This window comes from Hibiscus syriacus, unplaced genomic scaffold (genome assembly GCF_006381635.1).
Source record: "Hibiscus syriacus cultivar Baekdansim isolate YM2019G1 unplaced genomic scaffold, ASM638163v2 tig00117005_pilon, whole genome shotgun sequence".
NCBI classification, from domain to species: Eukaryota; Viridiplantae; Streptophyta; class Magnoliopsida; order Malvales; family Malvaceae; genus Hibiscus; species Hibiscus syriacus.
The window spans coordinates 2,403,828-2,472,368 of NW_024063519.1; the positions used below are offsets into that span (position 1 = coordinate 2,403,828).

A 68,541-nucleotide genomic window follows, 5' to 3' on the forward strand; every position below is an offset into this window, starting at 1 on the left:
GGTTGTCTATATCTTAAAATATAATTGTTCCCCTGTTCTAGAGTGATTCGGGTGTATGTATTTTTCTTGAACATCACACAAGGCAAGTATTATGATTCCCTAAGTTATACGATTTCTAAGTGAAATTTAAAATTATTAATATCATTCTCATTTGATGTCTTATTGAAGGATTAAAGAATGGTTTGGGTCCCTCAAGATGTTTCTAAAATTTCTATTTAATTATTATTTAGAAAACTGAAATAGTATCGATACTGACTCATCAGTATCGATATTAACTCATCAGTATCAATATTGGCTTAGCAGTATCGATATATTTCCCCGAGTTTCGATATCGACGAAGTAAGATTGACCTTGAAACTAGAGATAATATCGATGCCCCTATGGAGAGTATTGATACTCAGTCCTTGGTATCGATACCAAAATTTTATTATGGAAAATGGGTATCAAAACCCGTCCTTTAGGTATCGAGACTGAGATCATGGTATCAATACTCAATGCATGAGCATCGACACTCCAACTCTAAAACCTAATTGAATAAGCCTTGTAACATCACTGATACTGACTCAACCAGTATCGATATTGGTCCAAAAATCCCCTGTTTCAGCATCTTCAACCTTTCTAAACTATCCTAAAGGCCCTAAGGAGGTACCCAAACGTTATTATTGTCTTATTTGAACTAATTAAGGTCATAAAGAGTCATCATATAACATAAAAACACATAAATCTGAGATTTACCATGAACATGCTCTTAATCCTTCATAAGCAAATGCAAGTTACATAAATGCATGGTAAGGCTTATAAATGGTGTAGGAAGGTTAGAAGGGTGTTACCTTAGGGTCTTGGTAACTGGAAATCATCCCAAATTACCCAAGAGTTAATTTTTCCTTTCCCATTGATTTGGACATTTCTCTAACTTCTTTCACTAATGTATAAGGAAAATATGTTACTAACTTATTTTTTAGACAATTGAAAATCCTTAATTTCAAAAACCTCCACTAAAACCCATTTTTAGTTCAAAGCTTAAAACTTGACATATGGAGCTTGCAATGAAGATCATAGAAATGAGAATAACTTTCTTACCTTAGATAAACTCAATTAAGAGTTAAAACACTTAAAGCTTCAATCCTTGCTCCTCTTAGAAGAGAGGAAAATGAAGAGAATATAGGAAGAGTTTTAGGTGAGGAAATGGGGGAGTGATTTACGTTGATAACATAAAAAATAAGGGGGTTTTAGCTCTTGATTTGAAAAATGGAAAAAATCCCACTTTAGGTCATCCTCCTTACAATTTTTATTAAACTCATCCCAAAACCTAACACTTGGACCAAAAAAACCCATTTCTAACTTAATTACATCCACATTATTCCTCTATTTGGTTTTATTTATAGGTTTCAGGCTAACCTGAACTATTAACATGAGATTAGGGGTATTACACCATGATGCATACTAGATCACTATTTTTATGTCTTTATACCTATGTCACTTGTATTCTCATCTAGTGAATTCATGTAGTACATTACAATTATTAGTGTGTCACTGAGCTCAGCGTATGGAATGTGTTTTCGTGCACAGGTTCTTAGGTGACCAGTTCGGGAGCGTAATTGTAAAGCCCTAAATTATGGGTTAAGAGTTTCAGGTTTGTTCATATGGGCTTTAGAATAAATGGTTATATGAGTTTCCTTGAATAGTCATACATTACTGGGCTCGAGTACCTCATACCTTAGTTGTTTACCATTTTTTAGTATCCTGATAGTTGATAGTAGATCCAGATAGCACCGTCGCTAAGGAATTCTAGCATATTGACTACCGGACTATAATTCTGAATTCTATTAGGAGGCATGTGCATACCATGTGCACTTGAGATTGTATATATGTATTCAGTTTGATGTCTAGTTATATATTTTATGGATCATGAAGAGTCAGATCTCTGCATTTTGTATACAAACTATCTCAGCTATTAAATGTTTTGTATTTTATATGAAATATGTTTTTTTAAAGAAGTTTTAAGTTAAAAAAATTTATTTTTATAGATTTTGGGTCATTTTTGGATCGAATGTGACATTTTAAGCCTAGTGTTGACACATTAGGTTTAGGTTGTTACATGGAAATTAATAAATTTGGTATAATTATATATTTGATCCTTAATATTTATACATTTAATCAATTTGGTCTCAAATTTAATTTAATTTAATAAACTAATCTTTCAATCAGGAAGTGACACATGTTAACATATGATCGAGACACATGTCATAATTGACAGGTGTTAGTACCTGATTGTGTCATCTCCTGATTGAATAGAAAACAAATTAGAAATTATAAGTGTTTGTGAAGGTTTAAACTCAAGACTTTTGGATGGAGGAGGACATCCAAACCACTAAGTCAAATGCTTCATTTGGCTAAGCATTGCATCAAACTCTATTTATCTTATATAATTGTTAATGATAGAAAAACAAAGAAATAAAATAATTTAAATGAGGATTCAAACCTAGGCCAATTATAAAATATAAGAGTGCCTAAACTAATTAAACAAATATGATATTTTTATAATTAAATAGGGTTTATATTATTATAAACCATATTTAATATAAGATTTAATCTTGAAAATAAATTTATTATTTTTATTTGTAAACTAAATTCAATATTTTTCATACTTATTTTATAGTTTATATTTATTTTAGAAATATAAATATGAAAAATATTGAATTTAATTTAGAATCATAAAAATAAATTTAATATAAAAATATTGAATTTAATTAAAATATAAAAATAATATTTTTTTTAATTTTGAATCTTGTTAAATACGATTTATATATAAACTTTGTTTAATTATAATAAATATCATTTTTTTAATTAGTTTAAGGGCTCTTAAATTTTTGGTTTAGTGGTTTGGTTGTCCTATTTTTTTTATCTAGGAGTCTTAGGCTCATCATATACAAATGCATATTATCTCTAATTTATTTCTATTCAATCGGAGGTAGCATATGTCCTGTTTGATTGGATAAAAAATAAATTTAATTAAATAAATTAAAATTTATAAAGAAAACTCTAATCAAGTGCTAACAAGTGTCACGATCATTTATTGACACATGTCACATCCTAATCGAATGGTTAATTTTTTAAATTAAATTACAAGTAGGACCAAATTGATTGAATATACAATATCAAATATGTAATTATACCAATTTTGTTAACTGTAATGTAAACACTTTTGTTAATTGTTAACGCCAGATAGCTATATCAAAACCAAATTAAATAGTTAAGTGGTCATATTGACAAAAAAATTGAAAATGGTGGTGTAACATCCTGAAACCCGGGTCAGTGACTAAAATGAGAATTTTTGAAATTTGGTGATAAAAGTAGAATAGTTAAATAGTTCAATGACTTATTGGAAATATAGTTGAAGGTTGTTTGTAATTATTGAATGAATTAAAGGGTAAATGGTCAATTGACAAGTAAGATTTTTATTTTCCTTTATAAGATAAAGGAACCACGTGGAAAGAGAGAGATTTCTCCAGAGTTATCTTCTTCTTCTTTTTTCTTCTCCACGTGGAAGCCAAGAGCAAAGGTGAGTTTATGGTTAATTGATTTCTTGTTGAATTTTAAGTTTGGTTTTGATTATCAAGTGACTCTTAAGCTTAAGGGAAGTTTAATTTGTCATAAAACAATAAGAGGAAAGGTATAGAAAGGATTAAAGGAAGGAAGTGAATAAATGAAATCTTGGTAGAAAGACATTTATGGGATTTCCAGACCAAATTTGACTTGTCAAGTGTCTAATTAAGAAGTTAGAAATAATAGAATTGAATTTGGAACATGTTGGAAATTTAGTGTAATTCTTGAATTACATATGGAGAATAGGATTTTGATGTTAAAGAGGTGATGAATGAATAAATGAGTTTGAATATGAGTATGTGAGTTAAGAATATAAAAGGGGATGAAATATGAAGAGTTGATCTAAAAAGAAAGTGAATTTCGTGCTCTAACTGGAATTTCTGGGTTGTGTGCATCGATGCACATTCATTGTGTACTGATGCACTCTCAAATAAAGAACATCGAATGCAATTAGTGCATCGATGCATCCCCTTAAGAATAAAACATCGAAGGTGATTTGTGTACCGATGCACACGTTAAGGAATGCATCGATACACTGTAGAGTACATCGATGCATACCTTTATTAAAAGATGAAAATAACTTTCTTTTAGCTTAAGAATCGATAGTTTAGAATATATTAATTAGTATAATGATATGTATCAATATATTACTAAGTAGATTCAGAGCTTAAACAAGTTCCAGAATAATTACTGGTAAGATCGATTCAGAGGAAAGATAAGAGATTGGTATTGACTAGTGAGGCTAGGTGAGTGCATGCTAGTGACATGTAGTGTTTAATGGAAATAAGACTTGTGATGAGTCTATTTCCTAGAGTAATATGCATGAAGTCATGAACACGATTATATGTTTGTTATAATTATATGTGCTATATGTGATTATATGTATTACTTTAATTGTATGTATGCATGCTAAAATTATTGATATGCTTTGTATATGCTATATGATTTGTGTAAAACATTATTATGTAATAATTGAAGAACATGAAATAAGTTATATGATAAAGACATAAAGAATGAAATGACATGTGACATAAGCTATATGTTAATGAATCATTGATATTATATATATATATGTGTGTGTGTGTGTGTGTGTGTTTGTGTGCGTTTGTGTGCGTGTGTGTGTGTGAACATAAGATAACCAAGTATAAGTCATATTATATAGTATAAGTGATTACACGAGAAAGGTTAAGAGACTCTATGAGGATAGTATAAATTTGAGGGCATAAACATAAGTAATGATACATAAGTTATATAGGGGAGATTTATATACTTAAAGGAAACTACGGGTTATGAGTTATAAAGTGAAGAATTACAACACTTTATGAAAGAGTATTATAGAAGTCATGGAAATTGAACTAAATAAATAGATAAAACTAGTATATAGATGATTTATGTGAGTGAAAGGGGAAGTGAGATAAGATAAGTAGAAACTATGTATATGATAGAATGAGACTATTTAAACTTGTAGTATAAACTTTATAAAGGATACTTAGGTAAACTCAGTATATGATACAATTATAGAGCATTACTATACAAATTATATTAAAGAATATATATGAGTATATGAGTAAGTTTATAGGTTAATGATAGGACATATAAGATTATATAAATGTATGATAACATGGAAAGAGAACTAAGTTTAACGATGTTGAACTCTATGAGTAGAATTTATGTGATTATAAGTAACATGATTACATGATCACAAGATATGATACATGATATGAGATATATGAAAGAGAAAAATATATGTCATATGAAAATGTTCTACGCGTAAGTGAACCATATGTTTATATGTATATGTGATTTATATGACAATGAGCTATATGAAGGAACTATGTGACTATGTGTATATGTGAATGTATGTTAACATAAATATTAATTCCCATGCCATGTTATGTAACATGAGAGCTAGAGGTATAGTTGGCATGCCAAGAGTCGAGGGTCTACTCGGTCTTTCGGGACATATATGTATTCTTTGGAACATGTGTGAGGTCTTTTGAGACACGTAGTTGATCCTTGGCACATGTATATGATTCTTAAGGAATTTTCTACGTGGTCCTTAGGGACAACTTTATATGGCACTTCGGTGCATTTCTACGCGGCACTACGGTGCAATTCTACGTGGCACTTCGATGCATTTATACGAGCTGTGGTGACAGCATTAGTGCACAACCTCTATAGACTCACATATTTATAGTTCTCACATGTGTACATGGACTAATAAAGAGATAATTGTGAAAACAATGTATGTAATATATGTATATGATGTAGGATATGAATTATATGACATGATATATGGGTGATTGCTTCTGTTACATGATATACATGAATATATGTTGATGTATATGTGAATGAGTATAAATGACTTAGATGATGATATAAGATTTGTTATAAGAAATAGAATATGAACGTAAGAGATTATATGAAAAAGGAAATAAGAGATATGAAGTATAATAGTATAAGAGTATGATAAAAATATAAATGATGACATGTATGTGCACAAGTATGTAATTGTTATATGGAAAAAGTATATGAGTTGTATGATTTGATATCATAAAACAGTCATGCATAATTAGTGGATATGAATTGTATTAGATGTGTTTTTTTATGCCTCACTAAGTCATCGACTTAGCGTGTGGGTGTTTCACACGCAGGTTACAGAAAGTGAATATAGAAGTTGAGAGGAGCAAGACAAGTCATCATCTTTCTTACAAAGTTCATATCAGAAAACAAATGTTTGATATGTATTTTATTATTTTAGATGTAGTTGGCATGTCATATAAACGATTTGAATTGTATATGCTCTGATAAGTGTGAAAACTTTTATTTTGAAATAATAGGAAGTTTTATTTGACAGGGATTCGTCATTATTTTGAACAAGTAAATGTTTAAAAGTTGATGTGACACCTCGGACCCGGATCCAGGTTGGGGGTGTTACAGGTGGTCATATTGACAATAAGCCCATAGTTAGGTGGTCATTCAAGTAGTTTACCCTAATTTTTTTGTCAATCACAATTCAAAGAATCGCATATTTATAATAGGGAAATGCATCAAATGCCTTTTTATAGTAAGATATGAAGTTACCTTGCCTTTCAATTATTTTTTAGGCATTCTTTTATTTAATTTCTTTTATAGTTAGATAAGAAGTTATCTTGCCTTTTCAATTATTTTTGTAGGCATTCTTTTATTTCATTGAAATGAAATACAGTAAAAATTGAGAATTAATATATTTATAAATAAATATATTATTAAAAATACTTTTAAAGAAAATAGAAAGTAAATATGCAAAACTTGGATCAAAATATCTAACATGATGTGTTTTTTACATTTTCCATCCTCATTTAAATTTAATAAAAGAGCAATGACATTCACCTCAGTATTATCTACCAAACTACTCGCATAAATTAGTACCTAATGAAATCATAAATAAGATCAGTTATATTTCAACTCTTGAATGAATTTAATCAAAGGAAAATGAACTAATACATAGAAATCCATAAAATAATTTATCAAGAATAATTAAACAATATGTAGTTTTTTTTTTTTTGAAACATCTTTAATTCCAACAACCTAACTTTTTATTGTGAATATAAAATATTAATAAATATACTCTACGAATAGACTTTGCCCTGTTCGTTTATTGTTATTTAAAAATTAAGAAATGGTTGGTGACAATTTAATTTTGATTTCAAGAAAGCTCAACAAGTATATTGAAAAATCTGGCAATTCTAAGCATTGACATGAACACAAGGGTAAAATAGTCATTGAAGTTGATATCAATTGCTAGTCATATTTTTTGCAAGTCATTGCTGATGATGATTCATGACCATTCGTTTTCTCTCTCATATTTTTATATTGTTTTGGGTTTTGAAAGCATCACGATAAGGCACAGTTAAAAAGATAAAAAGTTTTTTTATTGTTGTTGTTGATCAAGTAAATAGTTAATAAAAAAGGGGGAAATTAGAGCATATGAATTACTCTTCCTCTAATTGTGCAAAAAGTTTCAGTTCCCTCACGCTCCTATCCATCACGTACATCCACGATCGGACCAATAGTGGTAGTTTCGTAAATAACGGATGCCATTGGCCTCAAGCGACACGAGGGAAAACCGGAAGAACACCTCGCTGTCATATGAGATGAATTGATAGGAAGGTGACACCCATCCATATTGGAACGCACGTGGGAGTGCAATTTGGCTTCCTTAGTTCCCCTCTAGATTGACGAAACTAGCCCTCAAAAGCACCGAAAATGGCAGCTTCTCCTCACCATAATAAGTGTGCAACTTTTTTTTTTTGTAAAAAAATTAAAATTATCGAACGATGATCATGTGGGATACCCGTGGACCCAAGCAAAAATCAGCGAACATTAAGTCTCTAGATACGGGAATCTTCCAGGCGAGTGAAATACACGCATAGATCAAACCAATACATCCTCTCTTCTCGCTAATTCCCATAAATACCCCTAGTGTTTATGCCAGATCTCCCAGTCGGTCGGTAGTATACGAGGTGGTTTCCGTAAATTCAGTTTCATCGGTAGGATAAACAAAATAAAGGAAAAAGGCGTGGGATTTATTATTATTTTAATTGACGGGGAAATAATTAAATTTGGAACGGAGAAAAAACCGGCCAGTTAGACGGGCTCGTTATTCCCCATATAAACCCCTTTTCTCCCTTCACAAAATGCATTCTAGTTTTGCATAGAGAAAAAGAACCTCTTACTTGTATTCTCTCTCTATTCCCCTCTCTCTCTTTGGCTCGCTACTTTCTCTTCAGCTCTCAAGAGGTAAAACAATAATAAATTTAAAATTAAAAAATTATAAGAAAAAAGGAGAAATTTCTCTCTCTCAAGTCAAGTCTCAACTTGTTTTATTTATTTGATTTTTCTTTTCGGGATTTATATTTCGAATATAGGAAAAATGTTGGATGAATGAAATTACACAAATTAGACGTTATTTAATCGGAGAACAGAGACTTTGACCTTTGGATTATTGCATTGTTTGGATTATGCATCTTTGACGCGTTTTGAGAGGTTATTAGATTTTCTTACTTCGATCTGCGAAAGGTTTTAGATAATAGATTTATTCAATTTGCGGATTTGAAATAAATGAAAACAGAGCTCGAGTATTTAGATTTTATGCTCGTTTAAAACCCTAGTTTCTTTTTATTGGTTTAGGGAGTTTTGATTTGGGGATGATTTCAGGGTTAATTAGGTAAAAGTATTGTGTTTATCGAGATTATGCTTAGGTCTAATTTAGGGATCTTATGATTCTAATATAGTTCAGATTTTATTTTTAAGCTACCTAAATTGGGTTAGGGTGAAGTTCTTTAGGTTTTTCTAGTAGTATTCACATTGCATATAATTAAGTCAAATTACTTGCTTACTTTGGGTGCTGTATGCTGTTGATTGGTTTTGCCCGAGTTTAAATGCTCCTCTGCACGCAATCTTGTTGCTTTATTGTTTTGAATGATTCCTATGCTTGGACTTGTAGGTTTGAGAGGATTGCTTTTGAAACTGTTTATTTATTTATAAAAGTTATGTGTTTGTATGGGTATGGGTTGATTTGGTGATCAAGCTGGTTGTCATTTCTTTTTTATTTCATGGTAGATGATTTGCTTAATCTTTGGTTGAAACCTTAGCAAATACATTGCTTTGCGTCTTGCTTCTATTTTGTTGTTTCTTATCGGATGTGTGAATTTGTGTTTCCTAACCGGACTTTGTTTGTTTAAGCTTACGTGATTTATGAGTTATCTTTATCGATTACACTGATGACTTTTTACTCTATGTATGTACAGCTTGGTATGTCATGTGCATTTTTTGCTGAAACAAAAATCAAGTAGATCCAATTAGATTTTGTCAGAGTAGTCATATAGCTTGTTTGCTTTTATATATGAAATGGGCTCGCGAGGGAGATTATTATTTGATCTTAATGAACCCCCGGCTGAAGATGATGAGGAGAGTGATCATGCTACCTGCGTCCAGCCACAAAAGGCACTTCCATCTGCAAATCCCCATGCTTCTGATTTGTTTGTTACATCATCAGGTTCTCAACGAATATTAAATAACCACGCATTCTCACATGCATCAACTGGTTCAGGTTTTCAGCCTTTTATTCGGTCTAGAGGTTCTCCTTCCCCTTCCCCTGAAGTAGGCATTGAACCCAAAAGGACAGGTGATCAGAATTCCAGTTTGGCATTGTCCTCTTCAAAGTCAAATATCAGTGGGAGATAAAGGCACATGTAGCAGCTTCATCTATATCAGGTTCTGCAAATGCTCAAACTGTTGAAAGAGAAGAAGGTGAATGGTCTGATGCTGAGGGTTCAGCTGATGTATGTGGAAATTATAATATGCATGATGAAGTTAAAGCTTCACAAGAGCAAGGTATACAGGAAGCGATGGAGTCTGATGCTTCAGGTGCGTCTGTTGAAAGGGTTCGTGCTGCTGAAAACAGCCATTCTCCATTAAAATTAGACCAAAATTTGAACGAGGAAAAGGAAAACAGTGTCCAAGTTTCAGAAGGCAATGTTAAAGGTGATATATCCATTGATGGTCAGGAAGAACCTGGATTGGTGCCCAAACAAAGAGAAGTTAAGGGAATTGAAGCAAGTTATGCTCTAAAGTGTGCAAATAATCCTGTAAAGAGGAAGATAGACCAACAGAAAGAAGCAATGCTGGGAAAGAAACGGAATAGGAAGACCATGTTTCTTAATTTGGAAGATGTCAAACAGGCTGGTCCTATTAAAACTTCTACTCCAAGAAGGCAGAAATTTCCGACACCAATTATTACACGTACTGTGAAAGAGGTTCGTACCAATGCTCAATCTGGTGAACGTGCTGGGGAAAATCAAGGTCAACCAATAAATGAGGATCAGAAGCAAATTGATTTACCAAGTAATGATGCACGCAATCCTGCAGTGGAGTTATGTGATCCTAAATCTGAATTTAATGGTGATAGGAGTTCTGGACTACTTGCCAAGCCTAGGAGGTTAAATAGTGACGCTGAACTTTCAGAGGCTCATCTACAACCCATTCCAAGACACAGTTCATGGAAGCAACCTATAGATTCTAGGCAGGTTAAAAATTTACAGTTTTCTAATAGAAAGCCTGCTCCAATCAACCAAAGCTCTGTGGAGACAAAAATTGTAAACAAGAAACATCTTTCTAAAAAGACAATTGCTACTAGTACCTCCTATCAAGATACATCTGTGGAACGCCTTATACGAGAGGTGACCAGTGAAAAGTTTTGGCATCACCCAGGTATGTGCTTGACAGATTTTCAGATAGTTGTTGACTACTTCTAAACTTCGTCGTTCAAGATATTTGTATTCTTTTTCCCTCCTGCTTTGTTTTGCTATAATTATTTTTCTCATGGCAGTTATCCATGTCCCTTCAATTATCACTCAATGAGAATGGTAATGCTCAGAGGACATGGAAGGTGATGAGATGTATTAGCACTAGTTCTCATGATTTGTATTTTTTTCCTGAGAGAATTGTAATTGCAGAGACCAATCATGCCTACTTTCTGTGTAGTTTTCTACTTTACTCATTTTCTCAATTATTGCTCCTTGAGTTGAAATTGCGTGTTTACTGAATTCTATTTGTTATTGAATAAACTGCCACTATTCTTTTTATTGCTAATACTTGCATGTTGTAGGAGATTCCTATTTGTACACATTCTTGATTTTTTAATATTTGTTAAGCCTTAGAATACTAAATTGGGCCCTTACTATTCACATGACTTTGAGGTCACTGATTTACAACATGTGATAAAAAATGTTTCTTTCTTTGTTGTGGGACCTTTGGAAGATTCATTCATGGATTGCTTTAGCATGTCTGCATGTGACTGATTTTTTTGAAGCAGTAGGATAACTTTCCTACTTTTTTGGTTTCTTTTGGTGTTCACAATGTTATGACAGTTCTGCTATTTTCGTGAGCCAGATTGAATTTGCATCCATTTCTATCTTTGTATGTTTTTATCTTTTCCTTATGTTGATTTATTGAAATTTCATGGACTTTTGAGCTCTTACAATTAATTTTATCACTTCCTGCACCAGAGGATACTGAGCTGCAGTGTGTTCCTGGACGGTTTGAATCTGTGGAAGACTATGTCAGAGTATTTGAACCTTTGCTCTTTGAGGAATGCCGTGCACAACTGTACAGCACATGGGAAGAGTTAACTGAATCACCTTCAAGAGACACACATATAATGGTTCGCATAAAAAGCATTGAAAAGCGAGAAAGAGGTAAAAGTCCATAAACTCTAGGTTATGGATTTAGTAAGTTCGACAATTCTCACTTTCGATTCTGTATAACAAGTTTGATTCCAAAGTAGAATTGAGGTCAATTTGTTTTCAGATCAAGAGTAAATGGCTATGCCAAATTTATTAATTGGCAGAAAATTTGTTTTTGTTGGTTTAGGATGGTATGATGTGATAGTTCTTCCTGGTAATGAATGCAAGTGGGTATTTAAGGAAGGTGACGTTGCTGTTTTATCAACTCCAAGGCCTGGATCAGGTATGACAGTGGAAAAAATTTCCTTTCAGATCTATTTAGGAATAATTACAAATTGTTGTGTATATCTTAGGAATGTTTACTTGTGTCAAGCAGTTAGAACCAAGCGGAACAATACCGCTTCTGTTGAAGAAGATGAAGATGCTGAGATTAATGGACGTGTGATTGGAACTGTTAGGCGACACATACCCCTTGATACTCGTGATCCCCTTGGTGCAATCGTTCACTTTTATGTTGGTGATTCCTATGATTCAAACGGGTACATAAAGAAATATTAATTCCTTAATGACATTTTGTAGTTTTGAATGCACTTGTATACTAATGGTTTGTGCTTTAGCCAAATTTTCCTATGCATTATCTCCTTTTTTTTGTTTTAAGTCAAATAACTTATTAAATTTTACAGCAAGGTCGATGATGATCACATTCTCTGGAAACTTCAGCCCAGGGCTGTATGGTATCTAACTGTTCTTGGATCTCTTGCGACTACACAGCGTGAGTATGTGGCATTGCATGCTTTTTGTCGTCTTACTTCTCAGGTATCTATTTATCATGATTATGATTGTAAATATTTCTGTGGCCAGATGTAGTTCTTGTTGCTTGTATGTATAAACCAGGGCTAACAAAGTTTTTCTTTTGCACAGATGCAAACTGCAATCCTTAAACCTAGCCCAGATCACTTTCCAAAATATGAGCAGCAATCTCCGGCTATGCCTGAATGCTTCACATCAAGTTTTGTTGATCATTGCATAGGACCTTTAATTGCCCTCAGCTTGCAGCAATCCAGTGGGCTGCTACTCACACAGCTGCTGGAACAAGTAGTGGGCTGACAAAGAGGCAAGAGCCTTGGCCTTTTACTCTTGTTCAAGGGCCTCCAGGAACAGGTAAGACACACACAGTATGGGGGATGCTAAATGTCATCCATTTGGTTCAATACCAACACTATTATACCTCTTTGCTCAAGAAATTAGCACCTGAGAGCTATAACAAGCTAATGAGAGCAATCCCGACAATGTCGCAATGGGATCAATTGATGAAGTCCTCCAGAACATGGACCAGAATCTTTTTCGTACCCTTCCAAAACTCTGCCAAAAGCCTAGAATGTTAGTTTGTGCTCCTTCTAATGCTGCAACCGATGAGCTTCTTGCACGTGTTCTTGATCGGGGATTTATTGACGGTGAGATGAAAATTTACCGTCCTGATGTGGCCCGAGTTGGGGTAGACTCTCAGACACGGGCTGCCCAGGCAGTTTCCGTTGAGCGGAGAACTGAGCAACTTCTACAGAAGAACCGTGATGAAATTTTTGGACATATTCAGACTTTAAAGGCTCGTGAAGCTATGTTATCTCAGCAGATAGCTACTCTTCAAAGGGAAATTACTGCTGCAGCTGTTAATGTTCGGTCCCAAGGTTCTGTTAGTGTTGACCCTGATATTCTCGTTGCACGGGATCAGAACAGAGATGCACTGTTGCAGAACCTTGCTGCAGTTGTTGAAAACAGAGATAAGTTCTGGTTGAGATGTCTCGCCTTCTTATTTTAGAACCCAAGTTCCGTGTCGGTAGTAACTTCAATTTGGAAGAAGCCCGTGCTAATCTTGAGGCAAGTTTTGCCAACGAGGCTGAGATTGTTTTCACCACTGTCTCAAGTAGTGGCCGTAAGTTGTTCTCTCGCCTTACCCATGGTTTTGATATGGTTGTAATTGATGAGGCTGCTCAAGCCAGTGAAGTTGCAGTACTTCCTCCCCTTTCTCTTGGTGCAGCAAGATGTGTACTTGTTGGCGATCCTCAACAGCTTCCTGCAACAGTTATCAGCAAGGCTGCTGGGACTCTCTTATACAGTAGAAGCCTTTTTGAAAGGTTCCAGCAAGCAGGATGCCCTACTATGTTGTTATCTGTTCAATATAGGATGCATCCCCAAATTAGGGATTTCCCATCTCGTTACTTCTATCAAGGACGTCTCATTGATAGTGAAAGTGTTGCCAACTTACCGGACGAGGTTTACTACAAGGACCCTTTACTTAAACCTTATTTATTTTATGATATTACCCATGGTCGGGAATCCCATAGAGGTGGATCTGTTTCATATCAGAATGTGCATGAAGCAGTGTTCTGTTTGCGCTTGTATGAGTACCTACAGAAAACTTCAAAATCAATGGGTGTGCCAAAAATCACGGTGGGTATAATAACACCATACAAGTTGCAATTGAAATGCATACAACGTGAGTTTGAGTGTGTTCTAAGAACTGAGGAAGGGAAGAGGGATTTATATATTAATACTGTAGATGCTTTCCAGGGTCAGGAACGCGATGTTATTATTATGTCTTGTGTCCGTGCCTCAAATCATGGGGTGGGCTTTGTTTCAGATATCCGTCGAATGAATGTTGCTCTTACTCGTGCCAGAAGGGCTTTGTGGGTATGAAATTCTTTCTTAAAACCTTTATTTGCTATTACGTCCTAGCTCAGTTTTTAATCCTATTTACTTTTTGTTTATTTTCTGGAATTGACATTAAGGTTTGAACAGGTTATGGGAAACGCCAGTGCTCTGGTGCAATCTGATGACTGGGCAGCCTTAATTGCTGATGCCAAAGCTAGGAATTGTTATATGGATATGGATTCTCTCCCCAAGGACTTCACAAAAGACTTGCTCCCCAAAGACTTTTCTGGACCAAGGGGACTTGGATATTCCCCATCACAGGGTAAGGCTTCTAATATGAGGGGTTTAAGGTCTGCTGGACCAAGACATAGGTCAATCGACATGCACATGGACTCCAGGTCAGGAACACCATCAGAAGATGAAGAGAAGTCGGGTACAACATTATTTTCTAGGAATGGGAATTATCGTCCATTTAAGTCTCCAATGGAAACGTCTTTGGATGATGTTCATCAGTCAGGCGAGAAATCTAGAGATGCTTGGCAATATGGTATACAGAAGCTGCCAAATTCTGCTGGTACAATGGGGAAAAGAGATTCCTAGCAACTTGTTTTGTCAATGAACTGTTTCCCACATGGAGATCCTGGGAGCATAACTTCATTTATAATCCTTGAATTGAAATTTATGAAGAGCTATTGGCTCCAGAAGGATCAAAACAGTTTGTGGGAATTTGGCGCCAGGCTTATGTCTGACAATTGCACCTAGATGAACAAGGTGAGAGGGATATGCATGGGTCACTGATGAACTTGGCCAGTCCTTGAAATTGATTCCTGGTAGGAAGTGGATGATTCCTGGGGTAGGACGCATGAAATCATACCCTAGATTCACCCACCAGCTTACAGGCTTCAAAGGTAAAAAATATATAATGATGACCATATTAATTAGGTAAAATTTCATGTGATCAGTATGACTAATACTTTGTCTGATCCAGAAATTGAATTCTGGCATCTAGGATTGTGTCGCCCAACCAACGTCTCTCTGCTTGATAACTAAGAGCAAATCGTCCCAATCTGGTCGAATTGCTGGAATGAAGTGTTCAATCGAATCAATTGGTCAGTCATCTCAACTTTTTTGGTGCCCTTTGCCACCATAATTTTCCACAATACGTGGAATGCATGGATGGCTCCTGTTCTGGAATGTGAATTCATTTAATCAGTCGCATTGGAACACAGTGTTGTACAATTTATTTTACAAATGCTTACAAAATCTCGAGGATTAGTAGTGATTTGTGAAGGGGCATGCACTACAGACACTTACGTAGAATCAAACAACGTTGGAAGCTGCCGTAAATATTCCTTGAACGTGCAGATGCTCCAAGGTGATGATGGTTTTTAGTTCTGCAGGCTTCGATTTGGTCAACTCCAAGGATATGTTGTTTAAAAAGGCAAGAAAGAGCAATAGAACATTTCTCTAAAATTCTGTAGAGTAGTAGAGACGTCTATGAAGGGTACAAATTTTGTGCAAGGAAATCTCATGTAGCTGACCTTGGGTATACAGCTTCAGGTTCATCAGTTGTGGAACCAAACGATTCTTTCTCACCTGCTCGGAAAAGTTGAATTGTACTGTCTTTTCAACTTGAAAACCATTGAATAATGGCCTAAAGTTTTAAGTGATATCATCTACTTATCTTCTAGGATGATGTAAAATCTTTAAATTACCACGTCTGGTTAGGTAATGCGGGAGAAAAAATATTTGTAGTGAAGAATAGTGTTCGAAGTAAGATTTTATGAATTTAATTTTTTTTAAAAATAAAGAATATAAAATTTTAAAAGTAAAAAATTATTTTTTGAGAGGTTGAAAGTATAAAACTAAAACATTAGAAAAAGTTCATAGAAATTTTCAAAAAATTTACGAGTATGCTCTTGGATCCTCTGTTTGGACGTAGTAGTGTGTTATTTTGCTATGACATGTGGCGTTTTAACAAAAAAAAATCATCCAAACAGTCAATAATTATTTGTTAAACATCTTTTCTTCAAATGTTAATGATCTAATGTACGGTCAGACACATATATGGTCATTCTCCTAATTAAATAAATAATATATAAATTAATACTAAAAGGTAAATAAAATATTCATAATAATTAAAATAATACAATTTAAAATTGTTACCGTATCGATAAAATGATTCGAAATATAATTCTCATCTAAAAACAACAATCCACCTTCAATTTTTATAATTGTAAAAAGTAATAAAAAAATTAGTAAATTAAATAATAATTAAATAACAAACTATTAAATGATTATAATATAATAAAAATTATAGCTTCTAAAAACGATAGTAAAACTTACTTAAAGCTCACTACAAGAATTGATAAGGAAGAGATTAAATTTTTTTTGTGTGGTTTGAGTGTTGTATGGGAGGGTATTTATAGGGGAGGGGGAAGGGGGACGGGCTATTGGGTGGTATTAAAAGGGGTAGGTGATAATTTAATGGAAGGTGCAGATCATGATCTACGTCTTTCGTCATGTGTCAAATTTCCCGCTAAGGCGCGAATTACAATCCACGCTTTTCTACCTTGACGCGAATAGAACCCCAAGAAAGTGCGCTTCATAATCTGCGCCTTTCGTCCACATCTGCAAGACGCGTATCCTGAAACACGCTTCATTATCACTATGTCAGAAAGGGTGCTAGATTGATAATTAGGAATGGCAACGGGGCGAGTTCGGGGCAGGTTTTGCTCCCCCGTCCCCGAAATGAATCCCCGTCCCCACCCCGTTCCCCGTCGGGTTTTTTATCAGGACGCCTCGTTGGAGATTTTTTTTGTCCCGTCCCCGAACCCAACCCGAAATGTTGTACCCGAACCCGACCCGATCCCGAGAAAAACCGAGCAACCGTAGTTTTCATAAAAAATAGAAAAAATGATCACAAAAAACTGAAAAATTAGTCTACATGATTTACAATTCAAACTACAGTCACAAATTCAAACTCAATTCTAAATAATTGTCTAAACTCAAAAATAAAACACATATATAATTAAATACAAACTTGTTCCAATATTCAAATCATACAACGAAGATGTATACGTAATATTAAGTCAAATAAAGTCATCCAAAATCGTAGTGTCACTTTTAACACTTTCTTTGGTAGCTCACTATATTGAGAAATTTATCAATAAATCAACTAAATTTACCAAAATAATTATATATAATTAATATAAAAAAATATAAAATGTTATATATATATATAATCGGGGCGGGGTGGGGCGGGGAGAGGATACCTTACCTCGATACCAAACCCGTACCCAAAAAAATCATCGAATTTTACATCGATACCCGATCCGACCCAATATTATTCAAACCCGACCCGACCCGAACTTAACCGGGTTTCGGGTTTTTCGTCGGGTTCGGATCGTTCTGTCATTCCTATCGATAATATTTGAAGAAAATGTGTCTTTCAGATAATTATTGATTGATTAGGTAATTTTTGGGTAAAAACCCCTGTAAAAGTTGGCGGGCTGTAAAAAACTCAAAAAACAATATATTTGGAACTTTAATAAATTTGCGAGACAGGAGAGAGGGAGACTATATCTGTCAAAAAAAAGGGGTAAATGACACTTGAGAGGGTAGCCATCCTAACCTGTTGTTCTCTTGCGTTGTCTGGCTTCGCAAACATTTTTCTACTTTAAAAGTTCTATTTTATCGTTGTTTAATACTAGAACGTGAAGGTTAGTTGTATTATTTTTTTCCTTAGTTCACCAAAATTTAAACACGACCCAGTTTGTAGTATTTTTTTTTTTTTGTGTTTTGGGGGTTTAATCCTCAAAATTTCGGGTTTCCTGAATTGAGGAACGACAGGTCCAGCACATAACCAACGAAAGGTAGGAGGAACATCACCTCTCTTATTATCATTAAAGAGGGCTGACCTTTCTTTCTATGACTTTTACCATCTGAGTTGGCACCTACCCACGCAATGAAGTTGAAGATCCTATTCCTTTGTTAGATTTTCCCATTTTGTTTACTTTGAACTGCATCATCTTTTTCTTTAGTTTATTTTTAAAGATGATTGGACTGTTTTATGTCTGAATAATGGATCAAAGTTGTCGTCAGGTGAAAGTAATGTGATCTATATCGTATGCTGTCTGAAATTTTTTGGTTGAATTTATCCATGTTACATTAAAACTAAGCTACTCTAGTTTTTTTTAACGTTGATAAAATACTCTACAGTAATATCTTGCTATAGAAGATGACCAGCTTTTACAAGGGCTGAAGCCTGAACCATTTTGGGCTATCCGGTCCTCTGTAATTGCAGTCTGGTTCGAAGTGATATAAACATAAAGTTGCTCAGTTTATCGTACAGATAGATCATTCCATAATTTCAGGAATCTTTTTCCTTCATTGATAATTGGTCGCATCCCAATTCCCAAGGGGAACTTCCAGACCAATTCCTGGGTTCGGTTAAATTGGGAAAGAAAGGAAGAGAGTTACTATAAGATTGGTTCCACTTGTCTATCTTTGGAAAGAGAACTCCACTCTGCTCAGGCTCAGCTATTTCAACACTGACACAGAATGTTTTCTTTAAACGATGTCTAGGCTAAAAAAGACAAAGAAAAGCTGTACCAAAGACTAGTCTGATGGTAGCTATTGTTCTGAATGGATAGTTAAGGCAGGATAATATATATATTTGAAATTGCATTTCATTTACAGAGAAGGTGAAATGTGAGAAGTTTTATTCAGCTTTAGTGGATCTTCCTCCCTCATTATCCTATGCGATTCCCTGTTTCTCTTAAACTAAGACGATGTTTTTGATTTTTCTTACACAAGCTTGCACTTGAAACATGATTGATGATTCCAACATTACACTTCTGAAACATTTAACTGTTAACATACAGGGAGACATCTCTTGAACTATGAGTGCTGCATTGAAGATATCCACTTCTAATGGCTCTGACAAGTCTGAAACAACTGAAGAGCGAAAGACAAGGTATCTTCAGTTTTTATGATCTATCCCACTCCTAGTACCATATATGATCATTTTTGATCCCTCATATATCTTGAAAGGTGAAGCAAACAAAAGCTACTTGTATGTTATAGAGAGTAAAGCTTTCTAACATTTTGGTATTTGCAGATTAGTGAGATAAGAAAGTTGATACGACCATTACCTGAGAAATTGGCCATTTATTGTTCTGATTCCTATCCACTAGTGCCAACAGTTTTTCCCGTTTTAGTTAGAAATATGAAGTCGGGTAAGCACCACTCCATGTGCATCATTTCCATTCTAAACTTCTTTTGAAACATTTTCTTCATTCAATCAATGTAATGTATCCCTTGACAAGACCTTACTTTATTTCATACTTGTCAAGTTTAGCCTTTGATCTTCAATAAAAAATTTAAAACTCTCTGTCAGAAGTTCACTATGGATCTAAAATAATCATGTGGTCCAAATTAAAGACAATTATTCTAACTATTGCTATAATGGGTTTATAATAGGCACCTCGAAGATATTATTCAAACAAAAAAGGCACATTTTCTCCATATAAATACAAGGACAAATGGAAGTTCTTATTTCTGTGTATCTGTTGCAGGGTTTGGCTGGCTGTTCAATATCTCTGCCAGAAATACACCAAACTAGAGTCATAAGATAGTAAAAGAAGATTACTGCAAGCATGCAAAAAGTCAACTGTGACGGCGGCTAACCTCCTCAGCTATTGGTCTGACATTATATACCCAGCGTGACTGTAGATGAAAATGGTAATGCAAATGCAAAAATATTCTTCTGGAAAACAGAAGAACATACCGAACTAGAGTCATAAGGAAGTAAAGAAGATTACTGCACGCATGCAAAAAGTCAACAGTGACGGCGGCTAACCTCCTCAGCTATTGGTCTGACATTATATAACCAGCGTGTAAAATTGTTTGAGTTGGCAAGGGGAGAATATACCAAAAAAAAAAAAGATATCGGAATTTGATGTTACCTATATTTGGAAAAAGAAATGTCAATGGAACAATTCATCTAGTTTCTGCCTGTACTGAGCCAACCTCTGCAAAAATTGCAAATGCTATGAAGCATTAGTCTTATGTTGGTCAAATATGAATACTAGCAGCCGGTGGCTGCTTGATATTCAAAGGTGGGGGGGCTGCTTTGAATAAATGGGTGGCTGCCTAATTTTGTTGAATTTAGGTTTGGGTTAATTATTTTTGGTCACTAGACTTTAGAGTATTTTCAAAGATTAGTCCCTAAGTTTTAACTATAAATACCCTAGCTCATTTAGCTTCAATATCATCCCAAAATCTTCCAGTTCTCTCTCAAGTGTGTTTTGTAAACACTTGTAATTTTTCTCTTCAGTAAAAGATCTGCAGCAGTCCGGAGACGTAAGCACAATTGGCTGAACTCCGTTATCAATTTTTCGGGTATTATTTTTCCGCTTTTATTTCGTATTCTCACTAATCTGGCTATAGGGAAATTACTTGTTCTCGGTTTATTTCCTAACAACTGGTATCATGAGCTTTTGGTTGTGAATTTTGCCAATTTTTTATGCGGGTTACTATTCACGTGAATAGTGAATTTCGTGAATAGTGAAATTTTGTCGGCGATACGAATTTGTCGACGGAGGTGTTCAAATACACGGCGGTTCGCAGAAATTGTCAAAAACGATTCAAAGAAGCCAGATTCGAGTGGGAGCGATGGCTGCAGACGAAGGGAAGGTGAAAATTGAAAAGTTCGATGGTGCGGACTTTGGCTTTTGGAAGATGCAGATTGAAGATTTTTTGTACCAGAAAAAATCTATATCAACCTCTTTCAGGAAAGCAACCAGAGGGCATGAAGAATGAAGACTGGGCTCTTCTCGACAGACAAGCCCTCGGAGTTATCCGACTGACGTTATCCCGCAATGTTGCTTTCAACATAGCAAAGGAAAAGACCACGGCGGGTCTTATGGCGGCTCTCTCCAGTATGTATGAGAAGCCATCGGCCTCAAACAAAGTTCATTTGATGAGGCGATTATTTAATTTGCGGATGACGGAAGGGGCATCGATGGCACAACACCTAAATGAACTCAACACAATCACAACCCAGTTGAGTTCAGTGGAAATTGAATTCGATGATGAAGTTCGAGCTTTAATTCTCTTATCATCTTTACCAGACAGTTGGAATGCTACTGTTACAGCAGTCAGCAGTTCGTCGGGAAATAACAAATTAAAATTCGACGATGTTCGGGATCTGGTACTGAGCGAAGAAATTCGACGGAGAGAATCGGGTGAAGCATCAACCTCCTCAGCCTTGCACACGGAGTCCAGAGGGAGAACTTCAGAAAGGAATTCAAATCATGGCAGATCGAAATCCAGAAGGGGAAAATCAAGAACAAGAAATAAAGATTTTACCTGTTATAATTGCGGCAAGAAGGGTCACTTTAAAAGAGACTGTCGAGCACTGAAGAAAGATACCAGCACACAAGGATCTGCCAACATGACAGAGGAGACAGGTGATGCCATGATTCTAAGCGTCAACAGTCCGATTGAATCATGGATCTTGGATTCAGGGGCATCTTTCCACTCCACGTCATGCCAAGAAATCATGGAGAACTATGTCAGTGGTGATTTTGGGAAGGTTCATCTTGCTGATGATGAAACCTTGAAGATCGTCGGAAAAGGAGACATCCGACTAAAGCTGCCAAACCTGACCACCTGGAAGCTGACAGGAGTGAGACATATTCCTGGTCTCAAAAGAAATTTGATTTCTGTAGGACAGCTTGATGGAGAAGGATACAGTACAACCTTTTCAGGCTGTGAATGGAAGATTACCAAAGGAGCACTCGTCATTGCTCGTGGTAAGAAGACTGGTACTCTCTATGTAACCTCAAATTTAGAGAATATCATTGCAGTAGCAGATGCTGATGGAAAATCAAACCTATGGCACCAAAGGCTTGGCCATATGAGCGAGAAAGGAATGAAGATACTTCTGTCAAAAGGGAAGTTGTCGGATCTAAAGAATGTAGATGTCGGACTATGCGAGGATTGCATCTTTGGCAAACAAAAGAAAGTCAGTTTTGCAAAGATTGGCAAGACACCCAAGGCAGAAAGGTTAGAATTGGTTCATACTGATGTATGGGGACCATCCCCAGTTCCATCTCTTGCAGGCTCACTATATTATGTCACCTTCATCGATGATTCAACAAGGAAGGTGTGGGTTTATTTTATGAAGAAGAAATCAGAAGTCTTCGATATCTTCAGAAAATGGAAGGCCATGGTGGAAAATGAGACTGGTTTGAAAGTCAAGCGGTTGAGGTCTGACAATGGAGGAGAGTACAGAGACAGTAGATTCAGAGATTTCTGCGCAAACAATGGGATCAAGATGGAGACAACAGTTCCCAAGACACCGCAACATAATGGTGTAGCAGAGCGCATGAACAGAACTCTGAATGAACGTGCCAGAAGTAAAATACCAGAGGAAGTTTGGAGCAAGAAAGAAATAAACCTTTCACACTTAAGAGTGTTTGGTTGTATTTCTTATGTACACATAGACTCTGCTGAAAGAAGTAAGCTTGATGCTAAGTCCAACAAATGTGCCTTTGTTGGTTATGGCGGTGATGAGTTCGGTTACCGGTTTTGGGACTATGAAAATCGGAAGATCATCAGAAGCAGAGATGTCATTTTCAATGAGAATATGATGTACAAAGATAGGTCAATTGTAGAATCAAGTAATACCGAGGCTGAAACAAAGGAATTTGCTGAGTTCGAGGAGATTTCTGAAAATGATGTTCAGATCAGTCCTGAAGCAGTTCAAGAGGAAGAACCAGGCACACCAGAACTGAGACGCTCCTCCAGAATTCCTAAACCAACCCAACGGTATTCACCTTCTTTACACTACTTGTTGCTGACTGACAATGGTGAACCAGAGTGTTATGATGAAGCAATGCAAGTGGAGGATTCAGTCAAGTGGAAGTCTTCCATGAAAGATGAGATGGACTCGCTTATGTCAAATCAGACGTGGGAATTAGCTGAATTACCACCAGGCAAGAGAGCGCTCCATAACAAGTGGATTTACAGGATCAAAGAAGAGCACGATGGGAGCAAACGTTACAAAGCAAGATTGGTTGTCAAAGGCTTTCAGCAAAAAGAAGGTATTGATTACAATGAAATTTTCTCTCCAGTCGTGAAACTGTCTACAATCAGACTGGTGTTGAAAATTGTAGCTGCAGAAAATTTACATCTTGAGCAGTTAGATGTAAAGACAGCTTTCCTTCATGGTGATTTGGAGGAAGAAATCTATATGAGGCAGCAAGAAGGCTTCATAGAGGCAGGCAAGAAAAACCTGGTATGCAGGTTGAAGAAGAGCTTGTATGGTTTAAAACAAGCTCCTAGACAGTGGTACAAGAAGTTCGATAGTTTCATGGGTAGCAGTGGTTTTACCAGATGCCAAGCAGATCATTGTTGCTACATCAAGAGGTTCGACAACAGCTTCATTATTTTATTATTGTACGTTGATGACATGCTCGTTGCAGGCTCAGACATGCAAGAGATTATATACTTGAAGCAAAAATTGTCGAAGCAGTTTGCTATGAAGGATCTGGGCGCTGCAAAGCAGATTCTTGGGATGAGGATCAAGAGAGACACAAAGTCGGAGACTTTGATGTTATCACAGGCTGAGTACATCAACAAAGTACTCTCCAGGTTCAACATGCAAGATGCTAAACCAGTAAGTACACCTTTAGGTGTTCATTTCAGACTCTCCAAAGAACAGTCACCAAAGACGGAGGAAGAACGTGCACACATGGTGAAGGTGCCGTATGCCTCAGCAATTGGAAGTCTGATGTATGCCATGGTTTGTACCAGACCAGATATTGCTCAAGCAGTGGGAGCTGTTAGCAGGTACATGAATAATCCAGGCAAAATACACTGGGAAGCAGTCAAATGGATCCTCAGATATCTGCGAGGTACCACAAACAAAGCACTTTGTTTCAAAGGTGGAGATACGATACTGACAGGCTATGTAGATGCTGACTTAGCCGGAAATGTTGACATCAGAAGAAGCACTACAGGGTATGTCTATACTCTAGGAGGAACCGCAGTGAGTTGGGTTTCTCAACTACAGAAGATAGTTGCTCTCTCTACAACCGAAGCAGAATATGTCGCTGTTACGGAAGCCAGCAAGGAGATGGTTTGGCTCCAAAGTTTCTTGGAAGAGTTAGGCAAGAAACAAGAAAACAATGTCTTGTATTGCGACAGTCAAAGTGCTATCCATCTAGCGAAGAATCCGTCTTTTCATTCCAGGACGAAGCACATACAATTGCGATATCATTTTATCCGGTCTCTTCTGGAAGATGGGATTTTGAAACTTGAAAAGATCAGTGGAGCTCAAAATCCAGCAGACATGTTGACAAAGACGGTGACCACGGACAAACTGAAGTTGTGTTCAACTTCAGTTGGCATGCTAGAGTAACAAGACTAGAAAAGCTGCTGCATCGATCGAGGTGTGAAGATAGATTAAAATCAGTCTTCAAGTGGGAGATTGTTGGTCAAATATGAATACTAGCAGCCGGTGGCTGCTTGATATTCAAAGGTGGGGGGGGCTGCTTTGAATAAATGGGTGGCTGCCTAATTTTGTTGAATTTAGGTTTGGGTTAATTATTTTTGGTCACTAGACTTTAGAGTATTTTCAAAGATTAGTCCCTAAGTTTTAACTATAAATACCCTAGCTCATTTAGCTTCAATATCATCCCAAAATCTTCCAGTTCTCTCTCAAGTGTGTTTTGTAAACACTTGTAATTTTTCTCTTCAGTAAAAGATCTGCAGCATTCCGGAGACGTAAGCACAATTGGCTGAACTCCGTTATCAATTTTTCGGGTATTATTTTTTCGCTTTTATTTCGTATTCTCACTAATCTGGCTATAGGGAAATTACTCGTTCTCGTTATATTTCCTAACATCTTAATATCAATAAGGTTGTGAAAAAACTCATTTTATATCTATAAGGTTGATATAAACAAATCATACGACGGAAGCATTTGTAACTCGAATAACTGGTTTGAACACATAAACTATTTTACAAAAGAACCAAGTAGCTTCTATGATTTATAGAAAGAATATGATGGTCATATCTGCATATTGATTCAGAGAACACCTTTCCTACTGCATGGAAGTTCAAATACGCCATGATACAAAAGTTCAAATCGTGAACTATGAAATATTCGTGAACTATGAAATATCCCAAAGCCGTAGCACTTTGTAATTTCCAAGCTCCTTTTTATTTGTCTTCTCTATTCGAACTCATAACTTTTATGTTTAACTTTGAATTGACCTATCAATTTCATGCTTCTTGATGCAAAATAATGAATATAGAAGCAGTAGAGTGAATGGATTTACACACAAGTACGTAAACGATAAATGCAAATAACTGGAATTGATTGTTTTACGGTGTCTTCACTGTGTATCTGACTCCATAACCTAGCTTGCTCATTCTCATTATGCATGGTAATAGGCACCTGCCAAAAGGGGTAACGTTAATAGGTCTACCAGTCTAATAACCGAAGAAAGATTAAACAGGGGAAAAAACAGTCTTGGAACTTTAGTAAGTAAATAAGTGATGTTTAACAGCTGAAATCCGAATAACCATGTCAATAATTTTACAGACGGATGAATGGTAGGTGCCCTGTACCATGAAGCAGCCACTACCGTCTCAAGTTACCTTATTGTGGCGGTGCTGTGTCATGGCTAGCATAGCAGTCATATGTGCATGAATTAGTGCTGACGTAAATATCATGTCCACAGGTATGTTGCTGATTCTCTTTCCAGCTTCAATTGCCTCCTCCACTCCCTTCTTGGTTAAAGGTACATCAACACAACCCGTAAACAGGTTCTTCTCATTCCATAACGACTCCCCATGGAGAATCAGTATTAAAGCTGCTTCATCCGCAATGAATACAAGTTAAATAGATGCTTTCACACAAATTGAACCCAACTTTTCCCCTGGTTATCAAGAAACAACAAATCAATTTCACCAGTTGAAGCCAATGCTCTTTTCCAGTCTGCCATAAAAGTTAAAACAAATTTTGGTGAAAGTCTAATTAGAGGGCAGTTGAATTGAGCTTTAAAATTATTAAGAAAAATGATGCATTGCTATAATATTCACTCATTAAAATATTAAACTATTCCGAGAGTCTCGCTCACTTGTTTTCCTGAGAGATTCATGTGTGCTTTCATTAGAGGGAGATAAAACAGGATCAAAAACAGAGGTTTGAGAAGCTGAGGCTTGAATAACACTGAATTTCTTCACTCCGAAACTATTGACTCCTCTCTTTGAGAACCCGACTTCCACCTTAAGATCTTTGGGAAGCAAACTCACTGAATTGTTCCCAACTTCGCTATGAATTCCAGAACTGCTAAGAAGCTGGAGGGTTCCAACTGTTGGGTGCAACATTACATCGGCCATTCTGAAAATTCAAGATAAAGAAGCACCAACTGAGAATATTTCAATAACAAGATACAAATATAATGGAGAAATCTTCATTATAGACATGCTAATACGTTCCCTTCCATTGCACAACGGGAAAAGGAAGCTAGTGCAACAGTTAATGGTAATCATGCCACTAAGGATTTCATTTCATTATAATCATTATTTAAGTTGATCGTAAGGCAGATTAAGAATCTAATCTCTCAACAAGCTCCAACAACATTGAAAGAGAGGCAACAACCTCAAGAGACATGATGGATAATACAATGATACTACCTCACCAGTAAAAACTGGGGAAGCTATCTCTTTGAGGAAAAAGAATGAAGAAAGGAAGAATATTTTTTGGATGCCAGCAAGTCGATCGCAAGAATATTAATTAAAAATGATCCCACAGATACAAGAATCAAAAGGTTTTCCAAATCGAAATCGGGGTTTTCTTCCATAAATCAGATAAACATAGTAAATTAAAGGACAGCATAAATCCAGAAAATGAGACAAAATTGACGAACAAGCTGAAACCAAACCTTTAAGACAACAACCCAGACATCAAAAATCGAATGTTAAAGAGAAAAGAGGTCGTCTGCCTTGCCGGGTACAAGAAAGAGTCGAGCTTTTGAAGTATATAGGCCAGTGGCGAAGATTAATTTATTAAAAATATAAATTACATAAATAATCACTAGAATATAAAGTAATTTTTTATTAAAATTTTAAATTTAATAAAATAATTATTAACATTATCGAAAAGTAACAAAACGATTATTGCATTTTTGAACTATGTCAAGTGACTAGTGAAAGTCTAATGTAATAATTAATATAATATTTTTTAATAAATAATGATGACATGTGATATTATCTTATTAGCGTAAAAAACTTGAAAATATGAAAAATCCTTGTATGTAAAGGGTGAGAATCAATTAACAGGATTGATTTAAGTGGTAAGCAGCTTGGTATTGTTTAACTAAGATCTCAAGTTTGAGTCATTGTGTATGTAGAAAATCATTGTTGAGAAACTTATCTACTAAAATTAAGTATGTGACTTAAATTAATCCGAATTAATTAGAACAAAACATAAGAACCGGAGGATGAAAAAAAAAAGGTGCGATTAAACTTAAGAACTCTATGAAGAGATCTCTAATGGCCAACAACCACCAAACTTGTGAGAAAATATCTAACAATAATATGACAAACTTTAAAATAATAATATAAAATGAATTAAAATTATAATATATATAATAACAACTAAAATGAAAAAATCGACCATACTAAAATCGTTTTAGATTTTTATTCTTGTTATGGTGTAGTAGCTTTATCACTGTTGTAGCAGCAGGCCCTACTAAAATGGACCACTAGACATAGAAAGAGCAAACGTAGGTCACAAGCTAAAAATATATAAAAATAAAATAAATCAACTTTGGTTTACGAATCCAAAATTATTAAGTAAACAACAATTAGTAACACAAAATATAGACATTTCAACTTCTACTCAATTGTTCACATGTGTTGTTTCTCAAGTGGAGCACATGGAACACTCGAGCAATATGGGCCCAACACCATGAGTGGAACTCCACAGTTCAAACCAATTGCTACATGTAGCAATCATAATAGATAAAAAGAGAGAATTTTGAAAGGAGAAACGTATAGAATACATGAAAACTCTCATTCAACAAACAAACAAAAAAATTGAACTCATAGGCCTCCAATTTGATAAATCCTCTAGGATTTAGGTCTCCAATTAAATTCTTAGAAATAAACAAACGATAAGCACAAACCCAGATGGACGGATTCTTAAATTTTTGTTTCCATGTCCTCTTTCTGTCCCCCGGCCCCACTCTTGGATCTCTTTCTTAGGTCATCATTTTGAAGGAGAATAAAGTCGGTTCACTTTGAAGAAAGAGCAATGGCCAACAATATTACAAATGCCTCTAACTGATTAGCATATATCTTAAATATTTATATAATTTTTTTGTGTGGATTTACTGTTGAAGATTTCAACTCGGATTTGGAAGCCAAATGGTCAATACTTCAATATGCTTTTCTCAAACTGATTAGCATATATCTTAAAAACTAGATGCTGGAAATCTCAGATCTCAAGCTACAGATATCATTAATGGTATGCTAAAAAGTTACACATTATATGCTACAATAATATGCACTTTATTTTTTTTTATTTCTTTTCTCATCTCTGCCATATCCTCCACATTAAACGAACCAAATGCTTTTTTTTTTAAATGTAACTTTAAATTTTTGTAGCTAAAATGCAACATTCTCCATTTTAATACAACAGTTTCTAAGTTTTATTCTAAAAACAAAATAGATAAATACATATTATAATTAATGGAAACATATAATAGACTAAATGACCTATTTGTAAATCATGGATGAATTATGGAAGCCATGCAACATGAACTATTACCAAAATATTATGCAGTCGTTAATAATATACACATGTATTTTCATTGCTGAATTATGGCGCACAATAATGAGAAACAAGTTGTCCCATCCAGTGCTATCAAAGTTAAAATGATAAAGAAAAAAAGTGGCCCATATTAGTTTTTTCCCCTTGACCTCAATAATGTTGCTTCTCAACCAATTACGTGCTCATTTGTGTGTGTGACTGACTATTTTTTTCTTCAATAAATGCTCAAATATCCAAAAAGTTATTATGACATAATATTTTTTCAAATCTCAATTTTTAAGATTGTTATTGTAAAAAAAAAAAAGCTTAATACAAAATAAATGTTCAAATTACGTCTCAAAAATATTTTAGTGTCTAAATTTTTTTTCGTTAAATATAAGTATATAATGTTTCCAACAGTATATTTTTAGGTGTCCGAACGTTAACCGCCATTAAATATCTTTGTTAAAAGACATGTGTCACGTTTGGATATTTTTTAGAATTTATTTAAAAATAAAAATAATTTTTTTTTTGTAAAAAAGTAGCACCCCTGTGTGCCCTCTCCCTTCCCCTTCCCCTTCCCCCTTCTTTGCCGATCGATCGACCAGCGGTGATCATCACTGCCACCATTATCAGCAGCGATGTCGACCGCCGATCAAATCCCTTTTGACATTTCGTCGTAACATGCCATCGTTTGCCGTAGAGAAACGTTCAAAGGTTCGTCGATTTTTAAGCCACCGTCGCTTTTCTTCATTGATTCTAATGTCCATAAGCTACACCACCAACGCCATTCGAATAACCGTGCAATTCCGATCAAAACCCAACCGTTCAGAAACAAAGACAATGGTCGGAGATGGCCGGTGATCTTTTGGGTTAGGAAATTAAAATTAGGAATTAGGGATTTGGATATTAGAGATTTTAAATTTAGGGATTTTGGGTGATGGTAAGGATGGTGATTGATCAATAGGTGGGTGCGACGGGTGATTAATCATTCAACGATGACGATGGTGGCCGAATATGACCGGCGACGGTTGATAATGGGGTTGAAATGAGAGATTTTAGTTTTTTAGGTTTTTTTATTTTTATTAAAAAGTTATGTTTTTTGTAAATAAATTAATTTTTTTCTTTTTTAATTAAAAATAATATTTTTATTATAAAAAATTAAAAATTAAACGGTAGACTTTAACTTCTTTAAGCACTAAAACGTTTTTTAAGGTATAATTTGAGCACTTATTTTTTATTAAGCCCCAAAAAAATCTATCTATATAAATAAGATAAGAAAAATAGATACCAAAAATGGGATTTCTTAACCATGCAGCAAAACAATCAATTGTAGCCAAGGGTCATAAATCATCCAAATATAGGAGTATTTTATGGGTTGATGGTGAGTTGTAACCGATAAACTTCACTGCCCTTTTTGCTTTTTTAAAGTTTATCTTAACTAAGAACTTAGATTTCAAAGGCATTAAACATTTAATCCACCTGAAGAGAGAAGATGTTATTATATGCAAGCAAGTGGGCATATATGCAGTGGGTCAGCCAACCTACAAAATAAATGATGCTCCTCGATCAGTTAAAGAGCAAAGGTCTGGAGAATGACTCATCAGCTTTGGAGATCCATTAATCACTTGGGCGTAGCTGGTTTTGCTTTAATATATAGAATCTGCAGCCTCTTTTTCTTTCTTTCTTTCTTCGTAAATCTTCCTGTATGAATAAAAAAGGAGGCATCTTATTTGTATTCCTGTCTGATTTTGTTTTGTCTCACACACAAATTACATACTTTGTTCCGAGTGAACCGTGCCTCCATTTACTGCCACTTGTTTCAACTTTTTTTCTTTCTTCGATAATACGTTGGAGAATATTTTCAATTTTATATTTTTTCTGGTTAATCTTAACAAGACAAAAAATGTAAGTGTGTGTGTGTGTGTGTGTATATATATATATATATATATATATATATATATATATATATATATATAGCCGATTCTCTTATACTGAAATATGCTACAATAAGACTTTTTGTCTTGGTGGAAGCTTTGGTTTTCATGCACTTATACTGGTTTGTTTGAAACTTTGAACTTTGATTCACATGTACCGCGTTTTGGTTCCATTTTATTTATAACTCTATTTCATCTATGAAAATTTATTATTCATAAGGGTAAAGTATAGTAATGGTCACTGAAATTTTCTAAAACTTTCATTTAGGTCCCCCAACTTTTAAAACTTGCAATACAGTCTCCCAACATTTAGTTCGTTTGCAAAATGGTCCCCCAACAGTTACGTCGGGGACCATATTGCAAACGGACTAAATGTTGAGGGATCATATTGAAAACGGACTAAGTGTTGGGGGATTATATTGCAAGTTTTAAAAGTTTGGGACCTAAATGAAAGCTTTAGAAAAGTTCAGTGACCATTACTATACTTTACCCTAAAATTTAATTTCAAACTTGTATAATCACCTGGAATAGGAATAAATGGACGAATTCACGGTTCAATTGGTTCATGTAAATTGTTTGGGGTTTAACTTTTAGGTGAAGTTTTGGCTTTGGTCTTTGTCTCTTTGTTATGCTCAAAGTTAAGATACAATCCCTATTTAATTTTTACCTATTATTTTCTTGCCTTTAGTTAGTCTAAATAACTTGGTATCGATGATTATTTTAATAAATAATAACATAGATTATATATATCACCTCCTGCCTCTATCATGCTCTTAAAAACCGTAAAAAAAATTGTAGCATTTTAATTTTAACTGAAATAAGTAACGGTTGTGAACTATTTAAATAATATATTTACAATCTACGACCCAAATCAGTAAGAGTTATGAATATTTTCAAATAAATTTACGAATTAACTAACAACCATTTGGTTTAGTGAAATGAGGTTTTTGCAGTACTCGATCTAGATTAGTCTATTAATAAATCGGATACCGGTGGTTATACCCAAAAAATAAATTTACGACTTAAATTAGTAAATCATATTTGATTCAATTATTATTATTTTTGAATAGTTGATTCAATTATTTTTAGAGTTATTGAGTATTGAAAAATAAAATCATTTATATTATTTAGTTAACCTACTGAAAATTGTTTAAGATACAATTTTTTTTCTTCAAATTGTCATTTGAACTTTTTCAAAATAAAACTAATATTTAATATTAAACTAAAAAATATCAAAATAAAAGTTTATATTTTTTTATTATACTCATATTAAGTTTTAGGATAAAATATAGTAATGGTCACTGAACTTTTCTAAAGCTTTCATTTAGGTCTCTAAACTTTTAAAACTTGCAATATAATCCCCCAACATTTAGTCCGTTTGCAATATGGTCCCTGACGTAACTGTTGGGGGACCATTTTGCAAACAGACTAAATGTTGGGAGACTGTATTGCAAGTTTTAAAAGTTAGGGGACCTAAATGAAAGCTTTAGAAAAATTCAGTGACCATTACTATACTTTACCCTATTCATAAATACATGTTACCGGTGTTCAAATTTACCAACAGTTAACATGACATAGTTGTTAAAGCTCATTAAATTTATAATTGATACTATCAAATTTTTAGAAAAAATTTACAATTATGATTTTGGTTGTCATGAATGACGATCAGTGATGAACGATGATTAATTGACAACGATAATTGAAAAAGTTGATATTTTTTTATAAAAAAAATAGAAAACAAATGATTATATCAACAATTGACTGATAGCAAGAATCAAAGGAGTTGATAATTTTCAATAAAAACACAGAGAAGAAACAACCACGCCATTCCATTGTCGAAAGTTTAGTACTTAAATCAATGTGGGTTAAAGCTTAATAACCAAATCAATATTTTAACTAACGTTAAGCAACTAATGGGATAATTTACCCTTTCAAAAAGAGATGGATTTACAATGATTGTTTTCCATTTACGTATATGGTAAGTATATTTAGAACAAAAATATGTGGAATTCTCTGGGAATGTAATCTAATTTAAAGTTAAAGAAAGACGTAACTTAAAATATTATAAAAAATTAACATTTTCGGTTGAGTGTGACCTAAAATATTATAAAATATTAATATTTTCGGTTGAGTGTTGCCTAAAATGTTATTTTTTCTTAATTTTTTTCAGTTGTAAATCTTCTTCGTAACATTTTAGATAGGCAACCAAAAATGTTGTATTCTTCACAACATTTTTTGTTCAACCGAAGAAGTTAAAAAGTTAACATTTTAAGTTACGGCCAATCGAAAATATTATGTTCTTTTATAACATTTTAGATTGCGCATTATCTTATTCTTAAATTAGGCTGTCGTAGGGCTTAACTACCCACAAATATATGTATGGCAAATATTTTTAGCGTTTTTACCTAAAATTCACCCAAACAATCAATAATTACCTGTCAACACTCTTTCTCCAAATATTACCGATCTAACACTCATTCTAACAGAGTGATAATAAAGTGTGTTTCAAGATATGTGCCTTGAGACGTAGACGGAAGGCGCGAATCATGAAGCGCACATTCTTAAGGTTCTGTCCGAGTTGGCGCCACAATGAAAAAGAGCATATTTTAATTCACGCAAATTTTAATATGAGCCTTCACGGGGAATTTGACACGTGGCCGAAGCATTCGTGCCTTCCATTAAATTACCTTTAATACCAGCCAATAGTCCGTCCCCCCTAAAAATATCCTCTCATACAATACTCAAACCACACCAATTTTTTTTATTATATTCCTTATCAATTCTTGTAGCAAACTTTAAGTACGTTTTACTATCATTTTTTATAAGTTATAATTTTTTATTATATTATAATAATTTAATAGTTTATTATTTAATTATTATTTAATTTACTAATTTCTTATTACTTTTTGCAGTTATAAAATGAAAGGTGTGTTGTTGCGTTTAGATGATAATCATACCTCGAGTCATTTTGTTGATACGATAACAATTTTAAATTGTGTTATTTTAATTATTGTAATTTATTTATTTATTTTGTAGTAGTAGTTTATATTTTAATTTGTATATTATTTATTTAATTAGGGGAACGATCTTATATTAGATATATATTTATTCGCAATGCTAAGTTAGAGATATCGAGTTGTGTCTGGCCGTATTTAGCTGAGGCTGGATTCGGTTACATAGCGAAATATGAAGAGCACTGTAACATTGAATCCAACTTTATTTCTACATTGATTGAGAGGTGGAGACTAGACACACACACACATTCCATCTTCCGTGTGGGGAGTGCACTATTACGTTGGAGGATGTTTCCATACTTTTGGGGCTTTCGCCAGATGGGGATGTTATTTTTGGTGTGGCGGATGGTAATTTGCATTCCTTGTGCGAGAAGTATCTTGGAGGTATTCCGTCTAATTTTAACGGTGGTCGAATATCATTATCATGGTTGGCTACAAATTTTTAACATTTAAGTGAAGACTATTCCAATGAACAGGCTAAAATATTTGCCAGGCTTGCATATTACAACTCATAGAAGGGATCTTGATGCCAATAAATATCGCAACCAAGTTTATTGTATGTGGTTACGTCGCCTCGAAGATTTTCACATTGTCGACAGACTCAGTTGGGGCTCTACAGTTTTGGCATCTCTATATAGAGAAATGTGACGGGTAATTGATTATCGAAAAATGCTATCGGTAGATGTCTCATTCTCCAATCATGGGTGTGGTATTGCATGCCCTTTTTATAACCGGTCGTGAATAACACTTCATTCTTCCCGTTATTGTTGAGGTAATTTCAATACTGAAGTTTGTATATAAATAATATTTTTGAGTATATAATGAAATAATTTTTTTACATTGAATAGGTGGTCATGTATAAGGAAAGATCATCGTGATATACCAGATGAATTAGAAGAAATTCGGATACTCATTGATCAGAAGGCTAGTATAGAAGTATGTATTTAAATTTTATTATTTACCTTTAATTATCATTTTATAATTAGAATATTATTTTGATAGAATTATATATATTTGTTTTAGTTTGAATGAACTCCTTATTCTACTCAAGAAATGAGGCTTTGCATCCCACCTCACTTGAGTGGCTCATTAGATGTATGGATGGTGGTGGTCCCTCTGATATGTTATGCTATTGTGGAGTGACATCCTATTAATCGCGTGCTTGACCAATTTGGTTTCGTACAACACATTCCTGAAGCACCTGAGAATCTCAACAATATACATAATGTCGATAGACGGGGAAAAAAAGATATCAACTGGCTACTGAAGCATAAAGAATGTATAATGATCCAGGACGATCGGCGTGGATGCATTCCCACTAGGGAGTCGATTTATGTGAATAATTATTTGGTTGTGGGTGACTATTATAAGCGGTTCAACACGAACGAGAAGTCATTCCTACTTTTTGAGTAAGCGCGAGGCAGGAGCATTCATTGGCATCAATAAAAGTGTCCATCGTCACAACATCATCATCCTCTGAATCGAATCGTGAATGGAGAGCAGGCACTTCTGGATCATCCTCAATTGTAGTATCGAAACCATCACAGTAGCCACCGTCTACACTGGTTTATATTTCCAGCCCGCCACTATACATGGGTACATTACCGGTTCTGATGGCATCGTAGCCGTTTCAGATGGCACCACAACCATTTCAGATGCCATCACAGTCGGTTCAGACGCCACCACAACCAATTTAGATGCCACCACCGTAGGGTTTTATGACACCTCCTGGCGGATATTATACAGACACATCCGGCTCAATATGGATCGTAATCATCGATGTCGATATTTTCGTAGTTTTTACAGTTTTTTATGAGCGGTATGATGAGTGACACCTCCAAGGTCCTTATTCTATGGAGGTGCTACATCATCATTCGTCTCTCATCAACAAAATATAACTAATAATGTTGCTGCTGATGAAGATAATGATGAGAGTGAGGAGGAAGAACAAGTTATACGAAGAAACCCTCATCGAAATAGACAATCGTCGCCCTATGGAACACATTCAAGACACAAACATCGATAGACTTGTTTAGTTTGTAATGTTTTTATCTAGTTGTTTATCAGCAAATGTAATGAATTATGAACTTCTTATTTATTTTGTTTCCTAATGTTATTATTAATTTAGTTGTTTGAATTGTAATGTTTGTATTTAATTGTTTTAATTGTTTTTACTATTTAGTTTGTAATGTTTTTATTTAATTTTCACTTTAGTGGCTCATTACTTGTTGATGCTCAAATGATATTGATTGAAAGTAAAAGAAAATGAAATAACACAAACTGAGATTTTAGAAACTATAATTACATTGTGATGCTCAACGGTTACCTGATGATAAAAGAGATGTGCATTTTTTTCCTATTGTGGCCTAGGTTTCTATAATGGCCACATCTTTTGTTTTTTTTGGACGTCTCTCGAATATCCATATCATAATGAATTTGAGTGGATTTTGGACGACCTGTCTCCCTCAATAAGGACAGATCTGGTACAATCGGAAGCCAATTCTGAATCTCATCTGGGTCTTTCTCATTACTTATCGGGGGAACTCAAATTCATAAACCTTCAATACGGTTGTAAGTCGGTATACGATATCCACAAAATGGTTATAGTCTTGGTGTGGTTTGAGTGTTGTATGAGAGGGTATTTATAGGAGGGAGGGGAGGGGGACGGGCGGTTGGACGATATTGATCAATGCCTTCTACCACGTGTTAAATTCCCCGTGAAGGCGTGGATTACAATCCACGCTTTTCCACCGTGACGCCATCTCGGACAGAACTCTAGGAAGATGCGCTTCAAGATCCGCGTCTTCTGTCCACGTCTGCAAGGTGCGGATCCTGAAACACACTTTATTATCACTTTGTTAAAAATGGTAATAGATCGATAATATTTGGAGAAAGGGTGTCTGACAGATAATTATTGATTGTTTGGGTGATTTTGGATAAAAAACACCAGTATTTTTCATCCATCTTTGCTTAGATAACTCACTTCCTAATTAGGGAGGTTCCGAAACTCTCTCATCCAAATAAGAAGAATAAAATCTCAAGATGAGGTGTCCCAATATAATTGTCATTTAAAACCAGATAAAACTAAGCTGTGACGGGAGAATTTAGAGTAACTTATTTTTTTTATGGATTAATGTTTTAAGTATAACTGTTTATAATTGTGTACATCGTTATTTAATTATATATTAATAATCTATCATATTTTGTTTATAAATAATATATAAAAAATTGTATTATTATTATTCTTTTATTAACCTAAAGTGATTAAAAAGTAGTATATGTTCTAAATTCTCTCAATTATTTGACAGTAAATGCTAGGGATGGCAAACGGGTACAATTTTATGGATTCCGCATCGCACCCGCTCCAATTGGGGCGGAGATGGGTATAATTTTAGCGGGTAGTAGGCGGGTGTGGATTTAGAAAGTGATACCTGTCACGGGTAGTGGGCGGGTAATGGGTTTGAGACATTATCCGGCCCGCATCCGCCTGCCCCACATCCGCCTGCCCAGCTAAATATCTGCCCGCCCGCCCACTTTCTATTATATATGTAGATAGTAGTGAATTTAAATTGGAGCGCTCTCAATTGGAGGAAATAGAGAATGATGATCGTAATACTGGAGTATCAGATGTCACAAATATTGCCTGAAATTTTAGAATGTTGTGCCAAAGAACAAAAACATTATGCGTTTGTCATTTTTGTTTATAAACTTTAATTATGTATTTTATTATGGTGTTTTATGTACTTTAAGATCTATATTAACATTTAACTCAAATAATCCTTGGATTATTTTATTATGTTTCTTAATGGACATGTTTTTTTTATGTTTGTTGCTTATATATAACTTAAGTTTGCTTTCAGGCGGGTCTAGACGGGTACGTCACTAATGGGTAGTGGGTGTGGGGATAGATTTGAGAATGTACCCACGTGGGCGAGTGTAGATTTGAAAATTTGTACCCATCATGAGTGGTGGATTGAAAAATATTAGGTGGGTATGAGGATGGGGATGGGGATGGGAGAGGGGGTATCCACATCCGACCCGCCCGTTTACCATCCCTAGTAAATGCTTAATCACTCTATTATAGTCGTTAATGCTTGAAACAATGACTCTAAGAATAATAACAACTTTAACCACTTAACTAAATTAGTTAGTACCATTCAATTATAAAAGTTTTCTTTCACCAAAGGAATAGTGAAAGAGATGACCCAAGAGTAATATCAACTTTAAATTTTATATAATATTGTTTGTTGTTTCACCTTTAATTCAATCGGAAGCATTATTGTAGCGGAGGGCATCGGTCGGCTTTCGGTTAATTTGATCTGACTTAAAAATTTTACACCTTTCACTCGATTCAAAAAATATATATCTTCCACCCAACTTGAATCCGACCCGAAATAATAAAAAAATATTATTTTTATTTAATAAAAATAGTAATTTAATTGAAAAAACAATATGTAAGTATATTATTGTGATTATTCTTAAATATAAAATGTAAAATTATATTTTTTCAAGTTGAGTTGGGTCATATATTTTTTACCCTAAACCTGACCCGAATATTAAATTTAAAAAAACCCGACCGACACAATGCGAACCCAATTTAAAAAAATCAACCCGATTAATTTAGATTCAAATCTCATACTCATCCTTAATCTTAAGTTAACCATATAATTTACATGATAAAATATAATTAAATATACAGTATGGCGTGGATTCGCAATGCCAATGATGTAAATACCATAAAGTAGGAAAAGATAGAAAATATAAGTGAAAGAAACGAAGGGCTTAGATTCACTCCTGGGTTTCTGGCTCTTCTTTTTTATCTGCCCCCATCTGGTCATCTCCACGTCTTCACTTGTCTGTCCTCTCTATCACACAGTTGTTCTCTCAAAGCTTTTCCATTTCGAGGAGTAAAGAAAATAACGAAACAAAGAACATGATGTCAGGGAAGAGACCCAGGCCGAGGCTACCAATGAAGAGAACAACAAGCTTGTCAGAGATCACTTTTGATCTAAACACTACCGGCGTTGAAGCTCCGCCGTCTGATCCACACAATAACCCTTTAAAAAACCACCCGAAACAGGACGCTGGCCTTCCCGGTGGCGTTTGGGGTCCACAGATACAGGCTAATGGTGGTGGAAGTGGCGGTGATGGGGGAGGGTTAGATCAGCGGTTGTTGGCGACGGTGTTACCTAGAGTTCATAGAAGACATTCAGCTGATTTCATGGAAACCCCTCATTTCTTAAGGTCTTGCGGCCTTTGCAGACGTCGCCTTGTTCCCGGACGTGATATTTACATGTACATGTAATTTTTCTTCCCTTAAACTACGTCCTGCTTCTTCATCGCTCCCTTTTCATTTGCCACGGCATGTTTTGATTAAAAGTATATAATTTTGTGTATTGAATATTAACAGACAAAAAAAAGTAAGAACAAAGTTCGAATCTTAAATCTCAACTTCTTATATGAATTTATTGACCAAGTCCCAAATCTAGATTACTGATGCCAGAAACTTTCAATTGCCTGGTTTTTGTGGAATAAATAAATACTTTTATTAATTATTTTAATTCAGCACTGTTTTCTGGGGGCTTACTTGTTTGTTTGTTTCTTTTTCAAAGGAAAAAGTGCGCTTTTTGTTTGCAGTTCTGATCTGATTTTTCATTTTGCTAGTGAAGAAGGAATTTCAAGTTGCTTACAAGGACTCTTCTTCAGTTCTCTTGTTTATTTGTTATTGCATGCCTGTTAATATTCTCAACATCTCTTTAACAATCTCGGGAGTTCGTCGTCGTCTTCTCTTTTTTTTTTTAATAATTTAGTAGAAGATGCGAATATTTTAATAATTGGATTGAATCCCTTAATTCATTCTTATTAACTACAAAAATCAGGCTTAATTTTAGACATTTATTTGATCGGAAAATCCAAGCTAAATCACTGTTGTTTAATTGCAGGGGTGATAGTGCATTCTGTAGCCTAGAGTGCAGGCAACAGCGGATGAACCAAGACGAGAAGATAGAGAAATGTGCCGCCGCTTCATCTGTTGCAAGATCCAGTGTCTCCGCCAAAGGTGAGACGGTTGCCGCCGTTTAGCTATATTAATCACTGCCGCCCAATTTCCGTGCTACTAAAAGGAATCTATCTTAGCTTTGTAACGCTAATGGTACAAGTTTTGGACATACCAAAAAAAATGAAATATCTACTTCGGTTTTCCCTATAATATCCCCTCATCTTTTGCTAGTAAAGATTTGCAGATTCATTTGGTTCTCTCTATTGGTTTGAGAGGGTTGATGAAGAACCTGATTTTTAAAAAATGCTATAGAATGAAATGAAGATAACTTTAATACATTCGGTTATAAAGCAATAAATTCGGACGATATATTAGATGAAAGAAAATAAAATTTCAAAAATATATTGGGAATAATTGACTCTACTCTCTCATTCATCCATGATAACAGGAGGTGGTCTGGGAAGCTAAAACACCAATGACCACTTGTACACCCAATTGACTAAATAATTAAAAATCACAAATTGCAAGGTTTACGGTCATTGTCGGTCCATCTATCAATCACTGGCATGTTGTTTTCTCCCATTGATTGCCCTTTGTTGTTTTCGACTCCCCCTACTTGTAATTTTTGGACGTTACCAACTCTCCTCTAATGACCCTTCTCGTTTAAGAGAATTTTCATCCAATCCCAACTTTCACAACCAATTTTGTACTCATTTCATAATTTTATATATGAATATGGCGCTTTGCATTTAACAACTGCATTACATCCACCTATTTAATTAAACACACAATTAATTTTTAAAAGGTTAACGATAATGAACTAAATTGATAACTAATATAAGAGTCGAATTGAAAAAAATAAAAAGGGGCTAATGAGAATCATGATCTTTAATTTTACCCCAAGAAAAGTACGCGTTTCTACTTGAGTACACCAATCTTGTTCTCCGGGAAGTTGAAAACAATTATAGAGAATTTCACAATTTGTTAACTCAATAATTAGTTCTAAAACTATTATTTTTAAATTTTATAGTTTTAATAATTGAATTAATGATTTTTCTTCTTTAATCCTTTCAATAAAGCAAAGCTAATTGAGCTAAATTATACGAAAAATAGCAGAAGACGTTGAATTCAAGCACTCTTTGGTCAATTAAAAGGAGAAAGATTAACATCTCAGTGTTTTTCAATTCAAATATCAGCTTAAACAATTTTAACAATATTTATTAGCAGAAGATTGGTGGCATATGTTGATACAAATTCACTTGTAAACAAGGAACTCAACCATGTCGTAAGTGCAAATTCCAGTAACACCCACCACGAACGCGATGACAACGAGAGACAAGCAGAAGTCAAATGGTTTCAGACCGGGAGCACTGCCGGGCATTGGTTCCACGGTATCCAATGCTTCACCCAACACGGAACTTGACTTTGGTAACTGAACAACCGACGCCGAAGACGAAAAGTGTGGTGGAGGTAGAGTCGCCTCGAAGTTAACCTTTTGGCCGGCGAGACAACGGCCCTGGAGACTGCAAATGAAGTAATAGTGGCCTGGCTTTGTTAGGTTGATGGTGTCGGAACCCGATGAGTAGAACGCAATCGGAGATGTTGCATTGCATGAGTTGTAATTCTGGTGAGTCACACGGACCACATCACTGCAATTTTTGTTGTACTTGAAAACTGAAGTGAAAAAACAGAAATCAACTTGGTTTATGATAATACGTAATACTGTAGAAAAACAGTAGATTTAAAGGACGAGTTTAGGTGAGAAATCCTTCACGTACTAACAACATCGCCAACATGGAAGTTCCTGGTTGCTGTCCAGAGTTTGTAATCGAGTGGCAAGCCTACGGCGATTGTGGTCCAACCGAGGAAGCCGCCCACCCAATGAATGGTTCCCATGGAGATGCCCCAAATGGACATTGTAAAGATGAAAAGCACCGCACTCTTGGCAAACGCCATGCCTCCAGTGTTAGACGGCTTGAACAATCAAATAAGTTGATGTTGGAGTGAAATGTGTGAATTAATACAACCTTATTATATAAGCCCATAATGTTAATTTTTTTTATAAATCAATACTATTCTCTGTTAAATGATTCAGTCTTTTCTATTTATTTTAAAGAAAATCTCAAATGGAACTCTCCAATGAATTAAAACACGATGTGTGGCTTTTAATTTAATGTTTGATTTGGTCTCTAAAATATATCATTTTTTCATTTTCATTTTTAAAATTTATTATTTATTGTTTAAACTTTTGAATAATTGTATTTTGGATATCTATTTATGTCATTACTAAAGTGTATTTGGTTTAAGTTGTGTTTTGGTATCAATTTGTGTTATTTGTTTTTTATGTAGAATTTGTGTTATTTGTTAAATGAAATTAAGTTGTGTTTTGGTATTAATTTGTGCCATTTGTTGAATGAAATTAAGTAGTGTTTGGTATTAATTAAGTGCCGGTTAAACTATGCAAATGATTATTTATGTTTGAATATTTTTTTTATAAAAGTTGTTAGTTTTATTAAGAAAAGAAAATATATAAAATTAGAATGAAAGTTTGCAATCACAAACATAAAATAAATACATGGTACTTTTTTATAATCATTAACACAAAAACTAGCCACTTAATATCGCACAAGAATCATACAATGAAAATGTTAAAAATTTAACTAGAAAAACTCAAACAACAAATAGATACGAACAAGTCTGACACATTAGCAAACGAACCACAAAAGGGTATCAAGCTACTGAAAGACCTCAAACAAACCGCAAATCAAAGCCGAGTGACGTGAAATAACTATTCACAAACGCAAATCGCGTATGCAACTCCAATATGAGAGTTCAAAGCTAGGAAAATCAACATGATAACGAATAAGTGTTATCTTGATCAGTCGTGACGATATCAAATTAAACCCTAAGAAAAAAAAACTAAAATAATAGTCAAATGACCGAAAATATGTCATAAATACAAAGCTATTAAAAAACAAAGATGTAAGATAAGAAAAAAAAATACATGCGACGACAAATAATACAAAAACTGATGTCGTCGCCTATCAATTAGTAATGAAGAAAAAGAAAAACAAATTTAGAGTTTGAATATTTCATTTATTTTAGTCATTAATAGTTTTAAAAAATATTATAATAAGGGTGATTCTAAATATACTAAACTATTTACTAAACATACCAACTTTTTGATTTTTTTTAATAAAGATGTAGGGTATATAGGCGGCAAAGAAATAAAAAATGGACAAATGGATTATGTTAACTTGCGTCGGGTTGGGGGAGCTTTGTTAACGTGTGCCGCACTGCTGGAATGAGATTAATTATTTTTGCATGAAACACCATTCCAGTCGTTGGAAATTACGGTTATTCGATCAAAAGTCTCATATCTACTACAAATTTGTTCGATTAAAAATGTTTGTGATAAATGAAAAATCAAAGAAAAATAAAATTAATATGTAACAAAAAATTAAATTAAATTAAAATTGAAATTGAAATAATTTAAACAAATCGAAAAATAAAATGGGTTTACTCCCATAAAGCACTTTGTTTAACGTCGTTAGGCAACCCATTCATTTTCCGATTTGTTTAAATTATTTCAATTTCAATTTAATTTTATTTTTTGTTACATATTAATTTTATTTTTCTTTGAATTTTCAATTATCACAAATATTTTTAATCGAACAAATTTATAGTAGATCTGAGATTTTAATCGAATAACCGTAATTTCTAATGAATGGAATAGTGTTTCATGCAAAAAAAAATCAATCTCATAACTCATTTGCTCATTTTTATTTCTTTACGGCCCATGCAACCTACACCTTTATAAAAAAAAAAAAAAACTTGATATGTTTAATAAAAGTTGGTAGCTTTAGTAGTGCGTATAATAATTGATACCGAAGGTTAAAATAAAATGATGTCTTAGACCTATTAAATATTTTAAAATGATGTCAACATGTGGTGGTGCTCTACGAAATCATTTGGGAGAGTGGATTGTCGGGTATTCTAAATTCATTGGCTGTTGTTCGGTGCTGGACGCTGAATTATGGGACTTCTACGAAGGATTGAAGGTTGCGTGGGAGATCATTTTAGAGATATTATAATTGAAACGGACAACAGGAAGTCCCTAGCTGTGGTTCGTAGGGAGTCAGACTTTCGTGGTGCTTCGGCTATGTCTACTCACTTGGATTGCCTTCTTGATCGTGATTGGTGCTTGTCTTTCAAATTTGTTCCCCGTGAACGCAATAGACTTGCTGATGGCTTGGGTAGAATTGCATGGAGCTTGCCTTTCGGCCTCAGGGTATTTCAAGTTCCGCCCACTGAAGTTCATCATCTACTGCAGGAGGACTTTCTGCAACAACGAAGTGGTATACTGGAAGCCGAAAGCTAGATGTGTAGTTTAACTTACTGATTACTACCTCTCATTAATCAAAAGGTAATAATTTTTAATTTTATTATTGAATTATAATTAAAATATTTTAATTTTTCTAAAAGCTTTAAATTCTTCTAAAGTTATGAAAAAATATTTATAATTTTATACGAGTTAATTTTTTTAATATATTTATTTAGTTGAGTCTATGAGATCTCACCTTCAAACAATTAGAATGTATTATATTTTCAGAATATCTATATGCGATTTCAATATCAAAAGGTTTGTTTTTAACCCTTAAGAGCTGGCACCATAAACTTTTAAAAATCAAAACATAAAATTCCAATATATGATAAAATCTTTATACTCTCCGGTTGCAATCTTTTTTAAAAATGTTTTTCGAGATAACTATTGGAATTATAAAATAATAAGATTAAAATTTAAAATAAAAATATTTTTAAAATACCAACAGAAAATTCAGTTTAAATCTTTTATTATCATCAATTCCTTATCCAATTAAATTTTAAAATTAAAACGTTATCCTCGACTTCAAATATTTATTTACAACACCTTTTTGTTCTCTAAAACTTCAATCTTAAACTTTCAATTCTTGAGATCAACCTATTTTTCCCTATAGTATCAAACACCTGGAAAATGAAATCTAGGATTGCTGCCATTTGTATTTTAATGGTTTTGATTACAGTGGCAAAGGCTGAGGTATCGCCATCATTATCTCCATCGGAGAGTTGTTCAACTATTATATATGATATGATAGATTGTATCCCGTTTTTGAGCGGAGTCGGCACCGAAGACAAACCAACAGTTGCATGTTGTTGTGGGTTTGAAATAGTTGTGGGAATCAACGCTGAATGCATTTGTGAAGCCCTTAAAAGCAGTGTTGATTTGGGTGTCGATATAAATCTTACGAAGGCTGCTGCTTTGCCTTCAGCTTGTCAAGTTTCGGCACCTCCTATCTCCAAATGCAACTTAAAAGGTCACCTGCTATTATATACAAGTTTTGTTTTTTTGTTATCACTTATTTCAATGTGACCCATATTTTCCCTGCAACGACAGCAGTTAACCCTCCTCCATCGAGTGAATCTCCGATCCCACTTTCAGGGCCAGAAAAAACAACGACACCTGCAGGTGAAGTTGCTAAACATGCACCCTCGCCGTCCTTGTCTGGGACTTGCTCACTGTCATCTTCTTCCTTTATCCTCTTTACCATGCTACTTAGTTCTATTTGTTATATCTCTGTGTAATTTTATTTTTGCTTTATTCTTGGATTTGATGGTTATAATAAGTTATGATTATACTTCCTTGTTTTATTTTTCTCCTGTAATTCCATTTTCATTCTAAAGTTTACTCTATTTGCTTAGACCCTTGAAAATGTTTATTGCCTTCATCCAAAAGCCTACGCTGAATAAGATTAAGAACAAAAAATTGCTAAAACAATTTTTTTTTTATAATTTTTAATAGGTTACTGCCCTGAACAAAATAATTGCTTTAAGCTTTTCATAATTTTTTTCTCACCCTTTTTGCCAAATAGGATTTATTAACGGCATAGAACATGATGACTTGTATTAATCAATTATGAACGATAAATATATGTGATATTGTAATTGCACTGAGCTCCTGTTTTATAGTGGTTTCCATTTCCATTAAAGTAAAACTCTCTCTCTTATGGATAAAGAAAGTGTTCTGAAAAACTAGTGAGAAAGGAGAAAGTGATCCAGCAAGTCAATACGTATTCATTTCTAAGGACCTTGAAACAAAATTTCAATTTCAACTATAATCACGCTTATGCTCATGGTCAAGGACTGTTTATTTGATACGAATAACTAGGGTTTCAAATCGTGTTTGCGGTCACTTTTTTGATTATATCGGATTTACCGTGATTGCGGCTGTCACGGGCGCTATTGCAACCGTCGTGGGTAACTCGGACGGCGGCGAAACCGTTATATCGCGACCGAAATCGCGATCGCGGACCGTTTTTTAAAACTCTGTGAATAACTGCTTAAATTAATATTTTATTTTCAGACAACCTTAAATTAATATTGTGTTGTAGATAATTCTAGGTAGTTTTGGGTTTGTTATTTCTAGTAGCTTTTGGTTAGATACGATTAACATTATCTTTAGTTTCAAACTTAAATGTATTGTGTAGACTTTTAGGAGTCTCAAGTAGGAGTAAACTTTAGGAGATAGTCTATAAAAGGACTTGCTTTGTAAGTTTAAATGGAATGAAATACTGAGAAAACTAGCCTGATTTTCATCGGTTTCTACAAATATATTCAATATATGCTTTTAAATTTTGGGATTTAACTATGTTTTTTACTTTTAATTAAAAATAATTCTACACCAAATAAAAATTGAGACGGGTGTGCCACCCAAGGACCCTTGATCTTTAAAGATTTGTTCATTTGGTTAAAGAAACAAAGAAAAAAACAAAACTCCTCGGAAATTTAACTGTCTAGAAATGCAGTAAGATAGAACAATAACAAAAATTTGTGTATTTTCAAAAAGAACTATTTACCAATACAGAACTTGTCAAAGATGTTGGATAAAATCTCCTCGGAAATGTCTTCTCCACCTATCTGGCCAAGAGCCAATGCAGCCTCTTTTAAATCAATTGTCCAAAAGTCCAGAGGCAGCTCCTCCTTTATCGTCGATATCAATCTTACAAGAGCCTCCTTGGCTCGCATCAGCTGTTCACATTGTCTCTGAGACACCCCATGAAATTAGTATTCCATAGCCAGAAATGGATATGAACTAGGGTCGTCTAAAAGCAAGAAAAAAGAGTTTTAAAAATGCTAACCTGGTTAACAGTCCATCTCCGTCCCCCAGTGGGGATCTTGTTTAGGCCAACGATCTCTAAGATTGATTTCTCCAAATCGTGAATCCCTTGACCTGTGATGGCACATGTAAAGACATGCTTACCGAAAGACTTGGTCTCTCTATCGACCCAATCAGAGCATGCAGATGAAGCACAGTCTATTTTATTGATTACTAGAATCATTGGAATGGATGTTGATCCCTGAAAACACCCGGTTTCAGTATGTTCTCAAAGATAGGTTGATATTAATCGCAATGCCGATAGCTTACCTTATTGGATTGAATCCTCTCAAGAAGTTTAGTATCTTCCATAGTCCATCCATCAATTGCACTCACTGTCATTATGATGACATCAGCACCCATAGCAACGGCTTCAGATCTTTCCACACCTAGAACAATGTTATCGTACAAATCTAAGTAATTACTGACATATTAAGAGAACCATAAAGCATAAAATTAACTACATATTGCGAATAAAACTGTTCAAATAATATACATGAACAGTTGAACTCTGAAGACACTACAACTAAATCTTGAAGCATTTACTATTTGCTACAGTGCAAAACTAAATATAAGTTTCTTCACCCAGCGAAAAACTAAAATCTTGCATGGCATTATTGCCAACATAAACCATAGCATTTCCAGTGAGAAATTTTCCATTATGTGTGCGTTCAAGAGACTGGCAACTTAGTCGAATATATATTTATAGGAATCGATTTTCCTATTAAAAATCACCAGCTAGCAAAATAATCAACTTGGAACTCCTATTTGATGCTTATAAATCAAGGTATTTTTGGAATTAGTCAGGCAAGGAGAAAACTTTTACCGATCTTCTCTACAATATCATCAGTTTCCCTGATGCCTGCAGTATCAAGAAGCGTTACAGGGACACCAGCAACACTAACACTGGCTTCCACCACATCCCTAGTGGTTCCTGCAATCTCTGTAACTATTGCCCTGTCACTCTGCACGCTAAAAGCAAGACACGGGGATGAACTAGATGCTATGTCATTTCTATGTGAAAGAACCAGTGCCCAAATAAAAGGACTTGCCAGTTCATCAGTCAAACAAATTGTTTTGATGATGTAACACAGACATCAAAACTGAGAGATGTTCACTCATATAAATCATGCAAAACAACGTACTTTGCTCCAGATATTAAGGAGGCTTGACTTCCCAACATTCGGACGTCCTACAATTGCTATCTGCAAGATTTTGGAAATGGAGGCGACTGCATCATTGATACATATCTTAAACATAAGATGCACAGCCTGTCTACAAACATGTAAAGACTAAAACTTTATCTATCTTACTACCAAAGAACCATAATGACAGGAAGATATAAATAATCCAACTGAATGATCAAAAAGTTGGGAACTGCTCTGTTACGCTTATAATATGTCTGGGGAGTAAAAATGTGAATTCTAAACAAGAACCCGCTTTCTGCAACCGAAATCACGCTTTCAAAGATCTTGTGTGGTAATAGATTTTACCTGCAACCCTGATTGCAGAAGTTTGTCATAATTGGCGGTCTCCAATGCATGCTCTAAATCCTGAGACATGGCATGGATTCTATTCATAATTAGGTTGATATCGAGTGGTGGCATCTCATCGTCAAAATCTAAACGAGCCTCTATCTCAGTAATCAACTCAATGCACCGTCCTCGCAAAGAACTGACTAAAGTAGAAAAGCCCCCCTGTCAGACAGTCAAGCACATCAAAGTTGTTAATCACACTGCCAACCGATCCTTGATTGGAAGAATTATAAGCAAATTTAAAGGTAATAAAAAAGATGGAGAAAACAACAAGATAGTTAGAAAAACAGAATGCAAAGATGAACATGCCTGAATTCCTGCCAAAGCTGCATCAGCGGCAGCAACAGACTTAGCTGAAATTAGTTTTCCAACATTTTCAGCTTGTGAAAGATCTAAGCGACCATTTAAGAATGCACGGAGGGTAAATTCGCCTAAAAACAGGAGAAGGAAGCAACACAATGGATTAGGGACATTTTTTTAATTAAAAGATACAAAAAAAAAATGCTAGGGCATGGCACTCTGAGCAACTAGACTTGAAGATTTCAATTAATTTAATTGTTATCTAAGAGTTGAAGAGCCACCACAGAAAGTTTTACATAACCTAAACGCAACCTGGTTCAGCAAGCCTAGCTCCAGCTTCTAAACAAAGCATCAACACTCGACGCAGACACACTTCACTCCCATGGCACTGAAGCTCAACCACATCTTCACGAGTATATGATTTTGGAGCCAGCATCGGCACAGCTAAAACCTAAAAAAAATCCAACTTTACAATCCACACCCCATGCTCCAATTCCAATAACGAAAAAACACAAACATCGAACAAAAAAGTTATACCTCATCAACTACTTTTCCCTGAGAATCCAAAACAACGCCATACTCAACAACATGACTTGCGGGCCTCCAAGAATCCGAACCTGAATCGATTCTCTTCTTATTCTTCATCTTTTTGGCCGGGAAAAAGACACGGCCAGCGATATCGACAGCGGTGGGACCAGACAAACGAACAATGCCGACGGCAGCAGGAGGGCCGCCTAAAGAAGTGACAATGGCTGCAATGGTGCTGGTCGAGCTCTGGGCCTGAATTGAATCGTCCTGGTTCACTGAACCCAAACCCACCAAGCGCTCATCGTTGTTGGAAACAAAAGTAGTCTCTGCAATGGAAAAAAGGGGGGGGTGAAATGGGCAATTAAATATGGAAGTGAAAATGAGAGGAAAAAATGAAATTTGAGGGAGGGAATCAGAGAAGACGAATAACCTTGGCGAGTGGAGGAAAGGGGTTTAAGTGGTTGGGTTCTAGGGGGGAGAGAAGAAAGTTTTTTAGGGAACAAAAGAGAGGAAAGGATTAGTTTTGGAGGCGGTTTTGTTGGCCTGTAAAAACGAGTGGCAACAGTACGGAGAGATGGGAGTAGAGCCATTGCTTGTGTCTGATTTTTTGTAATATCAACTGAATGTTGAGGATGCTTCCCTTCTCTTCCTTTTGCACATCTATGGTGTTTGCAATGGTCCATTGCCCATCTTAGGTGGGCTCAACTGGGCTTTGTTTCATGTTCAAATCCTGGACAGCTTCACATAAGCCATTGGCTTCTTTCCATCCAAAGAACCCATGGCCATAGGGTCATTGAATGAACGGCTTCATCTATTTTTTTTAGATTTAATTTATCTAATTTAAATAAAATTTTATAAGTCCTTTTTTTTCAAATCTTGTAAATTCTTTTTTTTTATTTGGTTTATATATTACTTTAAGAAAAAGGGGAAAACATCAATTAGGGAAAGAATTAAACTTACGTTCCAAGTTAAAAATATGAAGAAGCAAAGAGCAATGTCCTCAGGCTGTTGAATGTTGATAACGCTGGTTCACTATCTGGAATTAAATAAACCAGTTTTCAAGCGAGGTGTCTTTTGAAAATTGGAAAACTGGGGACACTATTACCATAACCTTATCCTCTGTGGCCACGTCTTCATAACATCTAAACGTGGGTTGACTGCTTAATGAATCTGGCTGCACCTGATGTCTATGTTCATTCCATTTCCCACAATTATTAACCTGGTTATCCCTGCCACATAGAGAATCGGTTTATATAACTGATTCCCCATGTTAACAAACTCTTGAAACTATCCAGATACAACTTCGGATTCCATTACATTTCTTTTAGCAAATCTATAAACATATTATATTATTATACATTCAGTTTCCTAATTGACACCCTCATTATTAAATTACACCTTGGATCCTTCCCTTCTTCTACATGCACATTTTGCTATCGTGCATTAATTCAAACTTCTTCCTCCACCCATTTCGGAGAACACGATGACACGGCATCTGCAACAGTTAGGAAGATCCTGTGGTCGCCGATTATATCAGTGAATTTCGACGAGTGGAGCTTTTCAATTACCACGGGTGCAGGATTTGCCAGAACCAGCTGTTCAACAAATGCCATGCAGGTATACTAATTAAAACCTAGACTTTGTTATTCTCAAGTAAGGTTAGCTTATATGTATTGAATCATCATTTGTTTATTTACCTGGACATTCTTTTTCTGAAGACTCTTGTGTAGTTCTTCCATGGCATGGATGCCACTGGTATCAATGTCAGTTACAGCTAACCCACAAGAAATTAGAAAGAAAGAAAGAAAAAAGTGAGCTTAAAACTGCAAACTGACTAACAAAGACATAAGGTACAATAAAGCTTGAGAAGAAATACTTAATGGATTCTTACGCGACGTCTCAATTATCAAAAACTGGATTGCTGGTTGGCAAGCAGCTTTTACTTGCTCTTCTTCATCCATTAACCATCTCAATATCCTGCAACGTACAATGTTTTACTAGGAGCATCTCAAAATCTAATTGAAACTTGACTAGGAAGAATGAAACCTATCCATGAGAGAAATTGGGTAAGAAGAATATATGTATACCTCTCCCTGACATAGCCAGCGTTGGAAAAGTAAATAGCAGAATCAACACTAACGATCAAAACACCAGGAACTCTGGTTGCTTCAGGATATTGTTGGATATTTCGATACACAGTACTACTGGGGATCTTACCAAGAAGAGCGGTTCGAGGCCTAGTAGCTTGTAAGAGGATTTTAGCAAAGGATATTATGACCTGCCATGGCGATAGCAGATTTATATCAAACATATAAAACAGAGTATTTATAATTGATTTCAAGCATGTTTAGGTACTGGACTGGACATCTAACTTCTTACAGCAATTAGGAGGCCGATCTCAACCGACTGAAAGACGACTCCAAGAAAGGCTCCCAGGCATGCAACGAAATCAAATTTATCAATCTTCCATATCAAAATTGCTGCCGGAACATCAAAAAGCCCAATCACGGCATTTATAATGATAGCAGCGAGGATGGTATTTGGGGTGTACTTGAAAAGAGGTGTTATGAATTCCAGGGTTAAAAACACAACACAGGACATAACGACATTAGAGACCGCTGTCTCGCACCCTGCCATGAAATTTACTGCAGATCGAGAAAATGAACCTGCAGCAAGTAACAAAGGTATAATAACATCAGTTACAGATATACATATATGATCATGTGACTCAACATGTGTTGTCTCCGTTCTCACCCGTGGCAACATAGCAGGAAGTCATTGAACCAACGATATTCATAGCTCCCATTGCCATCATTTCTTTGTTTCCATCTATTTGATACTCTTTCATTGAAGCAAAAGTTCTTCCAATGGCGGCAGCTTCCTATTAAATCGACCCAAGAAAAAGAAAATGGACGTCAAAGGGGGCTATTAATTTAGATGCAATGTCATAATTGGTTTTGTTTCTAGGTTTATTGGAGATGGATAAAAAAAAATGGCTTACCGTCAATGCTATCATACCAGCAACGACACCGATCTTTATACCTTTTTTAAGATATTCACCACTGAAGTAAATTTGATTCGCAGATGTGGGATTGATTCCTTGCTTAATGTGCTTCACCTGCAAAGATGAAAGAACAGTGGGTTTTCAGTAGCCATTACAATTTTTGCCATCCTTTGAACTAAGATTACAATATTGTACAATTAAAGGGAGGAAATGCTTACAATGGCAACTCCTTGCTTATCTGCACGCGTTATAAAAACGAAGAAGGTGGTGAGAATAACAGATATCAGAGGAGCTATAGCAGGCACCCAGAAGAATTTCCTGTTCTTTTTTCCCTATTTCACAAATCAAAGCACGTGAAAGTTGGCAAATGGTTACAAGCCTAGAAATAAGAGCGTTGGATATACTTAGGATCTCTTACAATGTATTTCGCGAACAAGAGGAAGGATAAAAAGCAAACACCAATGACTATTGTCTGCCAGTTCCACTGAAAAATGTGTAGTACCGTATAAATGTAGTAACCGTGGAATGTTTTTTTGTTGGAAAAGAAGTTATACAGAGAGAGAAGTGCTTACTTGATCAATGTTGCCCCATACAGATTGCATTACAGAAACAATATCTGGGTTCTTTGTGAAATCTTTTATACCCAGAAGTCCCTTAAGCTGTTGAAGGGCAATTGTGACGGCAGCTCCAGCCATAAAACCCACGATGGCAGCATGGGACAGGAAATCAATCAAGAAGCCCAACCTAATCAATTTAGTAACGTAACACAAAGTTATCAGAAATGTGTATAGTATATATTATGGGCGGATGTAGAAGCTATCCATGAGTGAAATACATACAAGTAGTACCTAAGAACACCGAGAGTTGCTTGAGTGACGCCTGCAAAAAAGGTAGCAGTAAATGCAAGCCGCAGATACTCGGCTTTGTTTTCTTTAGGGTCCATCTCATCTGAAAGCATGGTCCCTAATAAAAGAGATACCACTGCGACTGGTCCAATGGCGATATCTCTTGAACTTCCCATGAAAGCATAAATCAATGGAGGAACAAAACTGGAGTCTGTTATGGACCAATAAGAATATTACTCATAAAAAAATACTTCAAGAAAAAGCTATATTAGCAATGTAAGATAAATATAAGTAACATAGAAAGAAACTTACATAATCCATACTGCGGATCCAAGTTTGCTAGCTTTGCATAACCAATGTCCTGTTTTTCAAAGTAATTTAATCGAATAGTTAAATAAGGAAAATAAATGTTTGTGTATATGTTAATGGAGTATATCGTATCTAGAACCTGAGGAATGCAGAGACTGGCAATAGTGAGTCCTGCTATGATATCACCACGAAATTTTCTCCAGGTGTAACTCCTTCCCCATTCAAGAATGGGGAAGATTGCCTGGATTCCGAGGATGAACTTTCGAGAACTGGGTTGGTCCTTGAAGGCACGCAGAGGGTCATCAGCAAATAATGTTTCTTTCATGGTGGATTTGAATTCCTGGAACAGGTTTTGCTTAGGCGGAACCGCCACCTTGTGAAGATTGGATTCACTGTGAACGTGAAACTGAGATGACGACAGATTTCTAATGTCCATCTCCTTGGTTTCGGCTTTCTCATTATTTGAATCAGGATTCCAAGCCATATCACATATCTGCAGCACAGGAAAAGCCAGTTATGATTAACAAATGGTATAGAGTTTACGTGGTTCTACATATGTTTACAGTCTACGAGTGGAGGATACAAAAACAAGATTCGAATCAATATCCATTGAAACCCTAAAAGCTTATCTCAGTACTAACATACTTTTAAACTAACAGGAAGACTAAGGACACGAACAAACTTACTCTTTTACCATGTAGGAGTAGGACACCAGGACTTTAATACTGTGAATTACTATATCAAAAAGATTAGTGCACTAATCAAATGGTAATAATACTTATTAGTTATTGCATGCCAATGTTTCTCTAAAACATATACAGTAACATGGGAACGTCGCATCAGTCTCAAAAGCTGATGAAAATCTATTGAGCTAATAGTGAGAAAGAAATAATTAGAAGCTAACCAAAGATGGTGGATATGGAGGGTAGTTGGGAAATGGGATTTAGAGAACACAACGAGTTATTTTTAACTTGGAAAATAAGCTAGGGAAGATATCGCTTATATCAATACAGAAAGTGAAACACTACAAGATATAATACAGAATCGATAAGCACTAACAATTTATGAATCTGGATCTCTTACATTTCACATACATCAATACAGCTATTGATGTAAGCAGCTGATCGTTTTTCTTCCATAATTGTGTAAAATATGCTCTTAAGGGAAATGTTGACTATTCTTCTGCAAAGGTGGCAAAAACTTTAGCCATACATTCCGCACGATGACCCTTGGCAAGATCAAAAACGAAAATTTGACTAGATTAAAGAATGCAGTTCATGATTAATCATTTCAACGGGCAACTGATGCAATGCTGATGCATGGAAGTAGCAGGCAATTCCAATAAATTTACTTAAGAACTCGATTTCAGAAGATGCATCATATTCGGTAAAAATTAACATTCCATCATTTTTATTCCATAAAAAAATAAAGATTTGATATATCATATATGGTTCAAAAGAGAATATGTATGTTTTCTATATTGTATGTCGTTTTAAGGAGGGAGAATAATGGGTAAGCTAGCAAGTCCTCATTTCATGTACTTCACATTGAAGCCATTCATAGTGGAAGTCACTATCCTTCCCCAGCGACCTTCTTATACAAGCTTTACTTCCAAAATATCCGCGCAGTCCCTTTCCACAAAGGGAGGTTAAAGGAACAATAAATAACAAAAAGGAAAGAAAAAAAAAGTGCTGAACAATCAATTCAAAGGCTCACCTTTTGGATCCCAACTTTCTATGGTTCACAGCAATTTTTCCCCCCACCAAATATAAGATATTCGGTGAACAAATCGCCACTCAGAGTCAATCACCTAAACAGGAGAGTTCTTCACGACTCAAACCCCATAACTAGGGAACCAAGCTCCTTCCACTTAACCAATAAGATTAACATCCATTGATTCTATGTGGTATTTTTAATATTTTCATAATTAATGAGCATATAAATCCATTTCTGTAAGAAGAAAGATGGTCACCTTGACAGAACCAAAATCTCATCCAGGTTCGAGGAATCCAATATTACCTTTCCATCTTCTTGCAAACTTTTTGTTTCTTTCTAATATAATTATGTATATTTAAATTATTAAACGATTAAATATTATAAAAATGTCACATCCCGATTTAGGGACAAAATTTTATAATATAAAGTTTCGAATTATAGTTGTATCAAGGGAGAAATTGATGACTAAATTGTAAAATTTCAATGTTGACAGACCTTTTAGGAAGTTTTAGAAAATTCAGGGACTTAAACCTAAATTTTACCATTTTTATACAAGCGAAAAATAAATTCCCCCCTCCCCCATCAGTTAACCCAATTTTCGTCGACCCTTTTTATCGACCAAATTCGTTGCCGTGCGGCCACCTCAGCTCGAGCCACTGCCACCAATAGATTCATCGTCGAACGATGATCAAAACCCGACCACCCTCATGCCGTGAAATGCTGCCGTCAGCCATGAATCGATGATCAAAGCATCAACGAAAACTCAAGTCGGCCGCCGTGAATTCTCTAATTTCGGTCGATTCTGCTGGCAGTGCGCTACTATTGGCTTCTCCATCATTGTGCGACCAAAACCCGGTAAGGACCATTGCTCTTCTGCTATTGCCACCGCCGTTCGCCGTTAAGGCTAAACCGGTTTTCAATTGTTTTACTCTGTTATGGCTGATAATTAAGGTTGATTTGAATCAATTAAGGTTAGTGTTGAAACAGGGTCGACCGACCATCCCAACCTCCGTCGCCACCCCAAGCGCTGCCACACGCCGGCAATACGTGTGGGCTTCTTTCCATGCCCTGGAAGCTTCTAGACCGGTCCAACCGATCTGGACCGACCCAAACTAGTCAACCCGGTTTGAACATAACTGACCTGCCTCCCCGACCCGAACCCCTTTGACCCAACCCATTGACTTGACCTGATCCGTTGACTTTGATCAGAGTTGACTGTGTTGACTTGTGACTTTGACCGAAAAAGTTAAAATTTTCAAAAAGCCTATTTTATGTTTTTCAACGTCCTAAGTCCGAATCCAAAGTCCGTTTTGTCAAATTTGCACCCGGTAAGCCGTTTTTCAGAGATTTACCTTCGGATTCAATATGGTTTCTAAATTAAATTCAGTTTCTGACGTAAATTCGATTACTTTGTATTCGAGGAATTGTTGGATGTTGAATTCAAGTTCGAGAGTGATCGAATGGGGTTTAAATGGTCAATTGATATGGCACAGAAATCAAAGTAATACTCTACTACCCTTTATATGTTTTTCGGAACCCATTGATATTTGGTACATGCATGAATGAATATAATTGGTCCATGAGATATAGTTAATTATGTTAGTGGTGGTGGTCATGATCGGAAAGTACGGCGGCAGATTAAGATTAGGATTTGGGGTTAAAATTAGTGTTTTTTTAATATAAATATAATAATATTTTAAAAAATAAATTTCAAAATACCAGATTGTGAAACGTGTCACTTAAGGGAGAAATTAACGTTGTTGACGGTCCAAGAACCTAAATGGGTAATGTTTGTAACGTTAGACACCTGGATTAGTCAAAAAATAGTTTAAGCACCTATTTGGGAAAAGCGGTATAGTTTGGGCACTTATTTTGGTATTAGGCCAAAATCAAAACCCCTACCCCTGCGTCGTCCTTCTCCCTCCTATTCCCTACCACCGATGACAAAGGGTCACCACTGGTAAGGTTTTGTTCGGAGTAGGACGAGGAACTCAACGTTGACAGTCGTGTAACGTACGAACGACTTGTAGCAGTCAAAAAGGCCAGAAAACAAAAAGAAAAAACCTAAAAATCTAACAACCCTTTCGTTGTGTTTTTCATGACGACCGATGCAATTTCATGGTGGGTGGGGAATTGAGTTTTAGTTACGGTGGTGAGACGGTTCCGATGATACCAACAGTGACGGTGACAACCACATGCCAACAGTGACCGCTCGACGGCGGAAGATGTAAAATTTGTAGATTTTTTGGTTTGTTTTAAATTATAATATTAAGTTTTTAAACAAATAATTGTTGAAATTTTATATGCGTGACATGTTAGACAATTATTATTAACAAAAGAAGTTATTTAAGTATCAAATTGTATTTAGAGATATATTTTTAGCACTAAAAATTGTATCAAGACAAACAAAAATTATGCTCTAATAAGGTGACAGTGCTAGCGGTGAGAGTTGTAGTCAGTTAGAGTTTAGATTTTGTAACTCCTTAAATTTGTAACGTAAACTGAAATTATATTTTATTTTAATAAAAGAGTTTGGAAAGAGCCTTTGCTTTATGGGAAAATGGAAATATTACTCTTTCAGTATTTCAATTCAAAAACACATCTTATGTTAAAGACCGAAACTGTGAAAGAAAACATCTCCTGCTTCTGCAACACCCATCAAGCACCAGCCGAGGCCTTCCATCTGAAATAATACAAAATCAATTAATTATTAGCTGACTGCCTTTTACCAAATTCCTCTTAATTTTTTTTTGGATAATATAGAACTATAAAATCAAGTCTAAGCTGCCATGTCCTTCCTTTTTATAAATTTTAATTTTATATATCAAAATTTTGTTATTATTCCTTCAAATTAAAAATAGGAAATATATTTATTTATGAAAACATCGAATAATCAAAGTTTCCTTTCATCAAACAATTAATAAAAAAAAGAAATTAATAATAAGAATATAATACCGTTGTCTCTTCACCATTGCCTGTATTCTTCGCTGCATTATCTGAAGGGTCTCCGCAAATCCTGAATTTATATTTGATTTATCATAAGCACCCAATTAAGCTGTTCATACCACTAGTTGTGCAAAGCTACAATCTATAAACAAATTTTATCTCTAAGGTTATGTATTAAACTGGCAAATCAATCTCTAAAGTTTATTAGTGTGCCCGTACTCTTTTAGTTTGGGCCACTATTCAGTGGGGGATGTTAGCATCAATTTAGTTGGTGTATTTTGTAGTGCCCATATTGTTCTTCGAGGAAGTGTGGAAAGATTTTCAGCAAGTGTTTCTCTTTCCTAGTGATGTGCCTTCGATCAAGTTCAGGGTGTTGTTGCTGGTCTGTTCCAGTGCTTGGTTCATTCCTCTGGTTTTGTTGTATACGTATTTCGTACTGTGACCTATTTTCTTATTGTTGGTTATCTGTGTTAGCTTTTTTATGTGTTGGTTTGGTGATTGTGGTAAGGTGTGGGTATGTTCTGAATGATGTTACTATTATGTGTATTTGTTCTTTACCACCCAAGGTACACTCTTTTTCCTCCATATATGATTATGGAGGTTTTTTAATGAGGGCATTGAGGTGGTGTACTTTGTTACTTTCTTTAATACAAAGTACCCTATTTCAAAAAAAAAAAAAAGATTTGAATCTAGTTACACGATCTTCCTTATTAAACCGAATGTTCGAATTAAAAAGTAAATTATTAAATTTTTCAGAGTTGGATTGGATAATTTTAGTACAATTATCGTAGTACTTAAAAGAGAAATGATGAAAAAATAGTTGTGGGGTTTTTTTCCCACCTCTTCGGTATCATCTTCATCGTAAACTCCTTCCTCTTCGTCACTTGGATCGTTACATGCAAACAGAATTCCAAGAAGCTTAGTTTATCTATCATACGAAGAAAATGAAGGGGAGAAGAATTAATCCGATTATTGTTACATATGAAAAATAAAAGAGAGATTTTACCAGCTCAAGCTTGATTCATCGAAAAAAGTGTAGGATCTATAGACAAGAATGAGAAAACACATAATTAAAAGCTGAGTTGAATTTGAGATGATTTTTAACTCATAAAACTCTAACCTATTTGGGGGTGGTAGCCTCGGAAGTGTGGGACGTTGAGAAATGTTGGAGATGGCTGGAGGTTTGGCAGCTCCCTCGTTGCAGATCAATGTTTCTTTTCCTTCTCCTTTCATCGTTTTTGCTTTGCTTTACCAAGAGATTCCTCATATATGTACATATATAGCTTCACTACTTAGGTCAGGTGGGGACAATTTGATTATGTAACTGGAGAGGTGTCACAAATTTTGATTATCAAATTTTAAATATTTTAAAAATTTATATAAAATATAATTTATTGAGTGATCTTAGTGATAAAAAATATTATTTTTTAAGAAATGATTGTGTTCGATCACATTATCAAATGATTGAAAATTTTTCAAATTGATATTGATACAACAATTCTAGAAATGGCATTCTCTCGTTACAAATAATTAATAATACCACACTTCAATCACTTTTAACGAACAGCCTCATTAATTTTTCTAATACATATATTATCATCAAACAGAATATAAACTAAGCATTTCACATTAAAACCAATCACAGTAATAATACATACACAAATGCAACATATATATACCAAAAATCATACATATTATATTCACAAGCATTACCTTGTCATAACAATACAAATGTTTTTGAATCATCAAGTGAATTTAAATTCGAACAGTTGCATTTACATGATATATGTGCATTATTAATAATTAATTTTTTAGACAAATAATATTTTATAATCACCTTATACTATTTGAGAAAACTACAAATGTTTGACCATGTAACACTAACAATAACACCCCTACGTAAGTAGCCATAACATCATACGTTTCAACTTCGATAAAACGCTCATACATTTAGTTTGGTGGGAACTGAACAAATATATTTATTGCTGACAATGGTATAGCACAGTCTACATACGCTGCATATATGATATATAATATACTCGATTAAACAACACCACACATTTCAATGGCGATGACATAGATGGACTAATAATATAATCAATAGAAGAAAAATGTTCCAACAACAGTGTGTTTGGGCCAACAGAAACTATTGAAGCCCCAGAGAATTGGCCTTGAGAAGTGTAGCCGAACTAGCAGCAATTAACTCTATATAAAACCAATGTTGATCATGCTTTCCCCACTCGTTAAATGTTGTTCGACTCAACAAAGAAAAGAGCCTCGGAAATGGGAATGATGCCGATAGTTTATTGTCTATGTTCTACGTATCAAACTCTCTCCTGTTCATACTCCTCCAATCAGTTGAAGCTCAAATTTTATTTATAATTTACTAGCATTAAAAAAAGTTACGAGAAGATGCTATATTGTAATCACCGCATATTATTCAAAATAAACTTTTTATTGATTAAAAATTATATTTTTAGAATTTATTATTTTAATTAATGTATTATTAATATTTTAAAAGTAATTTATAAATCATTTAATATAATTTTACACAACGATTGTAGTTTAAGTTAATGTTGTTTTATCATGATATAAGTTGATTTGTTTACTCGTCATCTAATTTTACTTTTATATTTGAGCTAACAAGTTAATTATTAGTATTAACTAATATTCTTAATTCTTGATCGAAACTTTGCATAGCGAATATTTTGAGAACAAATTCATATTTTCAGAAAATTAAAGTCGAAACATTATAATTGTAAAGACCAGGAAATGAGTTTAACTATTGGCATCAGTTTCTAAAATCAAATCTCTAGTTCATCCATATGGATGGATTCTAATTATTCAACTTCAAAGAAACAGAAATCCAAACACATAATAAAAGTATCATCCAGAACTATAATCAGAATTCTGTGATTGCTGACATCAACGAACATCCTTGAGAAATCCACCCCACTATTTCTCATTTCTGCAAAATCAAAGGTAAATAATCAGATCCTGTAAGAGTATTTCGCTAAATAATGAAGAATTAGCGTAATTATACTGATGATATTGCCTGCTTGTAAACATTTTACACTTGGGGTGCATGAAAGTTAAGGCAAGCATAGATATGACACCTTATTAAACTGAGCAAAGAGCCTCAAATGGGGATCAATCGGCAGTCCAAGCCCTTCAAACATTGGATCATACAATGAATTTGGCAATGGCCTGAAAATCATCGTACTCTTTTAGTTAGGGTTTTCAAGAGAAACTTATTCAGGGTTTCAGAATATATAAACAAATGTGAATCTGTAAAATTAAACAACCTTGGATTAAGAAGAAAGCTGTTAATGTCAGCTCTAGAACTGGCATCATTCAGTAGAGATAGAGGGTTATTGTTCACTTGTTCAGCACTGGATGTTTGTGGCAGGACGGGTTCTCTCTGTAATTGACGAAGACAATATTAGCTTGAAACCATAGTTTACACTTATTCTAAGGCACAAATTTGGGTTCCATATTTTAGTACCCTGAAGCGCTTGAAAGATGATGATTCTCCCGATTCCAGTCTGCTCCTTGCATGGCCTAGCCGTCCGGAAGCTCCTTGCTAAATCAATTTAAAAAACAACAAAATGACATAATGTTCAAGGATTTGAAATAACAGTTTCCACATGAGATGATACCTCCTCCTGGCTGCTCGATAGAGTAGCTGAAGCACCACCCGTTTCCTGCCAACAAGTTTATAGGATATTCATCGTCCAATTCGGATCGAAAATGATATAGTTATTTCCTAGAAATCTTGTTATTGAAAATGTATTTACTTTCAGAATAGCCGAATTCAGGATTAAGTTTGCAACGGAAGTCCCGGAGGTAGGATATGTAGGATTTGGCCTGGGAGTTTGATTCAGCAATCCTTGTTGTTGCACAGCCTGTGGCCTGGGAGTTTGATTCAGCAATCCTTGTTGTTGCACAGTCTGTGGCCTGGGAGTGTGATTCAGCAATCCTTGTTGCACAGTCTGTGGCCTGGGAGTGTGATTCAGCAATCCTTGTTGTTGCACAGCCTGTGGCCTGGGAGTTTGATTCAGCAGTCCTTGTTGTTGCACAGCCTGTGGCCTGTACGTACAAGTTAAAATTCTGAATCAAATAGCAAGAGGAATAGAATTTATTTAAGTATTTAATGTGTTTCCTTAATGGTTTGATGAGATAAAATTAGTCCTCGATAAAGAAACTATAAAGGGTAATTGGCATTTTGAAATAAGCAAAGAGAATCAAGTTCACCTAGACATCTCAGAGTTATGATGCAGTTGATTTTGTAAACTAGGTATCATTGAGAATTGACTACTTGCTCCAAGGGAACTGAAAGCCAAATGGAGAATGAGTATGATTAAATTACTTGAAACATAAAACGGGTTGAACATATAATCCAACCCGTGAACAAATTTAATTGCTTTCTTGTACCTTAAGGGCAAGGAAAGTTCATGGAGCATGGCGCTCCAAGTTTGTGAATTATGTGCTCCAAGTGCCGATGGGACTCGATTATGTTCAAAGGAGAATTGGTGAGTCCTGAATTGAAACAGAAACAAAAATTTAAAAGGAAAAAAGAAAAGGGAAAACAGCTGATTCTCACAACATTTGAAATTAATTCCAGTGTGGAATATATACTAAAAGGAGATAAAAGAGTGTAGCTCAAAATACATATGCTCCATAGGCAGTGAATGCTTAGGCAGCTCAGAACTCTGGAGCAATGAGCTATAAGCATTGGGCTTATCGCCCACTTGATTAAGCTGCTGCACCGGGGTATCCAACGGCTGGGTCCTATATTAGATATACAAAAAATAAATAACAATAGTTCTAAATTTCTTGTGTGGATGTGTAAATATACATGTATCTATACAGTTAGAGTGATTTGATCGAGAAAATACCTAGCAGGTGTAGGAGATACAGGCAAAAGGAAGTTGCGGCACAGAGAATCAGAAATGTTAGTTGCTTTGGCTTGATTAACTTGCGACCTGAAATCCAAAGAAACAATATTAGGAACATGCAGCGTTAAGCGTATGAAAACTGAATTTATTAAGTCAATTCAATACCCTGAAGCTAAAGGCTTGTGAAGATAAGAAGGTGCTTGCTGCCTGTTGTTTTGTGTAGATTCTCGATCCCGAATTACGATCCCAGTCTGCTTGTCATTTACTTCAAACTCAGTAAAAAGAATGCATATTAATCTCAAGTAATCAATATCTATACTCACAGGGGCTCGAGGGAACAAATTTGGGAGGCGAAGTGCTGACAGATTGTCGTTGATACGACCTTTTCCTTTGTTCTTTCCAAGATCATCAGCAACCATTATTTTCTTGCCTTTATCGAGGGGTTTTGCACGTTGAGGCCTATTACAATATTAGAAACATGTCAATATCATTACATTGTTTAAATAATAAAACGCAACAAAGGCATCAACATACTGTGCAGGCTGAGCTTCGAGGGCGGAATCAGTTTGAATTTTGAGCTGGCTTGCTTGAGCTGGTTTACCCGAGGAAGATGATTGATTCGCGTCAGCTCCACTCTGTGGGATCTTTTCGGCCTGATTAAGATAAGAGAAAGAGATATTGTATGTTGTTCTACATTCTGAAACTGGCTAAAAGGTTTGTAAATTGCTTTTTATCTGATGGGAAGTACTAGTGCCAAAGAGAATGACTGTGTTTGCTCCATAATAAGAGGACTAAATGGAGTAGTTGGTCGTGCAGCTATGGCATCACTATCTGAAGAATCACTTGGCAGCAGGTCCGAGCTGTCGCTGTCGAGCGAAGATTCATAGCTACTGCTTTCATCTGTTGATTCCGACTCTACTTGCTCCTATTCCAAATTAGGATAATGTTTTATATCAGTCAACATTTCATGCATGTGTCGGTATAATATCCACATTATACGTAGATAAGCTGGGAGAACTAACAGGCAAAGGATCTGAGTCGCCCTTGCTAACACTTCCAATTCGAGGAGTGCCGGGATTACCGGCCTTCATTTCATCCAGCTGAGGCTCATCATCTCCTTCAGGCGCCGACCCGAGTGCCGCTTTCACATCCTCCTCCTGCTTAATTTACACGTACAATCAGCAGGCGCAACATGACATTATTATTTAAATAACTAAAGGGAGGTAGAGCGGAGATATACGGATGATTTCGGCATTTGGGGCGCTTCCATTAATGCAGGATCAGCAGGTAATGCCTCCGAAGGACCATTTTTGGTCGAGGGTGATCCAGGGACCAAATTAGCTGCTTTTGGACCACATCCAGTCTCCATATCTTGTTCTGCTTTAAAACATGTGAATCAAACCAAAATATGGGAATTAAATCAATGCCATTGCAAAAAGAAATGCATTATTTTTTATTTAAAAAAAACTTTGAATTAAATGAACTACAAGTCAGTAGCCAGGTTTAAAGCAGGTTAATTATAGATTAATTAGGCCTCAACAAGACTACTCCAGCTTTGATATCAATGATTACTAACTCTACTTAAGTCGACTCTTAACTTGAATTATCTTTTTATAAAATAAAAACTTAATTAGATATATATTAATTTCAAAAATAAAGTTACAGCATTACTCCTCTTATTCGGATAAGTTTCAATTAATTACCAAATTTGAATATAGGATTTTTTACGATTATTTTATTTTGGGTGGACCCAATGCTGTTACACTTGCCATCTCAGCAAAGGGGGAATAAGCTTGACTTAGGAAGGATTCAATTTTGGTCCCGCTGTGCTTACCATGTAAAGACTCGCCTCTCGTTCGCTATCAAACAATACCATATTTAATGACAGTTATAATTATCATAAGGTCACAACGTTCATTTTCTTAATAAACCAAATAAAAATATATTATTTTCAAAATAATTTTTTTTGATATAACCCCCGAAAATTAAGAGGAAAGGATAAGAGATACACATATATGGTTATTATATAAGTCTTTACTTTTTTTTTCTATTTTAAAATTAATTTTTAACATTTTTCTTAAATAATAATAGATTTGAGTTGTATAATTAAAATATCATACAAAATACAAGGATTATATACCTTATATTCTCCATATTAATAAATATAAATATAAATATAAATTTGAATTACAACGTAATGATTTATAAATCACGTCACAAAATGCTTTAAAACCCTTTAATCCATCGCTAATAAATCGATCGAATTATTGTCGAACACGTTACATCTTTAATAATAAAATTATATCTTTACCAAACAAAAAATCAAAGTTCTTAAAAACTTTTAATAGATTTAAACATAGATTTGAGTTTCAACGCATTAATTTATATACGACAACACAAAACATTCTTAGTTTTTTTTAATTCATCACTAGTCAATCGATCGCATCGATAAAGACACAAAACACCTTTATTAATAAAATCGTTTATTTTTCAAACAAAAAAACTCAAAAATATAATCAAAGCACAATGCAAAAATACTATTTTTTTAGTATTTCCGTATAAATATAGATTTAAGACATAGTTTATTTATCTCTTTAATTTATCCTTGAAGAATAGGTAGAAGAGATAAATCAAACCCAATTGAATCAAAAAGATTAAAGGAAATAATTAAATTAGGACGAAACCAACAATATCAAAAGCACCATTTGACTCTAAGATCTTATAAAGATCTAATATTTTTGAAAAGAAAAAGGATGAAAATGAAGCATAATGAAATGGTTGGAAGAGCTATTTACCTGGGGGGAGATGGTCTGGTTGTTGATAAAGAAGAGTACAAGGCTGCCGAGCAATGGGGGTAGAGGACTAAAGGAGGAGAAAGCTTAAGTATAAAATGGAGATGGTAATGTGTTGTTGAAATGAAAACTTTGAAGATTATTTATAGAGGGAAAAAATTTCATGCATGTGTCACAAAGCTAAAACATGGTTAACCCTTGTTTGGTGATCTGAGGCGTGCTTTAAAACGTGTGTGTGGGATAATTTTAAGGATAAATTACATTTGGTAGTCCCTAAACTTTTAGAAAAACTAATAATTTACTTTAGTTACTAAACTTTTAAAATTTATATTGAAGTCACTGAATTTTAACCCATTTTTATTTCAGTATCGTTTTCCTTAATAAATGAAATACCTCTGATAAGATGACGACAAATTACATCATTTTATTGATGTAAATTGAGGAAAATATAAATTGTAGCTAATGAGAATTGAAAAATAGGATTTTTAAAGGAAATGAAATATTCAACGAATATTGACGATAGTGATCGAAATGAAAATGAATTAATCATGATTGATGTAATTTTTAAAAATTTATTGATCAAATTAAAAGTAACCTAAAGTCCATAGACTATTAATATAGTTACCCTAATCTTTTTTTAATAGTCTGGAGACATTAAAAGGTTGTATCTATTCATGATTTTTTTAGTCATTGATAACGCACACACATATTGCTGATGCAACTGCTCAGACGTAGAACCTCAAGGGAGAATAACACTCTCTTTAGTCACTGAGACCACTCAATGATTTTATAGTTACCCTAATCTAATTTGTTTATGTTAGTTGATATTTTGAAATTAATCTATAAAAAATGACATTAGCCGGTTTCATTTTTAAAAGAAGATAATACGAGGGCTAGTTAAACTTTTCTTATAATATGATTAAATTAGAATCCAATCAAGACATCGAAAGGGAGAAAGAGTATTAAAATAAATTTATTAAGATACAGATATTCTTAAAAGAAACATAATTCAAGGGAAATACAACAAAACATGAGCAAGTCAACATCAAGCACAAATCGCCACATAAACCCGCAAAGCGAAAGGTGCAAGATGGTCAAGAAACATAGAACAAATGAAGCCACAGACAAAAGACAGAAAGGAGGACAAGAGACCATCACAACTGAAGTACAGCGAGAGAGTTGCACCGTATGAGGGGAGTAGAGATATGGGGTTTAAACAATGTTCCGTTATTGAAATAGCAGTTGTAGTTAACATTGCCCAAAATAATTATTGTATAATTGTAATATCTACAATGGTTATAATAATTCTCGTTATGTCTATAATCAAAATAAACATAAAATAACTAAAAGTACGATTACAACAATAATTTTTTAAATTTTTTACAGAGACAATCTGAACAATTAAAAAATTAGTATGAGCCACTCGATGGTAACTTATATACACTTCTATAATTTAACAATTAAAAAATTAGTATGAGCCATTCGATCGTAACTTATGTACACTCCTATAACATTGCTATATATTGGATTTATATATATAATATAACTAAAATGCTAATGTTCATATGTATGATGTTTAAATTAAAATATTTTTGGGCATAAATTATTAAACCTAAATCATTATATTCCAATTTATGTATTCTTAATTGTACTTAAAGAACAACAGTGTTGCCCTTCCTTGTTAGTTAACAATAAAGTTCTATTTCTAACCCAAACGAAATTACTATTTGATATAGCTTATTTTTTTTATATAGGAAACCATGCAATAATCGTAGAACATATAATTTGACCTTATAATATTATATGCAAAGAAGGTTATAATTAGGGAAAAATTACAATTTGAATAATATAAATTCTTTAGGTTGATTATATAAATCAATTAAAGTGATTATTTTTTTATTAATTTACAGTAAGTACAAGACAATATATGTTCAAAGATAACTCTCAACCATTTAACATTGAACGCTCACACCCTGATATTTCAAGTGCTCGAACTTGATATTTCAAGAAATAATAATGATTCATTTATCACTGAGCTTACTCAATCCATACAATTAAAGTGATTAGTTATATACAAGGGAAACATGTTACTCTACCATTAGAATCACTATACATATTAATCTTATTTCATTAAAGCAATAATATCTACATGTATAAATGTTTTATATTTAATATATTATTAGTGTATAAATTTATATACAGACATTA

General features: G+C 34.8%; 6 protein-coding genes and 1 pseudogene across 10 annotated transcripts; 3 read left to right on the plus strand and 4 right to left on the minus strand.

Moving 5' to 3' along the window:
• Window positions 1-8,316: 8,316 nt before the first annotated feature.
• On the plus strand, window positions 8,317-16,114 carry LOC120194883 (annotated as a pseudogene).
• Window positions 16,115-20,452: 4,338 nt separating this feature from the next.
• On the minus strand, window positions 20,453-27,531 carry LOC120194997 (2,3-bisphosphoglycerate-dependent phosphoglycerate mutase 2-like). The gene is made up of 5 exons (XM_039197145.1): window positions 27,449-27,531; window positions 26,642-26,904; window positions 26,160-26,383; window positions 25,842-25,956; window positions 20,453-20,518 (listed from the first exon to the last, which is right to left on the minus strand). Coding segments are annotated over exons 2-5 (603 nt in total). The 5' UTR covers window position 26,904; window positions 27,449-27,531; the 3' UTR covers window positions 20,453-20,516.
• An 11,546-nt stretch (window positions 27,532-39,077) lies between these two features.
• Window positions 39,078-40,400, plus strand: LOC120194897 (FCS-Like Zinc finger 6-like). Its single transcript, XM_039197071.1, has 2 exons — window positions 39,078-39,571; window positions 40,213-40,400. Exons 1-2 carry the CDS (start codon window positions 39,204-39,206, stop codon window positions 40,349-40,351), a joined length of 507 nt encoding a protein of 168 aa, XP_039053002.1. The 5' UTR covers window positions 39,078-39,203; the 3' UTR covers window positions 40,352-40,400.
• A 1,123-nt stretch (window positions 40,401-41,523) lies between these two features.
• On the minus strand, window positions 41,524-42,243 carry LOC120195061 (mavicyanin-like). Its single transcript, XM_039197186.1, has 2 exons — window positions 42,047-42,243; window positions 41,524-41,942 (listed from the first exon to the last, which is right to left on the minus strand). The coding sequence occupies exons 1-2, from the start codon at window positions 42,222-42,224 to the stop codon at window positions 41,524-41,526; spliced, it is 597 nt and encodes a 198-aa protein (XP_039053117.1). The 5' UTR covers window positions 42,225-42,243.
• Window positions 42,244-44,304: 2,061 nt separating this feature from the next.
• On the plus strand, window positions 44,305-44,649 carry LOC120195062. The gene has a single exon (XM_039197187.1). It carries the CDS (start codon window positions 44,305-44,307, stop codon window positions 44,647-44,649), a length of 345 nt encoding a protein of 114 aa, XP_039053118.1.
• A 2,463-nt stretch (window positions 44,650-47,112) lies between these two features.
• LOC120195130 (tRNA modification GTPase MnmE-like) lies at window positions 47,113-50,548 on the minus strand. The gene is made up of 10 exons (XM_039197231.1): window positions 50,254-50,548; window positions 49,833-50,149; window positions 49,608-49,746; window positions 49,305-49,426; window positions 48,954-49,157; window positions 48,606-48,665; window positions 48,287-48,425; window positions 47,731-47,849; window positions 47,444-47,662; window positions 47,113-47,348 (listed from the first exon to the last, which is right to left on the minus strand). The coding sequence occupies exons 1-10, from the start codon at window positions 50,504-50,506 to the stop codon at window positions 47,154-47,156; spliced, it is 1,767 nt and encodes a 588-aa protein (XP_039053162.1). The 5' UTR covers window positions 50,507-50,548; the 3' UTR covers window positions 47,113-47,153.
• Window positions 50,549-50,715: 167 nt separating this feature from the next.
• LOC120195129 (sulfate transporter 1.2-like) lies at window positions 50,716-54,993 on the minus strand. 5 transcript variants are annotated; one of them, XR_005523031.1, is made up of 15 exons: window positions 54,801-54,990; window positions 54,121-54,474; window positions 53,985-54,033; window positions 53,667-53,883; window positions 53,400-53,571; window positions 53,246-53,311; window positions 53,046-53,159; window positions 52,825-52,941; window positions 52,578-52,704; window positions 52,203-52,489; window positions 51,911-52,101; window positions 51,715-51,800; window positions 51,521-51,597; window positions 50,935-51,418; window positions 50,716-50,859 (listed from the first exon to the last, which is right to left on the minus strand). XR_005523031.1 is itself a non-coding variant. In XM_039197229.1 (14 exons), exons 2-14 carry the CDS (start codon window positions 54,463-54,465, stop codon window positions 51,272-51,274), a joined length of 1,995 nt encoding a protein of 664 aa, XP_039053160.1. In that variant the 5' UTR covers window positions 54,466-54,474; window positions 54,886-54,993; the 3' UTR covers window positions 50,830-51,271. The 5 variants fall into 5 exon arrangements, 4 of the variants coding, with proteins under 4 accessions (XP_039053160.1, XP_039053157.1, XP_039053158.1 ...); XM_039197229.1 differs by having other exon boundaries at window positions 50,830-51,418; window positions 54,886-54,993; XM_039197226.1 differs by having other exon boundaries at window positions 50,830-51,418.
• Between the last annotated feature and the right edge of the window lie 13,548 nt (window positions 54,994-68,541).

Bases quoted from the DNA above. Each gene is read 5' to 3' on its own strand.
- LOC120195061 (XM_039197186.1), bottom strand. From the start codon at position 42,224: ATGGCGTTTGCCAAGAGTGCGGTGCTTTTCATCTTTACAATGTCCATT. The intron at 41,943-42,046 runs GTACGTGAAGGA...TTTTCACTTCAG, and splicing joins CCATGTTGGCGATGTTGTTA to TTTTCAAGTACAACAAAAAT.
- LOC120194997 (XM_039197145.1), bottom strand. From the start codon at position 26,903: ATGGCCGATGTAATGTTGCACCCAACAGTTGGAACCCTCCAGCTTCTT. The intron at 26,384-26,641 runs GTGAGCGAGACT...TATTCATTGCGG, and splicing joins TGAATCTCTCAGGAAAACAA to ATGAAGCAGCTTTAATACTG. The intron at 25,957-26,159 runs GTAACTTGAGAC...CCCTTTTGGCAG, and splicing joins CACAGCACCGCCACAATAAG to GTGCCTATTACCATGCATAA.
- LOC120194897 (XM_039197071.1), top strand. From the start codon at position 39,204: ATGATGTCAGGGAAGAGACCCAGGCCGAGGCTACCAATGAAGAGAACA. The intron at 39,572-40,212 runs GTAATTTTTCTT...GTTTAATTGCAG, and splicing joins CGTGATATTTACATGTACAT to GGGTGATAGTGCATTCTGTA.
- LOC120195129 (XM_039197226.1), bottom strand. From the start codon at position 54,821: ATGCGACGTTCCCATGTTACT. The intron at 54,475-54,800 runs GTATATGTTTTA...CCTGTGCTGCAG, and splicing joins TGCGACGTTCCCATGTTACT to ATATGTGATATGGCTTGGAA. The intron at 52,705-52,824 runs GTAAGCCATTTT...TCGATTTAATAG, and splicing joins CTGGTATGATAGCATTGACG to GAAGCTGCCGCCATTGGAAG.
- LOC120195130 (XM_039197231.1), bottom strand. From the start codon at position 50,506: ATGGACCATTGCAAACACCATAGATGTGCAAAAGGAAGAGAAGGGAAG. The intron at 50,150-50,253 runs GTTATTCGTCTT...TTTCCATTGCAG, and splicing joins CCTTTCCTCCACTCGCCAAG to AGACTACTTTTGTTTCCAAC. The intron at 47,663-47,730 runs GTAAGCTATCGG...GGGTGTTTTCAG, and splicing joins AGAGGATTCAATCCAATAAG to GGATCAACATCCATTCCAAT.
- LOC120195062 (XM_039197187.1), top strand. From the start codon at position 44,305: ATGGGACTTCTACGAAGGATTGAAGGTTGCGTGGGAGATCATTTTAGA.